This window comes from Zea mays, chromosome 4 (assembly GCF_902167145.1).
Source record: "Zea mays cultivar B73 chromosome 4, Zm-B73-REFERENCE-NAM-5.0, whole genome shotgun sequence".
In the NCBI taxonomy this organism is placed as follows: Eukaryota; Viridiplantae; Streptophyta; class Magnoliopsida; order Poales; family Poaceae; genus Zea; species Zea mays.
Window position 1 is genome coordinate 217,126,506 of NC_050099.1, and position 71,826 is coordinate 217,198,331.

Genomic DNA, 71,826 nt, shown 5'->3' on the forward strand with positions numbered 1-71,826 from the left:
ATCTTCTTCACAGGCTTATATTGATTAAAGTTCAAAGACTTGTGATAACGAAGAGGACCTTCGAACTATCGAAAATTCTTCGAAGCAACAAAAGTCGTTCTAAGGAACGCAGAGTAAGTTTGCCGAAGTCACAAAAAAGTCGTTCCAAAGGGAGCGCAGTGTAAGTTTTCTGCTCCAAAGTCGTTCCAAAGGGAATGCAGAGCATACAGCGAAAAGTCAACGCTGATACCGCCTAAGTAAAGGGCGAAGCGCGAAAAGTCAACGTGAATACCGCTGAAAGTAAAAGGCGAAGAAGCTCCTAAGGGAGGCTTACAGCGAAAAATAAACGCTGATTCCGCTGAAGTAAAAGGCGAAGAAGCTCCTAAGGGAGGCTTATAAAAGATTGTGTTTTATTGCAGGGATGCGTATGTATCTTCGGAATAAACATCATCTCACATGACATAACATCATCACATCATTTCGCATAGCATAAGCATCATACATCATTTTGCACATGGCACAAGAGGTGGACACATTATCAATCTACAGAAGAACGCTTTGAAAAAAGGGAGAAATCATAGTCACAAAAAGATACATCATTGATCTTCGGAAGTATAGCTTCGGAAAATATTTTCACGAAGCCTGGATATTATTCATCAGAATATTGGATATGGTTGTGACAAAGAAAAATTCTTCTTCACGAAGCATGAAAAGAAGGGAAGGTGTTTTTTCGTCAAAGACTCAAAAGCGGTACGTATAAAGTTTCATGCATCGTAAAGAATTGACTAACAAAAATAGGTATATTACATTTAGGGTTACAAAATGTTACAGTATATTACATTTCAGAAGTTTTCACAAAAATACTTAATCCTCTCTCAAAACGACTTCTGCAGCCTCGTTCAGGAGCCGATTGACGACTTCGTCCATAATATCAGCAGCCATCTTTTTAATTTCGTCGTCTCCTTTCGGCTGAGGGCCCGAAGACGTTTTAGCAGGATCTGAAGTAAGACAGGATACGGCTACATTGCTATTAAAAATCGCAAACAAATCTTAAAGCCTAAAGATTACAACACAATAAAAACTATTAGTTAATACCTAATTGACCTTCGGCCTCTGCGCTCTTTTCAGCAGCCTCAGCTACTTCTCTAGCATCGTGAATGCCCTTTTCACTTCTTCGAATAATTTCTCCGGCCATTTCTCGGCCACCATTATCCCAGATATCGGTAAAAAAATTTCCACCAATTATACTAGCTTCGGCCGAAGGATCTCTTGCATCTTCAAAGGACAAAGCAGCTTCGGACTGTGCTAAAATTTTTACATGTTCGCAGCCCTTCTTCTCTAAGATGGTGGCAATCCCTCTGGCACCAGAGAAGGCACATATATCTCCTCGGCTATTTAAAATTTCTTCGAAGGCCTCAGCTTCGTGGTCGATCCATTCGATGGGACCTTCGGGATTGCCTCTCGTAAAGTTTTCTTCGCTTGAGAAGGCGCCGACCCTGGCGAAGCTAGCTTTTAACTTTTTAACACACTCTATAGATTTGTTATAGCATCTCTTTCTGGACGAACGAAGCTCTTCAACAGTTATTTCTAGGTGATCGGCCCATTGGTCGCTGAGTTCTCGCTTTGTTTCTTCAAGTATGCGTTCTTCCTTGGCTCTGGCCAGTTGTTTCCGAAGATCTTCAATTTCCCGCTTCTGAGCTTCAGCTTGACCTTTAAAAGCAGCTTCGTCCTCCTTTATTTTATTTATCAATGAGTACAACATTTTATCTTTTTCGAGACCTTCGTTCCTCAGTTCAATAACTTCGGAACGAAGGTTGCTCAGGGCTATAGAACACCCTTCGTCTTCAGCATCTTTCTGTGCCCTAAGGGCATTGCTGAGTATCAGGCCCTGCAAAGAGAAATATGTCTGCGTCAATAGGTTTAAACAAACGAAAAATTTTGGACTCAACAAAAAATACAAGGATTTCATTTGTCGCACCTTTAAGCTGTTGTAAGCTAGGCTGTCGGCCAGATCGTTCTTTGACAGCACCGAGAGTCCGTCTTCTAAAGTTGGGAATCCGAAGCTCCTGCTCATCTCCCGACAGACAGAAATTTCCTTGCTGTCGGGGAGACAATACAAGAAGTCTTCTTCTCCACTGCCATTGAATATTAACGCCCCCTTTGGATATTTCAGTTTTTGGGCGTAGTGCTGGGCCTCTTGCTCTTCTTTTTCTGATAATTTTTTCCCCGAAGCATGACGAAGAATATAATCACGAACTTTCGGGGATGCTTCGGGGGCAATGACACTGGTTTCTTCAACAAAAGTTGGCTTTGTTATTTTTTCTGCCTCACTTTCCAAGGATTTAATCTTTGCAGGCTCTGAGGGCCCAGCTTCGGCTTCAGTCTCTTGCCCTGGAGCTTTAGAACCAGAAATTTCAGTTGTTGTTTCAGGAATGACAGCAGCCCCCTTCGGAGGTGTGCTTGAAGATTTGATCGTTTCCAGTACATCTAGCACATTAGCCATTCTCTTTCTTTTTGGAGTCACTGCTGGCACTTTTTGATTTTTTACTGTATCAATGTTTGCTGCGGGACTCAAAACTTCTGATGTTTTGGATCCCTCAGTTGCTTCTTTTACTTCTTCCATTTTTTCTGTGGACGGCGCTTCGGCCTTCTCTTTCGTTTCTGGTAACAAAATCTTCGATTGTTCCAATTCTATCTTTGTTGGCACTTCGGCCGTTTCTGCGACTTCTGGCAGCAAGGTTGGCTCGGCTGGTTTTTCAGCTTCGGTGGCCGAAGAAGTTTCTCCGGTAAACTCAGGCACCGAAGCTGGTTCAATATAGCGCGGCCGATGTGTAAGGACTTTTATCTTCTTTCTTTTCGGCTCTGGCTCGCTAGGAGCAGTTGCAGCTTCTTCTTTTGCAGAGGTTGTGTTTTTTCTCTTCTGCCTTCGAATGGGATAGCAATAGTCAGGGTAGACAAACCCGATTGCATCAAATACCCGATTCAGCCTCTTCTTTTTTCGGCCTCCGAAGGCTGCTGACATTGCAGTGTCTTCGGCCTTCGAATAAGCCCCGAGCAGCTCATCACTTAAATTTTCAATACTTTTTAACCAGTCATCATCTGGCTCAACGAATTTATCTCCAAATTTAAAAGTGTACTTCAACCTGATAAGTCCACTTTCGTCGGCCTCTTTTACGGTTTCTTGTGGCATTTCCCATTTCTCCGCGAGCGGCCATACCCTGAAGGCAATATGCTCTTGTACTAAGTCTCTCGTTCCAATGAAAGAGCAGACTGCGCCGAAGGCCCTCTGGCATTCTTCGGCAGCTTCATTCATTTCAATCTTCGGCCTCCGAAGGCCGAAGCTTTGCCAGATAGGGCGCATAATTATACCTTTGATATCTTCTCGTATTGTCAGATCATTCTTCACATAAAACCATTCTGTCATCCAGTCGCCGGGCCACCTCTTCCGAAAGGTTGGCACGGGGCAGCTTGACCCGGACCGAGACACAAAGCTGTAGCAGCCAAAATTATTGTGATACTGTTCCTTACCCCAAGGTTTTGTCTCATATGATAATTCGTGTATATTACAGAAGCTTTTTGCATCAGGCTTCAGACCCTGGCTTCTCACGGCCCACACGAAGATATTCAGCTTTATAATCGCCTCGGGGGTAAGTTGATGGAGATAGATTTCGAATATTTTCAGCACCTCCACAACGAAGCTGCTCAAGGGAAATCGCAGTCCAGCTTTCAAAAAGCTTCGGTACACTACGACTTCATTCTCTTCGGGATGTGGGCAAGTTTTTTCCCCTTCGTCCGCCCTCACAATGGACAAATCCCGGAAATACCTTCCTCTCATATTGACAAGATGACTTTCTTTGATAGTTGATTTACCATAAACTGAATGGCTTGGTCGCCAGGGACGATCTTCGGAGTCTTCACCACCACTGTCCACATCATAGCTATCACTGTCACCAGTATCCTCAGACAAACCTTCCAGAATCTCCTTGGTGATTTTTTCTGTGTTGGTCTTTGACATCGCTATAAGAAACCCCAAATTTTTCTCTTCGTCGAGGCTCAGCTTCGTCTCAGCAGCAGTCTTCTTATCTTCGGACATCTTCGGAGATGCTAAAAAACTATTTTCAAAGCCGAAGCTTCAAAACTAAAGCTTAGCAAATCTTAGTTCACAAAAGCTAAAAATTGAGTGAGTGGGAGCAGTTGGCCAGAGAGCGTATCAAATGAGTGTGCGGTATGGCCGTATTTATACGCCAAGGGCGTTGAAAATTGAAAGACCCCGCTTGTCAGTGAATATTGCTATTCTAGCAAAGGGAAGGTGTTTTTTCGGACCTTCGGCGTAAAGCCTTCGTCCATGTCGCAATCTAAATTTATTATTTTAAACAAATTAATATTGCGAGGGGCTACTGTTGGGGACCTTCGGCATCCGAAGGTCCTCAAAAACATGATTTAACAGTATTTCTGGAGTATGATGTGTGAACAGGTACCTTCGGATTCAAGTCAGCATCACAGTAGACCAGAGTAATACGAAGGTTGATACAGAGCCGAAGGTGTGAACAAGAAAGCTTCGGCGCGGTAGCAACAAGTGAAACCGACTTAAAGATGAAAAGGCTATTTAAACCTCGACAGATTACTATAGAATTATTATCAAGTGTAAAGGGCATGAATGTAATTTTGTATGGGTTGTGTCCCGTGCCTATAAATAGGAGAACAGTACCCCCGTACTGTTCACGCTGACTTGGTATTCGCTTTTTGCGTCACGCCTATACTGTTGTCTCCTTCCGATTGAAGGTACACTTGTAATTCAACGATATTTCTGTTTATGCCTAACAATTATATATATATATATATATAATTGTCCATGTTGTCTTTTATATTCTTTACATTTCATCCTTCGTCATTGCTTAACGAATTTATGAAGGCCCGTCCTTCATAACCTTCGTCCGTGAACCATTATACCCCAAGGGAAATAATGCTTCGGAGGACGAAGGACTTTTAACGATTAACATTTTTCTATGTTGCCTTGTTCTTAATTCATAGCACTTGAGAACAAGTCCCCAACAATCCATATATATATGCATTCGTATATTGCCTTACGCTTATCGTCCTGGATTCTTGGTTGTCGACTCCATGGCTAATGCAAGCACGCGGGTTCTGGGCCGACCACGTCCTGGCTGAGGCTTCCATTAGTAGGGGAAGCCCAGGGCTTCCATTACCTCACCCATATATATATAACGGTGATTGCCATCATTAACTGGCTTGTGGGAAAATCATTAAGGGCTTGTTCGGTTAGCTCTCAATCCATGTGTGAGTGAGATTGGGTGGGTTTAAATGCCAAGTAAATCAAACTTCTTAATTTTTTCCAATCCCAAGCAAGTCAAACTTATTATTAACTTGTAACTAAAACCATATCTGTACATCTATCTTCTCTTTTCTATATCACTATCCCAACTTCTCTATATTTAGCCTTGTCGTTGATCACTTATAAATATCAAACACATTAGCTGTGTGTGTTGGTACTATATATACGCTAGCAAGCACTAGCTTGGTCTACAGTTAACCATGTCGATGAACAAGAATCATTTGATCGCTGGCTTCTTCTTCTTCACCACCCTGGCCTTGCTCATGGCGTCATACCGTGAGTTTACTGCAGGATCAGAGAAACATATATACATATTCTCTGCTCAAAATAGATCTATTAGATGTTAAACACTGCTTCGAAAATGATCTCCAAATGAATAACCTCAATGTTAATTTTGTGGGCCGTAGGCGCAGCAGCAGCAGTCTGCGAAACGAGGACCAAGTTCCCGTGCACGGTCGACAGAACGTGCGAGTGTTGGACCTTTTATAGGCTTGACCCATTTATTCAATAAACTCTATAGTGTGCAATGGTGGAGAATATCAATAGTACCATATTGAAAGTTCAAGGGTCGTTGGCTTAACTTATATGGTAGGAATTATTCCACTTAATTTGAGAAATCAAGAAACGAACAAGGGTATGCCACGCGCGCGCACGCGTCGCCGCCGTCACCGGCCGCGCCGGGCTCGGGCAAGGCGTGTCGAGGCAGGCGGGGGGCTGTGTTAATTTTTAGCACTCATTTAACCGTGGAAATTTCAACTTCGGGTTAAACCTTTCAGTTGCCCGTCTCTTTGTCAGCCGCATGCGAGAACCTTCTCCTTCAGCTTCAGTTTCCCTTCCTTCAGCGTCCAAGCGGTGGCTGCGCCGGAGTTTGTCGTACATAGCGGCGCATGCGGCCAGTGTTTGTTCGGGGTTTCCAAATAAGAAACATGGACTCATCTTTGGCTTTGGTTTATGAAAATGACTCACAAGTCAGATCTATGGAAAAAATATTATGGAGAATAAATGCCACACATGCAAAAAAGGAATTTAAGTTGAAAATATTATTCAAACAAAAGAAATTGCATGCAAGACTCTTCTTAAATACTACTCTCTCCATCCAAAAATATAACTCAAAAATCTCGGTGACACTTATCTATTACTATACATTGTGTAAGGGTAGCAGATGGGCTTCAGAAGAGATGTAGTAGATGTTTTTACTATAATATATATATAGAGAGAGACCTACGATTGGTTGCTAAAACGGCCTTCAGCGACCAACGGTTGGTTTTAGCGACCCATAAGGATGGTCGCTGTAAGTGCCGTCGCTAAAGGCTTTAGCGACCGACATCTTTTTAGCGACCGACCGTCAGTTGCTAATATTGTATATTTAGCGACCAACCGCGGGTTGCTGTACTATAGATTTAGCAACCAACCGTAAGTCGTCATAGTATACATTTAGCAACCAACAGAAAGTCGCCCTTTTTACAGTTGTTATTAATAATAATATACATTTAATTAAGCACCACAAATCACTGATTTTTATACACAAATCATAAAGACATACACAGTTAATCAGTATACCACAGTCATAGATCCATCACATAAACACAAAAGCACCACAATTATATATTCACAAAAGCATCACAATTATAATATCATTCACAACTAGATCACTAATGTTTCATATCACTCCAACTATTGTTCAAAAGCCCACAACTATATCACTCTAGCTGCTCCAGAGCTGATCAGTCACAAAAGCACCAAAGCTACACTAATGCTTCAAGCAGTTCAAAAGCCTTCAGACAACCACTCCAGCTTCTTGTATCCTCCTGTTTTAAGGTACAAGCTTTCTTTGTCCAGAACACCCTAGAAAAAAGTACATCAAATTAGTATATTGTTGCTGCATTTGCAAATAAAAATACATTTTTGATGCCTTATCTACCTCCACTAGATGGTGTTGCAGCCTTATGCACCAACTTCAGCTGGTGCAATCATTAAGTTGCTGGCTCATATAAATCTAAACATAAACAAGATAAGATATAAACAGAAATATACATATGAACTAATAACTCCCTGGAAGGAACTTGAATGACTTCTTCATGACAACAAGCTAGCGTACTTCCAAGGCACCCTGAGCGTTGAACACTTGGACCACAAAACAAGAGTCTCATATTAATTATAGTATGAACTATGAGCAAAGTAAATTTCTAACAGCTATAGAAAAAATGAAAGATAAACTGGGCCAATATCCATCTAATAAGCCAATCAATATCACTCCGATCACTTAGATATGATGAATGCATGCTCTATATCTTCAACCAACCAAATAACGAATAATGCCACAAGCAACAAAATATGGAAGAAAACACACGAATAACATTAAGCCAATGTAGCAAAAGAACAGAGACAAACAAGGAAAATGGCATGTCGGACACTTAATGGAAGCATGCTAACAGAAACACTACTTTCCACAATAACAGACGCCATATCAACCCTATATGACAACCTACTCGCCGATAGTTAATGTTTGATGTTTCCACATTTTTATTTCAGCATTCAAAACATCTAGAGAACCCATCTAGTTCTAGGCAAAGAAAACTCCAGGAGCTCCTTTATTTTAGCATTCCAAACATCTAAAGAACCAAAATAGAAAAATCAAACTCCAGGCGCAAGCAGTCCAGTAAATAACACATAAATTTTACCTTCAGTTGTCTCCCAAGCAACGCCTCCGACAAAAATCTTTCTGAAAAAGAAAAGGTATTAGGTCTCCTGCTAAACTATATCCTTGAAATTCAGAACAAATACAATTACCCTAAAGCCCAAATGTATGATTAGATAATCAATACTATAATTCTGTGCCTAACAAGACTCGGCTTTGAGTTGGTGATTAAGAAAACATTCAGCATTTCTTTTTATTTATATTATAATGACATATACAAACCTAAATTTCACATACCAAAAAAATAAAAACTACTTTGTAGTAGGAAGCGAATATGATTGCAGACTTACTTGTTCAACACCCCTTAGTACAAGTTTAGCAATTAGAGAAAGAATATCTGAAATGAACATTACAAGAAATAGAAAATTCAGAATTCAGTTTCTAGGAATTAGGATAGAAAAATCATAATACAAATGGTTTTCTTCAAATTGATAAAAGAAGGATTACCTTTCTCGGAGAAAGAACGCATAGCCTGCTTAAAAACATGACTTGTAATGAGACTTTATTAAGTTGTAGGAACAGGAAAATAAGTTATTAATTTCTCTAATTTTTCAGAGAAAAAACAAAACAATTATCAGTGAACTAAGCTCTAAAATAAAAAAGACAATTGGTTTAACCGAGGCTGAACTGCTTGGCATTAAGCTTAAAGAGGTGGAGTTTGTCCACTGTAATAGAGAATAGATCGTGTAATAGGGTTGATCATGAATTAGTCCAGCATGCATGTAAACAACTTACATCGACTGTGTGACACCAATGACAGGATCATCCCATGGCTTAAGGAGTTGAGCCGGCTTCTACACTGATTTCAGATGTCTATGAAATTTAGAACTATGTAATAGTATAGCTGGTCCTGCTCTTTTTCTGTACCTTAAGGGTACATTATTTAGATTCAAACATTTTCCTATGAAAATTTCGGATGTCTATGTAATTTAAAACTTTGTAATAGCTTTCAGTACTTTAAGGGTATATTATTTAGATTCAAACAACAAAGAAGGCACAATACCTAAAATAACTAAGTAGTTGTAAGTTATGACAATGATTGACATATATGGTGAAATTGATGAGGAATAGGTGAATTGAACTTGACAGAAAGTTAAGACAATTTCTCATGAGCCCCTTTGCAGAAAGTTATATTTGGCTTGTTATCATTGCAGAATATTTAACTACATCCACATATATGCCACTTGCAGAAACAATTGCAGAATAATTGCAGAATCATTGCATAAGACAATTGAAATAACTTGACAGAAAGAAGGAACAATTGCAGAAAGTTATTGCCACTTGCCGTGAGCCCCTTTGCATAATTTGGAAAGTATATTTGGCTTGTTATCATTGCAGAATATTTAACTACATCCACAGATTCTGCTTTTTGAGCTTGCCACTATTTTTTTTACTTTCTAGTATATTTTTGTTGTTAGCTCATGAATCGTGTTTCTCCAACTTACTTCATTATTCTTTGTGGCAGTTGAAAAATCCTCCAGCCAAAACAGGCTCTGGGCCTTCAAGAAAGGTATGCATGTACAATCAGATTCAGAAACTAGTGTAAAAAACACTAAAGCTCTAAACTTCATCATTTGTTGCATTCTAGCTTTGCTAATGTGTTGTGTACATGTTTCCCTGAGTTTACTTCCCATCATATTATGATTGCCTCACACCCCTCAATTCATGTTGATTCAAGCTGCCATGAGAAAATTAGGCGGATTATGTTTATACTTGATTATATGTATTCTTATGTATTATAGAAGTACAAAGCAGAGTATAGTAGTATTAGTGTATTACTGCTGGTATAGGATTAATTTTTTTTTGCATAACAACAGTTATAGAAGCTGCTACTTATCCTATGTCCCCTCTAATCCAAAAGGGGAATTGTTTAACCAAACTTAACCCCACCCAACCCCAACCAAAACAGAGAAGAAGGAAATTGCTTCGTAGGTGAAGCAAAACCCTAGCAGATTAGTACAAAACCTAATATGCCTGATTGAAACAAGCAAGAAGTAAAAATGGTAGCAGAGGGAACACCATCAGAGCATGTCCTCCAGTAGGCGAGCAAAGCATCCCGTCTCCCTAAGGTAAGCGTGAGGGTAGAGCTCTAGGAGTTGTAAGGGTAAGGGGCCGGTACCTTGCCGCTCCCAGACTTCGGCCATGGAGGAAGTGACAGAGGTATTCTTGAAGAACCCGCACGTGAAGCACGTATAGGGCCTCCAAACTTCGGCGTCGATGACCTAGGCGTCACTGAGCACGTGGTCGCTGGTCGGCGGTGAAGGGAGGCCAGTGGTCAGAGACCGTCCCCCAGGGCGAGGCGCCCTGGTGGAGCGGGCGGAGCACGGGCGACTACAGGGACGGGGGCGACGACGACGATGTCGGGAGGAGACAGGGACGACGTGGGAGGGAGAGTTTCAGTGACGGCGGCTGTGCTTGTGTTTGGTGCGTGGAATAGGGTTTGGTTTGTTTAGTAGGCCTTTAGATGGGCTTTGGTGAGTAAATAAGAAACACAAAAATCACGTACCCTTATAGCGACCCAATATCAGTCACACACTTACCTCTATAGCGACCGACCATAAGTCGTTAAATTTCTAGACTTTTAGCGACCCACAGACCGTCGCTATAAACGCATTTAGCGACCAACCGTCGGTCCATAACTTTTAGCGACCAACCGTCGGTCCCTAATAAGGGTCGCTAAAGATCAACCGTCGTGTAGTAGAGAGGTGTTATCTTGGAACCTTGCAACCTAGATTTGAGTCCTACTCTCATTTTTGTTTCTCATAATTCCACGTGGCTGGGTAGGCGCCAGGTGGGAGATGACGCAAAAGGAAAATATATTAATCTCTACTACTTATTAAGTATGCAAGAGTAGTCGGCCATTCCGCGTTCTGCTCATTCCGTGTTCTGCCTTTCCGATTCCCTCCTCCCGGCGCACAGTTCATTCCCATGTTTTGTCACCATTCTATTTCTATCATTCTCATTCCCCTCCCACAAAGCCCATTCACATTTCCTCGTACAGCCGACGCCTAGCTAAAATTAAAAAAAAATACACATGGCCTCAAAGGGATTCGAACCCATGACCTCTCAAGCAAATGCTAGCGGTAGCTACCACTACACCACATGTGTGTTTATGTCTACATCTATAACATCTCTACTACTTATTAAGTATGCAAGAGTAGTCGGCCATTCCGCGTTCTGCCTTTCCGATTCCCTCCTCCCGGCGCACAGTTCATTCCCATGTTCTGTCACCATTCTATTTCTATCATTCTCATTCCCCTCCCACAAAGCCCATTCCCATTCCCCCGTACAGCCGACGCCTAGCTAAAATTAAAAAAATACACATGGCCTCAAAGGGATTCAAACCCATGACCTCTCAAGCAAATGCTAGCGGTAGCTACAACTACACCACATGTGTGTTTATGTCTACATCTATAACAGAAAACACATCTACTACATCTCTCCCCAAGCCCACCTGCTACCCTTGCACAATGCGTAGTAGTAGATAAGTATCACCGAAATTCTTGAATTATATTTTTGGATGAAGGGAGTAGTATTTAAAGAAGAGTCTTGCATGCAATTTCTTTTGTTTGAATAATGTTTTCAACTTAAATTCTTTTTTTGCATGCGTGAAATTTATTCTTCGTAATATTTTTCCATGGATCTGACTTGTGAGTCATTTTTATAAACCAACGTCAAACATGAATTCATGTTTCTTACTTGAAAACTCCGAACAAACACCATTAGCAGGAGGCACTCGCGTTGGGGTCGCTCATCGACGACAAGAAGAAACTTGGCAACTGCCAGTTCGACCTCTAGAAACAGTCCTACGTGGCCGCATGTGCCGCTATGTACGACAAGCTCCGGCTCAGCTGCCGCATGGACGCGGTGCAGAGCGGCTGCTCCGCGTTGTCCATCATCAAGCAGGAGGACCTCATGGTCGTCGCCAACATCGGCGACTCTCGGGTTGTTCTATGCACCGCATTCGACGACGACGACATCACGTCATCCACCTGAAGCCCAACCTGCCACATAAGTCGCTACTGACTGGCCATGAATTCTTGTGCGCTGAGACGATGGTCGTTGCTGACGTTGTATGAGTATCCTTAAACACGATGTATGTATAGGAGTAGCGCATCCGGTGGTGCAACGGCCAGGGGTACTACCTTGCTGATGAGCCCGGGGTGCACTTCGTTTTACAGCACAACCAAGAGTCATCAGTACTCGGTATGTCGCGCGCGTTCGACGACTACTATATCGAGGACTGTGGCGTCATCTTGGTGCCAGAGGTGACGCAGGGAGGACCGACAACAATGACCAGTTCGTCATTCTCGCCACTGTTGGGGTAGCTTTTGTCCCGACTTGCCTTTAATTCTCTTCGCAAACACACACTTGCCTTTTTGTTTAAGCAAAAGCGTACGGTGATACGTGTCTGATGACTCACGATGTATGAGGAAATTTCTTCCGGTATGTGTGGAATGTGCTCTCCAATGATGAGACCATGCAAATCGTAACATATATCGAAGTCTGCATGATACTGATGGTTGCAATGTAGTGGTGAAACAGATAGATTATAAATAACAAAATTTAAGGTCGGGGACCATAATTAGGGGTACCCTCAAGACTCCTAAATCTCAGCTGGTAACCCCCATCAGCACAAAGCTGCAAAGGCCTGATGGGTGCGACTAAGTCAAGGATCGGTCCATTCGAGGGACGCGATCACGCCTCGCCCGAGCCCAGCCTCGGGCAAGGGCAGCCGACCCCGGAGGATTTACGTCTCGCCCGAGGACCCCCTCCAGCAACGGACACACCTTCGGCTCGCCCGAGGCCCACTCTTCACCAAGAAGCAACCTTGGCCAAATCGCCACGCCAACCGACCAAATCGCAGGGGCATTTAATGCAAAGGTGGCCTGACACCTTTATCCTGACGCGCGCCCTCCAGTTGACAGAGCCGAAGTGACCGTAGTCACTTCGTCGCTCCACTGACCAGCCTGACTAGAGGACAGCACCGCCTATGCCGCTCTGACTGCTGTGCCACTCGACAGAGTGAGGCTGACAGCAGCCAAGTCCGGCCTCAGGCGCCATAGGAAACTCCGCTTCGCCCGAACCCAGGGCTCGGACTCGGGCTCAGCCCCGGAAGACGACGAACTCCGCTTCGCCCGACCCCAGGGCTCGGACTCGGGCTCAGCCTCGGAAGACGACGAACTCCGCTTCACCCGACCCCAGGGCTCGGACTCGGGCTCAGCCCCGGAAGACGACGAACTCCGCTTCACCCGACCCCAGGGCTCGAACTCGGGCTCAGCCCCGGAAGATGACGAACTCCGCTTCGCCCGACCCCAGGGCTCGGACTCGGGCTCAGCCCCGGAAGACGACGAAGTCCGCTTCGCCCGACCCCAGGGCCCGGACTCAAGCTCAGCCCCGGAAGACGATGAACTCCGCTTCGCCCGACCCCAAGGCTCGGACTCAGCCCTGGCCTCAGCCGACGGTCTCCACCTCGCCCGACCCAGGGGCTCGGACTCGACCTCGGCCTTGGAAGACAGACTCGACTTTGACCTCGGAGGAGCCTCCGCCTCGCCCAACCCAGGGCTCGGACCGACCACGTCATGGGAGTCGCCATCATTACCCTACCCCAAGCTGGCTCAGGCTACGGGGAACAAGACCGGCGTCCCATCTGGCTCGCTCCGCTCAACAAGTAATGATGGCGCCCCGCACGCTCTATGACGATGGCGGCTCTCAGCCCCCTTACGGAAGCAAGAAGACGTCAGCAAGGACTCGACAGCCCCGACAGCTGTCCTTCCGTCAGGCTCCAGCGCTCCTCCGACGGCCACGACACCACACGAACCGGGTGCCAAAACCTCTCTGGCTGCCACGATGGCATGTACTTAGGGCACTAGCTCTCCTCCGCTAGACACGTTAGCACACTGCTACACCCCCCATTGTACACCTGGATCCTTTCCTTACGCCTATAAAAGGAAGGACCAGGGCCCTCTTATAGAGGGTTGGCCGCGCGGAGAAGGACGGGACGGCGCTCGCGCAGGGCCGCTCGCTCCCTCCCGCGTGGACGCTTGTAACCCCCTACTGCAAGCGCACCCGACCTAGGCGCGAGACAAACACGAAGGCCGCGGGTTTCACCTCTCACGCCTGTCTCCCTCCGGCTCCTCTTCCCCCCTTCGCGCTCCGTCTCGCGCCGACCCATCTGGGCTGGGGCACGCGGCGACAATTTACTCGTCGGCCCAGGGACCCCCCGGGTTCGAAACACCGACAGTTGGCGCGCCAGGGAGGGGCCTGCTGCGTGTTGACGAACAGCTTCCCGTCAAGCTCCAGATGGGCAGTCTCCAGCAACCTTTCCAGCCCGGGACGGTGCTCCATTTCGGGAGTCTTGAGTTCATGTCCCTCGACGGCAGCTACGACATGATACTCCTTCCCCCGCCGCACGACAGCGACAATGACGGCCGACAACCCGCCCGCCGGCGGCGGAATTAATGACGTCTTCCCTGCGTGGTGGAAGAACAACATTCGAGCTCGCCCTGTCCCCTCCCCCGCCGACGGAGGAGGAGGCGGGGCAACCAAGGCCAAGCAGGAGGCGGCACCTCGTTGGCTGTCGAGCGAGTCGACGGCGCCGGCACCCCAACGGGGGGTACGTCGGGCATCGACCTCGCGTCTGAGACGAAGACGAGCGCCGTCTCCCCGCAACACGCCAACCCCAAGCAAACGGACGACGCCAGCACGCTCGCAAATGACTTGCTGGGCGTCACCCTCGTACCTGAGACGGCGGTGCGGTCTACCCCTGACGTGACTTCGTCACCGCCCGTCGACCAAGAGGTACCGACCGATTCCCATCTCACTCCTTTTGGATTCAGCCTCGACCCACCAAGCGACTTCGCTTTGGTGGACGCTTTCATAGAGGCGAGTCCAAACCCTCTAGGGTATCGTGTGCAGTCACCCTGGGACCGGCTGATGGCTGTCTCGACCTACGGGCCCTCGGGGTCCGAGGAAGATGACGAGCCCGACTTTGGTTGGGATTTCTCCGGACTTGGTAACCCCAGCGCCATGCAGGACTTTATGACCGCGTGCGACTACTGCCTTTCCGACTGTTCCGACGGTAGCCGCAGCCTCGGCGACGAGGACTGTGGCCCAAGTCGTGAATGTTTCCACGTCGATCTAGGGGGTCCCGATGAAGGCAACCATCTTGGTGTGCCGGAGAGCGGTGACCTCCCTAGGCCTGTGCCTCGCGTTGACATCCTTCGGGAGCTAGCTGTGGTCCCCGTCCCGTCAGGGGGTCATGACCCACAACTCGAGCAAATCCGCGAGAGGCAGGCCAGGCTCGACGAGGGAGCAGGAACACTTGAGCCGTTCCGCTGGGACAATGGGCAGGAATGGGCGGGCCAACCTCTGGCCGGAGAAGTGCGTCATCTACCCCAGGGCATCCAGCACCGCGTCGCCGATGATGTCAGGGGAAGGCCGCCACCGGTTTCCAGTGGGGTCGGCCAGAACTTGGCTGCAGCGGCAATGCTTCTCCGCGCGATGCTGGAGCCATCAACCACCGAGGGGAGGCGTATCCTGGGAGAGCTCAAGAATCTCCTGGAGGACGTCGCGGTCCGACGGGCCGAAAGCTCCGCCTCCCAAAGGCAGGGGTACCCCTCGGAACATCGCGCCGCGACTTCCCGATTCATGCGGGAAGCCTCGGTCAACACCGGGCGCACGCGCAACACAGCGCCTGCGGCCCCGGGTCACCTCGGCAACGAGCACCATCACCGCAACCGTCGGGCCCACCTCGACGAGAGGGTGCGCCGAGGCTACCACCCCAGGCGTGGGGGATGCTACGACAGCGGGGAGGATCGGAGTCCCTTGCCCGAACCACCCGGTCTGTAGGCTTTCAGCCGCGCCATACGACGGGCGCCGTTCCCGACCCGGTTCCGAACCCCGACTACTATCACAAAGTACTCGGGGGAGACGAGACCGGAACTGTGGCTCGCGGACTACCGGCTGGCCTGCCACCTGGGTGGAACGGACGATGACAACCTCATCATCCGCAACCTCCCCCTGTTCCTCTCCGATACCGCTCGGGCCTGGTTGGAGCACCTGCCTCCGGGGCAGATCTCCAACTGGGACGACCTGGTCCAAGCCTTCGCCGGCAATTTCCAGGGCACGTACGTGCGCCCTGGAAACTCCTGGGATCTCCGAAGCTGCCGATAGCAGCCGGGAGAGTCTCTCCGGGACTACATCCGGCGATTCTCGAAGCAGCGCACCGAGCTACCCAACATCACCGATTCGGATGTCATCGGCGCGTTCCTCGCCGGCACTACCTGTCGCGACCTGGTGAGCAAGCTGGGTCGCAAGACCCCCACCAGGGCAAGCGAGCTGATGGACATCGCCACCAAGTTCGCCTCTGGCCAGGAGGCGGTTGAGGCCATCTTTCGGAAGGACAAGCAGCCCCAGGGCCGCCCACCGGAAGATGTCCCCGAGGCGTCAACTCAGCGCGGTGCCAAGAAGAAAGGCAAGAAGAAGTCGCAAGCGAAACGCGGCACCGCTGATGCGGACCTTGTCGCCGCCGCCGAGTACAAGAACCCTCAGAAACCTCCCGAAGGTGCCAACCTCTTCAACAAGATGCTCAAGGAGCCGTGCCCCTATCATCAGGGGCCCGTCAAGCACACCCTTGAGGAGTGCGCCATGCTTCGGCGCCACTTTCATAAGGCCGGGCCACCCGCGGAGGGTGGCAGGGCTCGCGACAATGATAAGAAGGAAGATCACAAGGCGGGAGAGTTTCCCGAGGTCCACGACTGCTTCATGATCTACGGTGGACAAGTGGCGAACGCCTCGACTCGGCACCGCAAGCAAGAACGTCGGGAGGTCTGCTCGGTAAAGGTGGCGGCGCCAGTCTACCTAGATTGGTCCGACAAGCCCATCATTTTCGACCAAAACGACCACCCCGACCGCGTGCCGAGCCCGGGGAAATACCCGCTCGTCGTCGACCCCGTCATCGGCAACGTCAGGCTCACCAAGGTCCTCATGGACGGAGGCAGCAGCCTCAACATCATCTACGCCGAGACCCTCGGACTCCTGCGGATCGATCTGTCCTCCGTCCGGGCAGGCGCTGCGCCTTTCCACGGGATCATCCCCGGGAAGCGCGTCCAGCCCCTCGGACGACTCGATCTACCCGTCTGCTTTGGGACACCCTCCAACTTCCGAAGGGAGACCCTCACGTTCGAGGTGGTCGGGTTTCGGGGAACCTACTACGCAGTGCTGGGGAGACCATGCTACGCCAAGTTCATGGCCGTCCCCAACTACGCCTACCTCAAGCTCAAGATGTCGGGCCCCAACGGGGTCATCACCGTCGACCCCACGTACCGACACGCGTACGAATGCGACGTGGAGTGCGTGGAGTACGCCGAGGCCCTCGCCGAATCCGAGGCCCTCATCGCCGACCTGGAGAGCCTCTCTAAGGAGGCGCCAGACGTGAAGCGCCACGCCGGCAACTTCGAGCCAGCGGAGACGGTTAAATCCGTCCCCCTCGACCCCAGCAGCGATGCCTCCAAGCAGATCCGGGTCGGCTCCGAGCTCGATCCCAAATAGGAAGCAGTGCTCGTCGACTTTCTCCGCGCAAACGCCGACGTTTTCGCGTGGAGTCCCTCGGACATGCCCGGCATACCGAGGGATGTCGCCGAGCACTCGCTGGATATCCGAGCTGGAGCCCGACCTGTGAAGCAGCCTCTTCGCCGATTCGATGAAGAAAAGTGCAGAGCCATAGGCGAGGAGATCCACAAGCTAATGGCGGCAGGGTTCATCAAAGAGGTATTCCATCCCGAATGGCTTGTCAACCCTGTGTTTGTGAGAAAGAAAGGAGGGAAATGGCGGATGTGTGTAGACTACACCGGTCTGAACAAAGCATGTCCGAAAGTTCCCTACCCTCTGCCTCGCATCGATCAAATCGTGGATTCCACTGCTGGGTGCGAAACCCTGTCTTTCCTCGATGCCTACTCGTGGTATCACCAGATCAGGACGAAAGAGTCCGACCAGCTCGCGACTTCTTTCATCACACCCTTCGGCATGTACTGCTATGTTACCATGTCGTTTGGTTTGAGCAATGCGGGTGCAACGTACCAACGGTGCATGAACCACGTGTTCGGCGAACACATTGGCCGAACGGTCGAGGCCTACGTCGATGACATCGTAGTAAAGACGAGGAAAGCCTCCGACCTCCTTTCCGACCTTGAAGCGACATTCCGATGTCTCAAGGCGAAAGGCGTGAAGCTCAATCCCGAGAAGTGTGTCTTCGGGGTTCCCCAAGGCATGCTCTTGGGGTTCATCATCTCCGAGCGGGGCATCGAGGCCAACCCGGAGAAGATCGCGGCCATCACCAGCATGGGGCCCATCAAGGACTTGAAAGGCGTAAAGAGAGTCACGGGATGCCTTGCGGCTCTGAGCCGTTTCATCTCGCGCCTCGGCGAAAGAGGTCTGCCTCGGTACCGCCTCTTAAGGAAGGCCGAGTGCTTCACTTGGACCCCTGAGGCCGAGGAAGCCCTCGGGAACCTGAAGGCGCTCCTCACGAACGCGCCCATCTTGGTGCCCCCCGCTGCCGGAGAAGCCCTCTTGATCTACGTCGCCGCGACCACTCAGGTGGTTAGCGCCGCGATTGTGGTTGAGAGACGAGAAGAGGGGCATGCATTGCCTGTCCAGAGGCCAGTCTACTTCATCAGTGAGGTACTGTCCGAGACCAAGATCCGCTACCCACAAATTCAGAAGCTGATGTACGCGGTGATCCTAACGCGGCGGAAGTTGCGACACTACTTCGAGTCTCATCCGGTAACTGTGGTGTCATCCTTCCCCCTGGGGGAGATCATCCAGTGCCGAGAGGCCTCGGGTAGAATTGCAAAGTGGGCGGTGGAAATCATGGGCGAGACGATCTCGTTCGCCCCTCGGAAGGCCATCAAGTCCCAGGTCTTGGCGGACTTTGTGGCTGAATGGGTCGACACCCAGCTCCCAACAGCTCCGATCCAACCGGAACTCTGGACCATGTTCTTCGACGGGTCGCTGATGAAGACAGGAGCAGGCGCAGGCCTGCTCTTCATCTCGCCCCTCGGGAAGCACCTACGCTATGTGCTACGCCTCCATTTCCCGGCGTCCAACAATGTGGCCGAGTACGAGGCTCTGGTCAACGGGTTGCGCATCGCCATCGAGCTAGGGGTCCGACGCCTCGACGCTCGTGGTGACTCGCAGCTCGTCATCGACCAAGTCATGAAGAACTCCCACTGCCGCGACCCGAAGATGGAAGCCTACTGCGATGAGGTTCGGCACCTAGAAGACAAGTTCCACGGGCTCGAGCTCAACCACATCGCCGGACGCCACAACGAGACTGCGGACGAGCTGGCTAAAATAGCCTCGGGGCGAACAACGGTTCCCCCGGACGTCTTCTCCCGAGACCTGCATCAACCTTCCGTCAAGACCGACGACACGCCTGAGCCCGTGCAGGCCTCGGCTCAGTCCGAGGCAATCTCGGCTCAGCCCGAGACACCCTCGGCTCAGTCCGAGGCACCCTCGGCTCGGTCCGAGGCACCCTCGACTCGGCCCGAGGCACCCTCGACTCGGCCCGAGGTACCCTCGGCCCCCGAGGGTGAGGCACTGCGCACCGAGGAGGAGCAGAGCGGGGTCATGCCTGATCGAAACTGGTAGACCCCGTACCTGCAATATCTCCACCAAGGAGAGCTACCCCTCGACCGAGCCGAAGCTCGGCGGTTGGCGCGGCGCGCCAAGTCGTTCGTCTTGCTGGGAGACGGGAAGGAGCTCTACCACCACAGCCCCTCGGGCATCCTCCAGCGATGCATTTCCATCGCCGAAGGCCAGGAGCTCCTACAAGAGATACACTCGGGGGCTTGCGGCCATCACGCAGCGCCACGAGCCCTTGTTGGAAACGCCTTTCGACAAGGTTTCTACTGGCCGACGGCGGTGGCCGACGCCACTAGAATTGTCCGCACCTGCGAAGGGTGTCAGTTCTACGCAAGGCAGACCCACCTGGCCGTTTGTTGTGTGGGGTCTGGACCTGGTCGGCCCCTTGCAGAAGGCACACGGGGGCTACACGCACCTGTTGGTCGCCATCGACAAATTCTCCAAGTGGATCGAGGTCCGACCCCTAAACAGCATCAGGTCTGAACAGGCGGTGGCGTTCTTCACCAACATCATCCATCAATTTGGGGTCCCGAACTCCATCATCACCGACAACGGCACCCAGTTCACCGGCAGAAAGTTCCTGGACTTCTGCGAGGATCACCACATCCGGGTGGACTGTGCCGCCGTGGCTCACCCCATGACGAATGGGCAAGTAGAGCGTGCCAACGGCATGATTCTACAAGGACTCAAGCCTCAGATCTACAACGACCTCAACAAATTAGGCAAGTGGTGGATGAAGGAACTCCCCTCGGTGGTCTGGTGTCTGAGGACGACGCCGAGCCGGGCCACGGGCTTCACACCGTTCTTCCTAGTCTATGGGGCCGAGGCCGTCTTGCCCACAGACTTAGAATACGGTTCTCCGAGGACGAGGGCCTACGCCGACCAAAGCAATCGAGCTAATCGAGAAGACTCACTGGACCAGCTGGAAGAGGCTCGGGATATGGCCCTACTACACTCGGCGTGGTACCAGCAGTCCCTGCGACGCTACCACGCCCGAGGGGTTCGGTCCCGAGACCTCCAGGTGGGCGACCTGGTGCTTCGGCTGCGACAAGACGCCCGAGGGCGGCACAAGCTCACGCCTCCCTGGGAAGGGCCGTTCGTCATCGCCAAAGTTCTGAAGCCCAGGACGTACAAGCTGGCCAACAGTCAAGGCGTGGTCTATAGCAACGCTTGGAACATCCGACAACTACGTCGCTTCTACCCTTAAGATGCTTTCAAGTTGTTCATATACCTCGTTCACACGCAAAGTTTAGTCATCAAGGAAGGGTCAACCTTGCCTCGGCAAAGCCCGACCCTCCCTTGGGGGCTAAAAGGGGGGAACCCCCTCTGCGTCAAAATTTTCCTCGGAAAAAGATCTTTTCTGCCAGAATGTCTTTCGTGCTTTTCGACTACTTCGAAAGTGGATCCTGAAAACGACGGAGTACACGTAAGCAGCCAAGGCTGACCGAGCCGAGGGACTCCTACGCCTCCGGGATACGGATACCTCACTCATCACCTTCTGCGATAAGTAACTCACGCTCGGATAAGTGATTCCGCGGACCGAACAAGTCTTCACGCTCCAAAACTCCTCTGCCGAAACGATTTTTCGGGCCTTCTCGACTCCGTCGGTGACAGAACCCTATGGACGAGTAAGAGTGCACGTAAGCGGCAAGGTCGACCGAGCTGAGGGATTCCTACGCCTCCGGGATACGGATACCTCACTCATCACCTTCCGTGAAAAGTAACTCTCGCTCGGACAAACAATTTGGTTACCAACAAATAAGTCCAGACACTCGAAACAAGAGGAAAGGAAACGCGACTTTACAACACGACTGCAGTATGTTTGGGCTTCGGCGGCCGCAGAAAATATACGCACACTACAAGATGAACCAATCCTGCAGGCTCAGACCTTGACGGAGGGGGAGCAGCAGCACCCTTGGCGTCATCTACACCTTCGGCGGGGTCTGACCTAGCCTCGGACGGCGACGCGGTTGGTGGATCCCCACTCCGAAGGACGGCATCAGCACCACGCCCGGGCCATCGCCGCCAGGGTCTTCTCCAGGAATCCGGCTCGAGCAGACGGCTCGGCCGGCCACCCCGAGGCCTCGGCCAGCTGTCCCCCGAGGACATCGGCCAGGCTCCCGGCCCCGGCAACTCAACTCCGGCGTCGGTCCTGCCAGTGAACGACCCGGCCAGGCTCTGGCCGACCAAGTCTTCTTTTCGAGCCAACTTAGCCTCTGTCCGTGCTGACACCGCTACCTCCGGCTTCGGCTCATCAAAGAGCGGCCGAGGGTTCCCTTTAACTAAGCAAGAGAAGCCTCGGACAGCAAGGCCGACCGAGTCGAGGGACTCCTACGCCTCCGGGATACGGATACCTCACTCGTCACCTTTGCAGGCCTGCTCACCGAAGGCGTTATCGAAGTCCGACCCTCCCGCTGGGCCGCTGAGCGCCCTCTCCCTTGAATGCTGAGGGAGAGGCTGACCCACGAACCCACGCGGGAGGTAGAGCTCTGGCTCAGCCCGGCCCCCGCCCCAGCCAGGATGATGAACATCCTTGAAGCTAAGGGTGGGACCAAGATCACAGCCCGGCTCGCTTTTCCCCGCCATCGAACTGGAGGTCACCGTCTTGGGTGACCGCCGGTGAGGGGATACGGCCGGGCTGCATGATGAAAATCCTTGAAGCCGAACGATGGCTGAAAGGTACCAACTTCCGCGAAGTTGCGTTCCTCCAACGACAAGGCAGAAGGATTGCGGGAGTTCCCCATCCGGGGGCTCGGAAGCTGGAAAGACGCGATGCATAAGGGAGCGCAAAGACATGGTCGCCTTTCAAGGGGATCACCCCCCTTTTTAAAGGTGACTCTCCCCACCTGCGTCCTCAGCCATCGCAGACTGAATCTTCTCCAACACGCTCCAAGGTCCTCCCCCTACGGCACGGGGGCTGGGTCCCACGCGTCATGCAAGCTGGCCCAGGGCAGAAGAAGCCGTCGCCGCGCGCGGTGCATGCAACTACCCAGCGGTTAGAAGCATTCTTCCACTATCGCCCAGACCAGCGGGTGAAAGGGCGGACAGCCATGCAGGCGGCATGCAACCGCGTCAAGTCGGCGCACCCCTCCGACTTCCAACGCGCCCAGCATGGAGGCCCAGGCCCACACGTCATGCAACCGGCGCGCCGGTTGCTACATGCGTGCAACTGCACCGCCACTCGCGCCACTACCGTGCCTCCTCGACTGCGGAACCAGTACCGCGACTCGAGGCAACCCTGCGTATGACCCAATAGTGCCAGCCAGGCGCGACGGTCAATACGGCCAAAAATGGGCCGGCAGTAATGGCGGTGGCAGGCGGGCGGAAGCAGCGATCATGTTGTCAGCCAAGCTAACGTCCCATCCAGGGACAGCAAGGGAACCCTCTCCCACGGCGTGAAGACGGCGCGCCCGTGTTCCGTTCCTCGAACGGCTCGCGCACGCGCAACGGCTGCCCCGCGAACCACTCGCCCCGTCGCATTAACTCCGCGGCGGGACAGGCGGCATCTTTGGCAGGAGAAGCGGGCGACGCTTCGCCTTCGCCATAATGACCGCATCAAAAAAAGGTACACCACGTCATTCGATTTCGTATCCTTTTCCTCTTTCTCTCTCTTACAACAGGGACCGGGAAAGGGGATACCCCGAAAGGGGTCCTTCTCCGCGAAGGAAACAGGCCCCGAGCCTCCCTACTGATCAGAGGTTCAAAGGCTAGCCCCTCGGAGGGGTTCAACAGCCGCCTCAGAGCGCTTGGGCTCCGCGCCCACTACTGGTCAGAGGTTCGAAGGCCGACCCCTCGGAAGGGTTCAACGGCCGCCTCAGGCCACTCGGGCTCCGCGCCCACTACTGATCAGGGGTTCGTAGGCTGGCCCTCGAAGGGTTCACAGCCGCCTCAGACGCAGAGCAAGGGATGACCCTGGGTACATTCGATACATAACCAAGGCTCGGGCTATGCTCCCGAGGTACCCTAGGACATTTCCGAGACCAGCGGAAACGATCGCGTAACGGAATCCCATCAGAGGGAGGCATCGAGCCCTCGAACCCCGTCAAAAGGGGACCGGGTCCGGCAGATCACCCGCAGGTACTTTTGGAGCGCGCCTCCGGGCCTCTAGCCGACCCCTAACAAATGGGGCACGGGCGTCCACTCGGATTACCCGTCAGCAGCTCGCTGGAGACACCATGTTCGGCGCCCTCCAAGGGCAACATGGCGCTTTCCCCCCCTCCTCCTTGCGGAAAGGCGACGCAGGGGCGTATGTTAAAAAGTCGAGTCTGTCCTTGACCGTCCTCTCGCCCTGTGCAGAGGCTCGGGGGCTGCTCTCGTAAACCCGGCTCCGGCCAAACCGTTGACAGCATCAACATACCAGCCCGAGAACTTGGGACTCGACCGTGCACCCGGGCTATGACCAGCTCGCATGAGGGAACAACCAGACCAGCCGAAGCATTGCAAAACACACTAAGACCTCAAAGGAGTCAAACCACTCCTCCGAGGCCTCGGGGGCTACACCCGGCGGGTGCGCTCGCGCGCACCCACCGGAACAAAACACAACCAAGAAAGGCTGGTCCCCTTGCAAAAAAAGTGCGACAAAAGCCTCCAAGCAAGTATTAACACTCCCTTCGAGGCTCGGGGGCTACTGTCGGGGACCATAATTAGGGGTACCCTCAAGACTCCTAAATCTCAGCTGGTAACCCCCATCAGCACAAAGCTGCAAAGGCCTGATGGGTGCGACTAAGTCAAGGATCGGTCCATTCGAGGGACGCGATCACGCCTCGCCCGAGCCCAGCCTCGGGGAAGGGCAGCCGACCCCGGAGGATTTACGTCTCGCCCGAGGACCCCCTCCAGCAACGGACACACCTTCGGCTCGCCCGAGGCCCAGTCTTCACCAAGAAGCAACCTTGGCCAAATCACCACGCCAACCGACCAAATCGCAGGGGCATTTAATGCAAAGGTGGCCTGACACCTTTATCCTGACGCGCGCCCTCCAGTTGATAGAGCCGAAGTGATCGTAGTCACTTTGCCGCTCCACTGACCAGCCTAACAAGAGGACAGCGCCGCCTATGTCGCTATGACTGTTGTGCCACTCGACAGAGTGAGGCTGACAGCAGCCAAGTCCGGCCTCAGGCGCCATAGGAAACTCCGCTTCGCCCGACCCCAGGGCTCGAACTCGGGCTCAGCCCCGAAAGACGACGAACTCCGCTTCGCCCGACCCCAGGGCTCGAACTCGGGCTCAGCCCCGGAAGACGACGAACTCCGCTTCGCCCGACCCCAGGGCTCGGACTCGGGCTCAGCCCCGGAAGACGACGAACTCCGCTTCGCCCGACCCCAGGGCTCGGACTCGGGCTCAGCCCCGGAAGACGACGAACTCCGCTTCGCCCGACCCCAGGGCTCGGACTCAGGCTCAGCCCCGGAAGACGACGAACTCCGCTTCGCCCGACCCCACTGCCCGGACTCGGGCTCAGCCCCGGAAGACGACGAACTCCGCTTCGCCCGACCCCAGGGCTCGGACTCGGGCTCAGCCCCGGAAGACGACGAACTCCGCTTCGTCCGACCCCAGGGCCCGGACTCGGGCTCAGCCCCGGAAGACGACGAACTCCGCTTCGCCCGACCCTAGGGCTCGGACTCAGCCCTGGCCTCAGCCGACGGTCTCCGCCTCGCCCGACCCAGGGGCTCGGACTCGACCTCGGCCTTGGAAGACAGACTCGACCTCGACCTCGGAGGAGCCTCCGCCTCGCCCAACCTAGGGCTCGGACCGACCACGTCATGGGAGTCGCCATCATTACCCTACCCCAAGCTGGCTCAGGCTACGGGGAACAAGACCGGCGTCCCATCTGGCTCGCTCCGCTCAACAAGTAATGATGGCGCCCCGCACGCTCTATGACGACGATGGCTCTCAGCCCCCTTACGGAAGCAAGAAGACGTCAGCAAGGACTCGACAGCCCCGACAGCTGTCCTTCCGTCAGGCTCCAGCGCTCCTCCGATGGCCACGACACCACACGAACCGGGTGCCAAAACCTCTCAGGCTGCCACGATGGCATGTACTTAGGGCACTAGCTCTCCTCCGCTAGACACGTTAGCACACTGCTACACCCCCCATTGTACACCTGGATCCTTTCCTTACGCCTATAAAAGGAAGGACCAGGGCCCTCTTATAGAGGGTTGGCCGCGCGGAGAAGGACGGGACGGTGCTCGCGCAGGGCCGCTCGCTCCCTCCCGCGTGGACGCTTGTAACCCCCTACTGCAAGCGCACCCGACCTGGGCGCGGGACAAACACGAAGGCCGCGGGTTTCACCTCTCACGCCTGTCTCCCTCCGGCTCCTCTTCCCCCCTTCGCGCTCCGTCTCGCGCCGACCCATTTGGGCTGGGGCACGCGGCGACAATTTACTCGTCGGCCCAGGGTCCCCTCGCCCTCGGGTTCGAAACGCCGACATTTATGTATGGCCAGAATCACAAATTGATTATGAAACATTTTTTCATAACGATATAACACACATTTTATATATAAGTTATCGTAGTATACTGTTATTATATATTTCTGTTGCAACGCACGGGCATTCAGCTAGTAAAGATTTATGAGCACATATTTTCTCTGATATATATTGTATACAATTTCTTGGTGAATTTTCTCTGATACTATATATATATAGTTATGGATAGAAAACTTCATATGACGAGAGTAACACAAACGCAATCATGCATGTTTTATTTTATTAATGTCGTCATCAAACACACGAAAACATCCTCTATTCGTTTGGGCAGCAGCATTCTCCTGGAGAAATACTTTTACAGTAGGCCTTGTCGCTCCTGTGGTGTTGGTGCTCGCATAACCTGCGGCACCCGTCCGTTGTGCAGGGGTACTGTGAAGTTCCGGCGTGGAAGCACGGCATCCCAGGTTTTGGCTTGGGAGCAGGGGTGTCCTCCGTGCCTGCACATATATGCATGCATGCAAAACCAACACAATTAAGAACATGTCGCTGGTTAGTTCAGTTAAGCAAAATCATGCGGAGTAATAAAGTAAAAACAAGGATTATTAATTGGTGCCAGCTGCCTATTACCGATTGCACCGATGCAATATACGGATGTGTAAGACATGACTCCAAGAACCAAGAACACAGCGATGATTGCGCTCTTGATGATGAGTGCCATGGGGAGAGAAGCTGTGAAACTTCTCTTCTCGTGATGAGGAGAGTGGATCTGTAATTTCTTCTCCATTTCACTACGTGTGCAGGTACTTATATACTATAAAGAACAAGCCGATACACTATGTATAGTGTAGATATGAATGAATTTAGTGAGTAGCTAGTAAGATATTCTCCATTAGAGCTTTCATCTCTAAAGATCCTGATCTTATATATGAATAATATATGAATATCCAATTCACATATATATTCATTTCTGCAATTCATAGGCCATGTTTCATTTTCTTTCTCCAAGTGATATTGTTCGCTTTTGATTATTTATTAATATACTCCCTCTGTCCCAAAATATAATTCGTTGTAGACTAAACGACATATATTCATTAATTAACCTATGAATGTACTTTGTATGTATGTCTACATATATTATCATTTATTCGAATGTAGATAGAAAAAATAGAGCTAGAAAGAACTATAATTTAGGACTGCGGGAGATAGTAATAAATATTGTGTATAGTGTCAGTATCTTTTCAGAATCATGAATTGATCTATTTTTTTTTTCTCTCCAACTGAAGTGCCATTGACTTTAGTGATAAAGATAAGTAATTTCCACGATCTAACTTATTACTAATATTTTTTCATTCAATAAATTAAAAAACGGTTTTGATATCTGGAGACTCGGATTCGATATATATGCTACTAGATTGAAATAAATATGTGGACATCCATTTCATATGCATGCTCATAGGTCTAGATGCCATAAGAATCCTGCATTATCTCGCCACATTAAGTTGTCGGACTCAATCTTTTAATTGACTCATCGAGTTCAGTAATACTACATCATCTACATCTATATCTATATTTATATTTATATCTATATCTATATCTATATATATATCCATATCTAAATCTACATCTAGATATCTATATATCTTATAATATTAATTGCACTAAACTTCTATCTCTACTTGAGAGTTGTCTACCTCAGTGTAACACCCTGAATTCGGGGGTATAAAACTAATGATCACCCAAATTCATGTGTTACTCTTCTCTATCTCACTCTAGTTTCTCTCACTCTAGTTTTCTCTCTCTCTTTCTCTTTTAATTAGAGTTAGTTGTATTAGTGAGGGATTATTTATTTTATTTTGCCCAAAACATATGAGTTATGGAATGTTGCATCGTATTGAGCCTAAATATTCTTTGAATTGTTGCACATATTTGATTTGGTTTGAATTTGAAACTTGAATTGAATTTAAATTGAAGACCCTAGAGAAAATAAATAAAAAAGGCAATAGAAATTCCAGGAAAATAGAAAAGGCCATTTCAGCCCAGGCCGGCCCATTTAGCCCAGCCCCTGCGCGCGCGCCCGCGCGCCCCCTGTGCCTGACAGGCGGGTCCCGCCTATCGGCGCCAACCCGATCGCGCCTCTCTCCCTCTCTCTATCGCGTGGGCCAGAACTGTCGGCGCTAGTTCTCCCGCGCGCACCCGCTCCCCTCTCTCTGTCCCGCCATCCCCACCTGTCAGCCGTCTCTAACCTCTCGCCCACGGTCTCCCCGCCGTGGACGCGCCCACGACCGCGCGATCTCCGGCCACATCCGTGCGCCTGTGCCCCTTTTGAGCCTCGCGCCCTGCTCGCCCACCTCCCCTCTCCCATTTGCGCCCTCTGCCCAGCTCCCTCGCCCTCTCTCTCGCTCTGCCCACGCAAACTGAGAGCTCCGCCACCGCTCGCCGACGTCCACCGCCTGTTCCGTGGCCGCCGTTGCGCCCGTGCCCCATCCAGTGCCACGGTGAGCTTTGCCTTGCCGTTAGCTACTCGGGACACCCTTCGGTGTGCCCTCTCCCTCCCTGCTGCGCCCGGTCCACGCTCACCGGAGCTGTTCTTGCGCAGTCGAAGCCCCGTCGCCGTCGACCTGAGGCTCCACCGCACACCCGCCATTCTCCAAGCGTCCCGGAGTTCGCACTCGAGGTGAGCAACCTTCCCATGCCCTTAATTCGCCAAGTACCGAACCAGAGCCCGCGCAATTGCTCGCCGGAGTTAGCTGCGTCGCCGCAGAACCTTTTTCACCGCGGTCTGCGTTCTCTGGTGCCCCCATGCTGGTTCTGCGCCCACGGTTGTGTTCGCCATAACGTGCTGAACGTGTCTGGCCCTTTCCCTAAGCCACCAGAGCCCCGCCGTGGCCGGTCTGCTCGTCTTCGGCGAACTCCCGCTGCGGGGCCGAGCGGCGCCACCGCGCCTAAGTCCGCCCCCTGCCGTTAGATCTCGGTCGTCCACCCAAGATCGGGCGATTTAGACTCAACCCGAGCGGATCTGATCATAGCCCTCCGATCCAGATCCAACCGTCTCTCCTCTCTCCCCCTCACCCGCGTCTCTGCCCCTGGGCCCGGCCGGTCAGCCCGCCCAGGCTCACTGGCGCCCTAGTCCTGCTTGTCAGCCGCGTCCGCGTGATCTAATCTGGGCCGTTGATGTCTGATCTGACGGCTGAGGTTACCCCGTACCCCTTCGCATGGTTGTTTTGCTTAAGAGACCCCCTGGTTTTAGGAAATCAACCTGCCGTCCTCGATTTTAGCACATAGGTCCCTGGTTTCTTTAGAATAGCCCCCTAGACTTTTATTTAATCATAGATTTAGCCCTAATTTCATATTTCAAACTTCAAAACTTGTTTATTTCATATCTTTTTCATATGAACTCCAAATTTAGTGGTTCAAATTGCAAAATTTTCACAAGATTATTCTCTGTCCAAATAAAATATGACCAATTGTAATATGTATACTTTAATGTTTACACTTAGAATATAGAATTAAAGTATATGTTGATTTATTTATTTAATGAAATAAATAAAAGGGGAATCCTATGAGTTAAAATATATTTAAAGTTTGTGAGATTAGTGTAATGCATTTCATGGATTCATTTTTGGTTTAACTTTAGACCCTAATGTGATAAATAGAATTAGATATGTAATTATGGATAATATTTAAAAGATAATCAAATTCCTAAATGAGAGTAGTTCATCTTATAATGTAATCTTTTCTTTGTTTAATTATTACTCTATCTTTTTAGGTTATGTTTCAACACTTAGAGAGTAATCAATTTCCCCCCAATTAAGATTAGTTCATTTTATATCTTGACCTCATTCCCCTGTACTTAATACTATACCTTTTTGAGTTGTGTGCCAATGTTTGTACATGTGTGATGTGATGTTCATTTTTACTTTCCAAATATATTGAATGTATGCTCGCTTTACTTAGACAACGAGCAGCTCGTGGTTCCTGAGTGTGTTGCCGAAGATCTCTATGAGCAACAACCTGGTGAAGGCAAGTATCCTCAGACCTATCATGTCCTACTTTACTTTATAATTCACTGTCTCGCATTACTTTATTGAAAACCTAAGGATTGACTCGTCTGTATTTACCTTACCCTTGTTTACCTTTTTGGGTTAATCATGGTTAGCTTATGCTATTGCTTTAACTTAATCAATGAACATGATGTGATCTTTTATGATACGATGATGTTATCCCGATGGGGTTCTTATGATTCTTTAGGGGGCTCAGGCTGTTTCCTGAGTACCTCTCCGTAAGGACCTATTTGGGGAGTGACAACCCGGGATAACAGTGCAACCATGAGGGTGGAATGGGACGCCCTTAGCTGATTAATTAGAGGAACCAGAGGAGTAGTTGGCTTCGTCGTAGGGTCGTCAATGGGGTCCGAGCACAGTAGTTGCTCTGTCGAGGTTGGTTGCAGAGGTTCTTTGATTTGGTTTTGTTAGTCACCCTTCCTTTGGGGAGATGTACTGTGTTTATCAAACTGGAGAAACCTAACGGGTGGCTATGACCTCTGGGAAATCTTTGTAAAGGCTACGTAGTGAGACCTTGCTAGGTCACCTTGGTAGTGATCAATGGGGAGGCTAGAACCTCGGGCAGAATGAGAATCACGGCTTGTGGGTAAAGTGTGCAACCTCTGTAGAGTGTTAGAAACTGGTATATCAGTCGTGCTCACGGTTATGAGCAGCCTTGGGTCCTCTTCGATTAGAAGAACTTTGGTTACTTATATGATGATGATTAGCAATGATGGTTATAAATTTGATCTCTGGTATTTCCTCTTGGAAGGAGTGCCTCTGGGTAATAACTGGGTTATTCCTAAAATTTGGCTATACTTATATTAATAAAACTTGACCAACTAAAAGCAACTGCTTAACCTTAACTCCACATACAGCTAGTCCACTTTAGCCAAACGGGACATTTGCTGAGTACGTTGATGTGTACTCACCCTTGCATTACAAACCACCCCACCCCAGGTTGTCCCCACTGTTCTCAGTGCTCAGGAGGTGAAGCTGGTAACATGGAGGACTTTGAGGAGTTCCAGGACTACGACGAGTTCTAGTTTACTTTAGTGGCAAACCCCCAGTCAGCTGCGTGTGTAGACTTACATTCTAAGTTTCGTTACTCCGCACTTTGATTTAATGTTGAACACAATGGTTGTGTAATAGACTCTGTGGATGTCTTGGACATCTTGATGTAACTAAGTACCTTTCCACTATTTAATTCAAACATTGTGTGATGATGTCCAATTATGTAATCGCTATGTACGTGAGTTCTGATCCTGGTACGTACATGGTTCGCATTCGATTTACCTTCCAAAACCGGGTGTGACACTCAGCAATATATACTTTTAGATACAATTACAACCCACTTGCATTTGTAAGATATGCATGTTAGTGTTGATGGGACCATGATGTCTAAGATGGGATAAATTAGACAACTTAAAAGTCCATTTTTAGAGATGAAAATAATAAAATGTATACAAGAAAATAATCTATGTAGATGTCTAACTATGGTTTTCTAGGTGTGTTACTATCTCTATCTTAAAAGAGCTATGCAACCTAGATTTCAATCCTATCACTGGTCTAGCAGGCTAAACTAGGAATGTAAACATATAACCTACATAAACGATAATTTAGGTACAAAATCTTAATTGAGATATAGATGCAAACTCATATCGATGATTCTTGTATTCTTATTGAGGTATCGAGAAGCTCACGCTAAATCATAGTCCTTGTTGGAGTCCCTCGCAAGGGCCAAGTTCTCGGTCAGGTAACTCCATGTATAGACCCTGAGCCTACCCACGTGCAAGTGGGTCTCTAGGATGGCCTCTATCAGACTGCTCCTCGACTTCTTTATTATCGAGCTTCCGACCTGTCACACCCGGTTTTGGAAGGCAAACCGAATGCGAACCATGTACGTTCCAGGATCATAAATTCACGTACACAACGATTACATAATTAGACATCATAACACATTGCTCAAATAATAGCAGAAATACGTACTTTATTACATCATGATGTTCGAAAGATCCACCAAGTCATTAACTTAAATCATAGTGCTGAATGAAACACAGTATGATAAGGCCTTCACAGATAGCTGACTGGAGGTTTGTCGCTAATCTAATCTATAATTCGTCAAAGTCCTAAAACTCCTGAAAGTCTTCCATGTTGCCTTCATCTTCTCCTAAGCACTGGTTGCAATGGGGACAACCTATGGTTTGGTGTTTTAAGCAAGGGTGAGTACACATCTGCATACTCAGCAATTGTCTCGTTTGGCTAAAGTGGACTAGTTGTATGTAGGGTGAAGCTCAAAGCATTTGCTTTTAGTTGGTCAGGTATTTATTACTAGTAGAGAGCCAAGTTTTAGTAATAACCCCAAGCTATTAACCCAAATAGTACTCCCTCCAAGAGGAAATACCAGAATCCATCATCATAATCATCATCATTAAGCATCATCGTAAAGATAACTAGAGTAACTCTAATCAAAGGAGCTTCCAAGGCTGCTCATAACTGCGAGCACGACTGATATACCAGTTTCTAACACTCTATAGATGTTGCACACTTTACCCACGAGTCATGATCCCTTTTTGCCTCGGGTTGATCAAACCCTCAAACTCTACCAAGGTGAGTCGGTAAGGTTTCACTATGTAGCCTTTACAAAGATTTCCCAGAGGTCATAGCCGCTCGTTAGGTTTCTCCAGTTTGATAAACACATTACCTCTCCCCAATGGAAGGGTGACTAACAAAAGCGATACAAAAGAACCTCAGCACCCAGCCTCGGCAGAGCAAGTAATGTGCCTGGACCCCATTGATGGCACAACGGCGAAGCCGACTACACCTCAAGTTCCTCAAATTAATCAGCTAAGGGCGTCCCATTCCACCCTCATGGTTGTACTGTTTTCTCGGGTGGTCATCCAGCGAACAGGTCTTTACGGAGAGGTACTCCGGAAATAGCCTAAGCCCCCTAAAGTATCACGAGTTCATCATCATATCCAGAATAATATTATCATATCATAAATGTTCTCATCATGTTTATTGATTAAAGTAAAGAAATAGCATAATACTAATCATAGTAACTAATTCCCAAAGGGTAAACAAGGACAGGAAAACATAATACTAGTCAATCCTTAGGTTGATCATGGTATGCGGGACAATGAATTATAAAGTAAGTAGGACATCACGGGTCAGAGGACACTTGCCTTGCATCTCCACCTACTCAAGATAAGGATCAGGCTCAGGAAAATGAAGTCGAAGATCAATAAGATGAGCCACCTCAAGAGGAGGACAAGGATCAAGAGGGAGATGAAGCTGATCAAGACAAGGAAGATGATCAAGAAATTTATGGTCAAAGACCGCCACACCCAAAAGTCCACCAAGAAATTCAACGAGATCACCCCGTCAACTCCATCCTTGGTGACATTCATAAGGGGGTAACCACTAAATCTCGAGTTTCTCATTTTTGTGAACATTACTCTTTTGTCTCCTCTATTGAGCCATACAGGGTAGAGGATGCACTAAGAGACTCGGATAGGGTGCTGGCTATGCAAGAGGAGCTCAACAACTTCACGAGGAATGAGGTATGGCATTTAGTTCCACGTCCTAACCAAAATGTTGTAGGTACCAAATGGGTATTTCGCAACAAGCAAGATGAGCATGGTTTGGTGACTAGAAACAAAGCCCGACTTGTGGCCAAAGGTTATTCACAAGTCGAAGGTTTGGACTTTGATGAAACTTATGCACCCGTAGCTAGGCTTGAGTCAATTTGTATATTACTTGCCTATGCTACTTACCATGGCTTTAAGCTTTACCAAATGGACGTGAAAAGTGCCTTCCTCAATGGACCAATCAAGGAAGAGGTCTATGTTGAGCAACCTCCCGACTTTTAAGATAGTGAGTACCCTAATCATGTGTATAAACTCTCAAAGGTGCTTTATGGGCTCAAGCAAGCCCCAAGAGCATGGTATGAATGCCTACGAGATTTTCTTATTGCTAATGGCTTCAAAGTCGGAAAAGCTGATCCTACACTCTTTACTAAAACTGTTGCAAAAGATTTGTTTGTATGCCAAATTTATGTTGATGATATTATATTTGGGTCTACTAACAAATCAACTTATGAAGAGTTTAGTAGGATCATGATTCAAAAATTTGAGATGTCAATGATGGGGGAGTTGAAGTATTTCCTAGGATTTCAAATCAAGCAACTCCAAGAGGGCACCTTCATCTGTCAAACAAAGTACATTCAAGACATACTTAAGAAGTTTGGGATGAAGGATGGCAAACCCATCAAGACACCCATGGGAACCAATGTGCATCTCGACCTCAACATGGGAGGTAAATCCGTAGATCAAAAGGTATACCGGTCGATGATAGGATTGTTACTCTACTTATGTGCATCTCGACCGGATATTATGCTTTCCGTATGCATGTGTGCAAGATTTCAGGTCGATCCTAAGGAAGGTCACCTTAGGGCCGTGAAAAGAATCATGAGATATTTAGTTTACACTCCTAAGTTTGGGCTTTGGTACCCCAAGGGATCCGCCTTTGATTTAATAGGATATTCCGATACCGATTGGACAGGGTGTAAAATTGATAGGAAGAGCACATCAGGGACTTGTCAGTTTCTAGAGAGATCCCTGGTGTCTTGGGCTTCAAAGAAACAAAACTCAGTAGCTCTTTCCACCGCCGAAGCCGAGTACATTGCCGCAGGCCATTGTTGTGCGCAATTACTTTGGATGAGGCAAACCCTAAGGGGCTATGGCTACAAATTGAGCAAATTCCCTCTCCTATGTGACAATGAAAGTGCAATCCGCATGGCGGATAATCCCATTGAACACAGCCGCACTAAACACATAGACATTCGGTATCTCTTTCTGAGAGATCACCAACAAAGGGGGGATATCGAAATTGCTTATGTAAACACCAAAGAATAATTAGTCGATATCTTTACCAAGCCATTAGATGAGAAACCCTTTTGCAAACTTAGGAATGAGCTAAATATTCTTGATTCTCGGAATTTTGATTGAAACATTGCACACATAGCTTATTTATATACCTTTGATCATATCTCTTTCTTTTGGCACATATACATATGTCTTATTCTTCTTGTGCCTAAGCTAAGACTAATATGTCTCCATGAGCATCTTTTGTATTAAGTCTTAGATTGAAAGGGAAATGGAGTATTCGGCAAAGACATCGCTTCCACTCTACTCCATCGGTACTATTTCCTCTTTGCCGGTATTCCACCATCTCTCCGATTGGTATACTCTTTCACTCATATTTTTTTATCAATGGGGGAGAAAATATAAAAGAGGGCTCTCAAGTTCTTCGTTTTTGGCGATTAATGCCAAAGGGGAGAAAATATTAAGCCCAAAGCAAAAGGACCGCACCACCACAAAATTTTAAAATTTTCGAAATGAAGTTTTAAATTAGTATATTTCAAATTGGTATCTAATTGATCTTTCAATTGGTATTTTCAAAGTCTAACTCAAAAAACCCTCTTGAAAGCTAAGAGGAGAATTTCATTCAGGGGGAGTTTTATTAAGTCAAAGGAAAAGCATTTGAAACAGGGGGAGAAATTTCAAATCTTACAAATTCTTCTTGCAAGATCATCTCTATACCTTTGACTATTAGCAAAAAGACTTTGAAAAGAATTTGCAAAAACAAAACAAGTGGTGCAAACGTGGTCCAAAATGTTAAATAAAAGAAAGCAATCCATTCATATCTAGTGAGATTATCAAATTGGTTTAATTCCAAGTAACCTATGCACTTACCTTATCCAAACTAGTTCATTTCTGCACTTTATATATTTGCTTTGGTTTGTGTTGGCATCAATCACCAAAAAGGGGGAGATTGAAAGTGAATTAGGGTTAACCTTTTCCCACAATTAATTTTGGTGGTTGAATGCCCAACACAAATATATGGACTAACTAGTTTGCTCTAGAATACATGTGCAACAGGTGCATAAAGGTTCAAGACAAACCAATAAATATTCAAGTTAGTGATCAAATTCAAAGGAGCAAAAGAAACCAAGTGTGATGTGGTCTGGCGCACCGGACTGTCCGGTGCACCAAGACCGTACAGAGTCCAACCAGCCACTCTCGGGTTTCCGTAGGCGCGCTCCGCTATAATTCACCGGACTGTCTGGTGTGCCAGCGGAGCAACGGCTAACTCGCGCAATGGTCGACTCTGCAAAGGTAAACAGTGCGTGAACAGTGTGCGGCATAAGTCAGAGCAGAAAGTCAGAGGCGCACCGGACTGTCTGGTCCGGCACCGGACTGTCCGATGTCACAAGAAGACAACGACGCCAACGGTCGACTGCTCCCAAACCCTAACGGTTGGGTGACGTGGCGGCGCACCGGACAGCCTACGGTGCCTGCCCGGTGGCGCACCGGACTGTCCGGTGTGCCCATCACTAGCATCCTTCCCCAACGGCCTTTTGGTGGTTGAGGGCTATAAATACCTCCAACCACCACAACTCGAGGCATCCAAGTTTTCTGAAGTTCTCATTCAATACAAGAGCTAGTGCATTCAATCCTAGACACAATTCAAAAGATGAAAGCCTCTCCAATTCCCAAATTCATTCCAACCACCTAGTGACTTGAGAGAGTGTGTGTTCGTGTTCTTTTGCGCTCTTGTTGCTTAGATCGCTTTCTTCCTTCCTCATTCTTGTTCCAAAGTGACTTGTAATCAAAGCAAGAGACACCTAAGTGTGTGGTGGTCCTTGCGGGGTCTAAGTGACCCGTTTGATTAAGGAGAAAGCTCACTCGGTCTAAGTGACCGTTTGAGAGAGGGAAAGGGTTCAAAGAGACCCAGTCTTTGTGACCACCTCAACGGGGACTAGGTTCTTTGGAAGCGAACCTCGTTAATACAAATCACCGTGTTCATTCGCTTATTTCCATTTGATTTGTTTTCCTCTCTCTCCCGGACTTGATTTAAGTTCTAACGGTAACCCCGGCTTGTAGTGTGTGTTTAAAGTTGTAAATTTCAGATTATGCCTATTCACCCCCCTAGGCGACTTTCAGGTAGTTCATGGTCAGATTTCCCCACTGGTGGCAAAGTTGCAACCTGAGTTACCCTAGGATGACAAACTTGGATGGCATTGCTACTGATTATGCCTATTCACCCCCCTAGGCGACTTTCAGGTAGTTCATGGTCAGATTTCCCCACTGGTGGCAAAGTTGCAACCTGAGTTACCCTAGGATGACAAACTTGGATGGCATTGCTACTGATGTTACTTCATGGTGAAAAATACTAATAAAGTAATCAGTGAAGCACTATACAATACTCCAGCAACATGTACATGTATTTATGTTAGAACATCTATTTAATCTTAGAAATACATCGCTTTTTAGTCTTTCTAACAATATCAATTTTGTAAAGGAAAAGAAAAAATAGCAGAAACACTAAAAGAGATTTATACACTCAATCGTCTTAGAGAGTAGAGATAAAATTTCTTCATATGTTGCTATTTCAAGCATGTCGAAAAAATGTGTGATATTTTGTTCTGCTAAATTTCATCTTTTGTTAGCATGTCCGAAATTGCATCTACCATTGTATAACAGGGCTTCTTATTAAATCTAAACCTCTAAACACTGATCTTGTGCCAGCAACCACCTGCCATTTTCTGAAAAATTTACCAACTTTTGATCTTTTGTCACATGTTCACATGTACTACTGCATACATAATTCTTCCAACTTGGACATGTACACCTATATTTAATGAACCTTCATCTTGTGCGGATCACTGAACTATAACACACTTTTTATGCCTGTAACAATACTACAGCACCACTCTTTCTTGAACTGAAACATTTATAGCTTGCATCTACTGAACTGTATGCTACTGCTTGAACCACCTACACATGAGTTGCTCTTCTACCATCAATACCTTGGCCTGGTGGAAAATACTAATAATGCAGTCAGTGAAGCACTAGACAATACTCCATCAATAGGTAGATGTAATTATGTTACTATGTTAGAACAACTAATTAATCTTAGAAATACATCATTTTTTAGTCTTTCTAATACTGTCTATTTTGTAATTTAGATTACAAAACATCTCCGGTGGCTATCAAGGTTCGTGGTGGGAAAATCAGCACATAGCTTCAAATAAGAAGGTACTATTGGATCAAGAAATGCCTGCTTCATATTCAGATGTCCAAGTCTTGAATGTAGTCCACGAGATAAGCATATTAGCTAATAGGTATGTTATAGTGTTATATATTGTTAAACTTGTTATCTATCCTATTTGCTATCTACTCATGATGACATGTTCATATTTAGTATGTTTCAACCTATTGTCCTATTTGTGTTACCATGTTATGTATATGCATACAAATGAATTTGATTGATATGTGCCTTGGAAAGCGGCATGTATGCTGGCTAAAGAAACAAATATCTCTACATGAGGAGTGTCAGAGTGCAAGATCTACGGGGATCATGAGCCCAATTTCATATGTAAGCGCAATTTTTCGTTCATTTTGATCTGTATTACTGTATTAACATGCTATTTACACCTCAAACAAACTCATTGATTCATAGGAAATTTTGTTTCTTATATTAATTTCCGTGGAATCTATGGTTACATATTTTATTGTGAACTATGTTCGGATGCAAGTACGAGCGTCTTAAAAAACAATTTAGCTTTCATTCTTACGCAACATGAAAAAGCAAGCACATGGCACATAGATACATATACATAGTAGTGGAGGCCTTCCCGCTTGAGAGCAAAGAATATTTTGTACAATGCCGTCCTCACTTCTTAGACTTTGTTTTATGATATTTGCATTACAGTATAATTTGATTTGTATGTGTTTAGTTCTGTAACGATTGTTGTTAAAAAATTGTAAGATATTAAAGACAGTAATATAAGTGTTCTTTGTTTTCATATAATTATTGTGCATTAAAATTTTTATCGAATAATTTATGAGCCGTCGAAATGCACGGGCAACTAGCTAGTTGATCATTAAATACCAAATTTAACTACCAAATAGAAAGCTTAACTACCAAATAGGCCTGGATACATAGCACAATTACTGTTGAGGTAGGGATAGGGTGTTACAAAGGTTTCAAGCGAGACATCGGATAAGACAATCCTATGTCAAGTTGGATCAAATAACATCAGACGATAGAAGTCAGGAGAATCAAAGTTGACAAGAACGGAAACAAATTGCCCTCAAACTAATTATGCCGCAGGCAAATAAATACGGTCCAACTAATATAGCAGTAACAATTATCAAGAGTCGATCTTCATCAGGCTCCCTAAGCCATCATGATCACCATACAGATATATAAAAGGTACCGAATGACTTGCACAAACTAAGCACAGCACATCGATCTGAACCTACCGTGATACATAGATGACCTACAGCCCAAAAGCAGAAACAGTGGTCAGAATTAGAACTTTGAAGCAGCGAAATGACATCAACACCTTGCGCATCAGGTTAGCCTCTTCCGCTGCAGCCCAGCCAAGACTTCCTTAAACTTGCGTTCCACACCGCTGCACAAATCCTCATACCCGCTACATGCTGTCTTGATACTCACGACCTCTGCATCTATTTTTTCCTTCTCCTTTGCGATTTTCTGGCTTTCTTGGCGAATACTCACAAGTTCTTCCTCGAGCCGTGCTGCAGCTTCATCTTTTTCATCAAGCAGTGCACCGGCTCTGGAGGAGGAAGCCATATTCTCCACTAACTTTGAACTCAGCTTGCCGATTTCGCAATGATAACTGGTGTGCTCAGTTTTGACCTTGACCATTTCGGTCATGGCGCTCTGTATAGATTGCACACTAAATCCATTTGCCTCTAGATGGGAGATTGTCCTGATCTTGTCCTCAAACCATTCCATGTCGTTGCCTATGCTTGCTTCCATTGTAACCTTCACCAAGTCCGCGAATGACACCATCATACCTAATGCCATTCCTTCGCGTAGTGTCGGGGGGACTTCTTGGAGTGGAATGAAATGTGGTTGTTGAGGTAACTCTTTAAACACATGCATTGCTTCAACTATATGCCACACAGGTGAGCTCTTGACGAACAAAGCCTGCGGTGAAGGCAACAAGCTCTCACTCGATGGAGAACTGTCGATGATGCACTGTGTACTCCCAGCATTCTTAAGACCTAAAACTGACCTCTCATCCACTTCCCCACAGGGTTGTTGAGCCGGACAATCAATAGACATGATAGCTGTTTCCATCACATTGTAGTTTTCAGCTAACTTGGTAGTAGCAGCATGGTCTGTGCACATGTCATCATTTCCATTCGGTTCAATAAGGCTGTTGTTGGTCATAACCGCTGGTTCTTCCCCAAGTTGAGCATCATGTATGTTAGTACCTGAACACAGAAATCCAATCATTAATCTACTACATTCATGTATGCCTTCAATTATGTAGCAAACTATGCCATTTTGACCATGGGTAGAGTTTCTGCAGTTCATACCTTTCCTGTTAGACACTGATTTAAAGCCAGGAGGCAGCATGGATAAGAGGTTCTCCTGATTTGATAATTCAGTTATATTCTTTGCATCCTCCAAAGTTCTGTCAAGCTGCCCTTGAGCATCAGATTTCGGACACTCCAACTACATGTAAAATAGTAAAAGGCTGAGAAGCTGATGGCTAATATGAGTATTAGTTTACAAAAGAATGTTCATACTGCTAAGGAACATTCTTTCATTGCTTCTGCCACTTCCTTTCTTCCTCCCTGCTGGTCAGTCCTAGTCACATCCAATGAGCTATTTGGACTGCACAGTTCTTTGGATCCTCTCCTCTTAGCCACTGCACATTGTACGACAACTGTTAGATTTTAGTTACCACCTATAAATATGAATGTGGTCCAGAGAAAACACTTACATTTCTTACAGGCAAGAACCTTTGTACTTGAGCACCTTTTTGGCCCTATTGACACCTAATATAAATTGACAAAAAGAACAAAACAAAACACATGAATATGAATATAGAAAGAGGGTTCAAAAGCCAATCATAAGTTTGTACCAGTCTATCTGGAGATAAAGTAGTCGGGCCATCCCTAGAGACGCCCAAAGCTAAAACAAAGTCCCTAGAGAAATTCTTGTTTCCCTTCAACTGAATCTGCACCAGCAAAAATATCAAAATCAGCGGAATTAATAAATTATATGCAGGCATCCTTACTCCCCAGCAACAAAACATAATGAATTGGACTCAAACTATTAGAGGAACCCACTTCTCCCATAAGCTCTTGAATAGGGCGCGTTTTTTTGTCTTTACTATTCGATATACATTTCTTCACTCTGAGCGATTTCACATGTTGTTCCTCTGTATGTTGGACAGCACAATTTCTTCTAGCTGAAGCCATTTTCTTTCTTAGTTCAGCAATGGGAAGCATATCATATGCATCAACGCTTCTCCCAGATACAGATTCATGAAGCTCACCATCAAAAACACCCATATCAGACAGGATTGCTTGGTTGTCCACTGGTGCTGAATGCCCTGAAGAAGCACAATGAAGTCCATTCATTGGAACCAAATTCACTATCACATGTGAACCTTGAGGACTGCTCTTCTCAGAGAGCAAAGAATTCGGCGAATGTGTGCTTTCTGGTGACTTGCACATAGCTGACAAAGGAATGTCCATCTCAGAGACTGAAGCGTGTTCAGAACCTTCAGCTAATGTGGCATCTAGCTGCTTTAGTTTTTTCCTAGACTTTTTTATGGAAGAAGAATCAGGATCATGGCTGTGTTCTTCATCACTAGATGTCAAATCAACTGGAGAGATTGGACTTTCTCCAGACTTAGAATGCCACCTCAAGTTAGTCTGTCTCTGCACAAGGAAATATTTAGAACAGAACATGCAAGTTGAATAATAGGATGTTTTATTGTTATAAGCTCAAAATTCAAAGGTTCTTTAGCAATGCGATATATGCCTATATACATATTACATGCAAATGGTTAAACAAATTTCTTAAACTTGCAAAACAGCCCATACGCTAGAAATTCTTCCTGGCTTAATAGACACCCATAGTGAAATATTTTCCAGGATCCAGATATATATTCACGATCAATAATACAATCTCCACTTTAATTTTATAAGGCATATTAAGTTCTAAAAGGTTAAACTTCAGAACTCTTGCCTAACAATCAGCCTAATTATATCCATGTTGAGTCATGAGTGTGCAAAAGTTGTATCAATGTATTCGTAACTAACATATGTTTAGATACCACATTGAGATTATAGCAATGACGATATTCAATCTAGTCACAAATAGGTGACATTTGGATTTTGGCACAGTTTCCAAACCACAATTTTTAACTTATTTTTGTTAAAGAATATCTAGAAAAACATAGCAAAAGTGTACCTTGTCAAATCTGCACATCATTTTCAGATATTCAAACTCTAAAAATTAATTCGGAACCAAAGTTTAAAATGACCGACGACTTAAGACAACCTTTCACTTATTTGTGAATTATATTATTAAAAAAATATGCTTACAAAGGCCCTTTCAAAGTATAATACACCAGAAATAGAGTACTAGTAAATAATATAAAGCTTGAGTACCAATGAATCTATCACAAAATGAAGTTCATGCTGACCCCCCACTCCCAACACAATCTCCCGCCAGCTGACCCCCCACATAGGGATCCTATGATGTACTCCACCATCTTGATTGAAGATTAAGGGATCAAAGTTTGGGAAGCATATATAGGCTTAATTTTGTGAGTTACCACAGGTAGGGGTGCAAATGGTTCAGATACTTTTCAACCATATCCGTGTCTGAATCCATCCATTTAGAGTTCAGATTCGTCTGCATCTCAGTCCAAATATTTAATATCTGATACCATATTTATATCCATATAAGGTACTCAAATCACATATGTACGATGTTGATATCCATTTGTACCTATCCAACATAGCTGATAGTATCTGTATTTGAATTCGAACCCGAGAAACATTGTAGCTATTCGTATTCGTATCTGTACATATCCCATATCCAACCGTTTGCACCCCTAACCATGGACAACCTATAAAATTAAGCCTATATGTGGGTTTGTGGGCCTGCTTGCATCCTTGATCAAAGTTTGCCGAAAGTCAAAGTATCATAAGTTTGACTAAGTTTATAGCAAATAACAACAATATTTATGACATTGAACCAGCATCAATAGGTTCATTATGAAATGCAGTTTCATATGTTAGCTTTTTGATGCGGGATAATTAACTTGGTCAAACTCAGGATAATTTGACTTGGGACAACCAAATACCTTATATTTCAGGACGGAAGCCGTAAAATCCGCATTCTCTACTCCAAGGTTCAAAAAAGCGCTAGGCGACTGCAGGTGATCCAGGTTCATTGCGTGTTTCACGTATGACTGCAGATGGAAGGTATTTGAAAGAAGGGCAGCATGTTGTACCACAGCCCACGGGTGCAACGAGAACAGCCTGCTCATGTGCCTTGCATGTAGGCAGTGACAACCAAGGCAATCCATGCCCATTAGTTTTCAACTAATCACTTCATCTGCTACACTTCTAATCAATAATTAACTCTGCTGTTTCTCGATTTCGATTCACTTTCTTTCATAAGTTCTCTACTAGTAGTTGATGTGTTTGAGACTTTTTTTGAACTTGTGAACTGCTGCTACTGTGCACTGAACTGGTGGTGTTGAGTGTGGTTTGATGCAGCCATACAGTACTGTGAAGTTTGAACTGCTGCTGTCCAAGTATTGAGCGCAGTGGTGACCATTGAGATTTGTGAGATAGTGAGTGCTGCGTGTGAACTTGTGATTTCTGAACATAGGCTGTGATAGTGTGAAATCTAGAATCAATGTCTGTTATGTAACCTTCTGTTTCTGTTGAATTTCGATATTTGTTTGTTTTCTTCTATCTGTATATCCAGTATTCTAAATAGTGGTCTATAGCGCCTCGCACTAGGTGCCACTAGCCCACTACAACACTCATTATACTAAATAGTGTGCTATAGCGGCTGAGCAGGCTTCCACTAAATGTTATAACCCGTTATTTAGAACACTGTGTATATCCCATGTCATCCCTGTTCCGGGCTATCCTGTTCCCGCTCCCATTCCCATTCTTGGTGACTAAATGTGAAGATAGAAATGGTTGAGTGTTTTCCCACTCATTCCCATCCGTGTTCATTCCTACTCCTCGAGGAACTTATGTACAAATGTTTGAAGACACTTGTATTCAGGGTCCTAATCATACAAAATTAGCAGCCCAAACACACAAAATACAAAGGAAACAGCTTGCCTGAACTTAATCGTGTACTGGAAACTCCATCCTACCCATAAAACAAATAATGATTTCACAGACAAAGCCACAAGCTCAATGAGACGAAAAGCCATTTGGCTGAAGCAGGAGAGTACTACAAATCATATGAAGCGCAATATCACTGTGTCAATGATGAACTTAATTGGATTAATTACTGTACCTACCTCAGACATGTCCTAAAATGAGAAAATGAAGGAACTAAGTTAGGGAAGTCAGAAAGGATCAATCCCAACAAATCTGTATATCATATAGTATCTGCACCTCTCAATACTACAACAGCAGATAATCAGAAATGAGCTAACAAGGACCGCTATGATAAACAGGTTTGTTGCAGTACCTTAGCAGTTGCAATTCTCCATCGGTTGCCATTCCACTTATACCGCGGCTTGAGCAATTCCACCACCTTGGTCACCAGCAGTTCCGCCTTCTTGCCAACAATACTGATGTCATACTCACCCTCGCTGACGACCCTATGGACGACTCCCGGTGACCATGCCCCATCACAGTAGGCCTCCACGGCATCACCAGGCTGGAGCTGGAACTCACCCTCCCCCGGTGTATGCTCAAAAGCCGGCCTGATGAACCGCCAATGCAGATACTCGGTGGCCTTCTCCAGCCCGCCCTCCTCCTCCTCCAGATCAAAGTACTCGACGACGTAGCTGAGGTTGTCGATGACGACCTTCACCGTGGCGGGAAACCAGGAGTCCCCGTACACGTCCCGGTTCCTCACCACCTCGACCTTGTCCCCGACCTCGTAGACCCTGACGGTGCGGCTGGGGCGGACAACCATCGCGACCCGGGACGGGATCCAGTCACCGTCAACGTAGTCGCAGCGGGGGCGGACGAGGCCCGACGGGAACTCGATGACCTCACGGGTGACGGGGAACGCGACGGTGACCCCGGCTCCGGCGGCGGACACGACGATGCCCGACCACCACCCCTCGTTGTGGAACGCCTCGACGATGTGGTGGGGGCGGAAGCGCGGCGGCGAAGACGGGAGCGGCGGCCGCGGGCGGATGTGGGACGGCGCGAAGGGCTCCGCGAGGACGCCTTCGTCGTCGGCCTCGGCGAGGAGGTGCACGTACTTGACGGTGTACCGCGCAGGGTGGCGGTAGCCGCGCGCGGGCGCGAAGTCGAGGACGGTGGCCTCGAACCATGAGCCGTAGAAGCCGTCGTCGTCGACGCGGACCTCGACCTCGGTGCCGACAGGTAAGGGCGTGATCGGGTCCAGCGCGGGGAGCGAGCAATGCCGCCGGGGCGACGCGGACAACGACGACGGCAGGGGGCTGCGCGGAGGCGTGCTCCACCTCAGGCTCCGCGAGCGCACGCTCCCGCGGGGGCGGCTGCGCGGCCTCCGTGCGCCGGCGCCCGGTGGCGCATTGGCGGAGGAGGCCACCATTGGGATCGAAGTATCGAACGGGATTCGGGGGTTTGGGGCAGCTGGGGTTTTCGGTTGGGGTCTTGGGGACTCTGCTCTACAGCGTCGGGCTTTTGCGCCCTCGATGCTGGCGTGATGGGCTCGACCGGCGAAGCCGTAGATCTGATTCACCGACGGGTGGGTCACATCGAACGCAACGGAAGGCTGACCCCACGTGTAAGCATGTTCATGTGCTGTTCGTGTTCCGTTCCTGAGCGAGGCTGTGAACGGAGCGGGAGGCCAAGTGGCGCGGTGCCGGACAACTGGCAGGGTAGTGGGACTACCTGCCAGTACCTGTGAAGTTGTGATACTTTTGGATACGTACCCCTAACAAGAATTCGAGGCTTCGGTGATCGAATCGAAAGTCTGAAGACTATAAGGGCACTAGACACCGTTGCACAGTACTTTAATTATAAAACACAACTAAAATGCAACATAATACAATGAGTATGTCTAAAACATGTGTTTTACATATTCATTGTACCAATCAGAGTATTCAATAAATTAAAGTGATCAATCTGCTAGTCTTTTATCTCGAACATAGAGCTAAGACACCGTGTCTTCGTCATGATACATATCTTGCGTTTTTTACGTTCACCCTCTAGACACATTCGAAGACACAACTCAAGACACCCATTATACATGCCCTAATGGTGATGGAGTTTTTGAAGAGATAAAAATGATCAGTTTACCCATCGTCGTCCCTATATTTAAACTCTACTCTACAAATAATGTAGCCTCAATACAAAATATTATTTTAGGTGATAAGTTGTTGGACACTGTTTTAGGCGAAGAATCCTTCCACATTTCTGATGTCGACCAAATTGTAGTCTTTCCTCATTTTTTGCGTATGTTTGGCCTTCTGACTTCCAAATTTCAGGGATTTCCTGTATTATTACCAAATTGAATTCATCCATCTCAATCTCAACTCCATCATGCATATAGCCATCTTCGCCCATCTTTATGAGTCGTATTTGGGTTCCCCCTTTTTTCCCTCTTTTCCACTAGTACTTGTTTTTCCTCTACCTCCAGCCTAACAAGGAGCAGGCCACAATAGTTGGAGTAGTAGTGGTTTAATTGTGTGCTAGCCACCAATATCTTGATCGCCCTTTAAAAACCTCTCACAAAAACTAACACAAACGTTGGTTTTATGTCATAAATCATGCTCCCAAGCTTCTAGAGTTCTTAGGTTAGCGCCCAACTCCTAGTCGATGAGTGAACCGGCGCTAGCTTATATTGATGTTGTTCTGGCAGCAATGAAGAGGACTCAAGATTTTAAGGATCCCCAACTCAGTATTGTTCACGTGGTCTGGAATTGGGTCTAGTGAAGTGTTCCCCCTTGCGCAAAAATGCGAATTACGATGGGGGTATGTGGGAGAGCCAGCCCCTCTCGGTCCATGCAATAGAAGATGATAATGCCAGAAGTCAGGGCGTACCTCCTCCACCAAATCCTCCACTCCATCGACCCTAAAACTTGCTTTACTAAAGCATACTCATTGATAGAGCCTCACCCAAGGTATGCTTTATAATTTTGCCACCCCATCTTGTGTTCTAAGGGGGTGTTTGGTTACACCCCGCTAAATTTTAGCTCATGACCCATCGAATGTTTGAACCTCCGTTCCGGGTATTAAATGTAGTCGGATTATAAAACTAATTTGTCAGCCAAAGATTAAAAGACGAGACGAATTTAGTCCAGTTGGTTGGGTCTATATTTCATACTCCTATTTAAAAGTCAAACGCTTGATGTGACCCGGGCTAAACTTTAGCAGGAGCAACCAAACACCCCCTAAGTTACTCAACTTTTCAGCTTGAGCGTTCGGTATCATATATTTTTGAACAAAGGTAGTATGAGTCAAGGAGTTAGAAAAAAAATGAAGACGTGTCCCTTACTCCAGCTTCGAGCCCTAGACGCCTCAAGCGTGAATGACCTAACTACTTAACTGACACGTGTAATCGATTTTACCTTCGGAAGACTGCACACATACAGAAATTATTTTTCTTTTTTTCCCTCCTGATTCCATACCGAACGTCGGATCCATGATTTGAGGGCTGGTCCATCGAGTGATAGCTTTAAAATTTGTCAGTTTGGAACTGCTGTATTTAACTTCACTTGTTTCCTCCCACAATGCAAATATATTTGTTACCTAAAACATCTAGGTGAATAGGTGATATATGTTCCAGACACTGCTTAGCGTTGTGACACCAAAAGAATTATCTGGATATAGCTTCCGAAATTATAAGGTCGACACAGAATCAGAAATTATAAGGTTGACATATATAGCATCAAGAAACTTATATACATTAGAGTGAATCAAAATATGTAAAACATAATAAAAATGCATAGATGAATTATATCAGACAATGTATATATCTCTAACGTTCAATAGATAGAATGAACTATATAATATCATATGATATGTCCCCTTGCACGTCGATATGGTCGGGCCCTAATAAACAGAGCAGAGAAGAATCTGGTTCATTAATGCTCAAATTCAAAAGGACACAATAACATTACAATCTGTCACGACAGGGTACCTTAACCACATCTTCCCATGCTTCTTCGAAGCATCACTCACCTTTACACGTAAACGTTCAAGATAAGACATATAATCAAAATCATTGTACCAAAAATAAATGTTATCCAAATTTCTAGGAGGGTTCAGATCGATATAAAAAAGAGTTTTATTCCGGTATACTCTGACACAGCCAATTCTCTACTATATTAAAGCATCAAATTTTCTGGTTCCACGGTTTGCACCATCATCGTACTCTATATTTAAGTAATAAAATTTTTAAAATTATGTACAAATTGGGATTCAAACTATAGTTATTGACTCTAAACCTGTATTCCCATCACCTAGCCACCAGAATACACATGTTATTGCTTTGAAGACTTTAACGGTGATGGCATGGCTCTGTTGTCGGGTCTAAAGGCCAAGATGACTTGGCCTCCAAGACCGAGCCTCGGGTAGGTTCTTTTGCTCCTCTAAAAAGATAGATCAAGAAATCTACAAAGGTATGACTAGAGTGTAGTCGTTAATATTTTGATTAAAAATGCTTAAATAATTATTATTGAATGTAATAGAGGGACAACGGAACTGTCTACGAACAGAGACATTGACAATTTTGCCATTATGATTTGTGGGTTTCGTCAGTATGCCATTGTGGGGGATAGATATCCCCTGGGTCCACTAAAGAAGTAAAAGGCCTCACGAAAGGCCCAAGGGCCCAATAATTCGTAAGGTCATTCTTTCGTGGGCCTAGGGAAAGACAACCAACAAAGAAGAGAAGACGTGAGACCGGACTGGTGCAAACCCGGACGGCCCACAACGTCGAACGAATGGATCGCAACAGAGACCCGACTTTCCCGCGCTGAAGCCCCCAGGCAACGGAGCCATGCGAGGATAAGTCAGCGAAGGTTACGTAGGATAAACTCAAGAGGTTCACTATCTTTTAGCTACTTGATGTTATCATATCACATGTACTGCCCCACGGTCGAGTATATAAGGCCTAGGGGGCACCCCTTCAGATCGATGGACCCTATTCTTACTTAGCCACCCACATAAACTCTCTGCGCCCTCAATCCAGAGAGTCCTCTTGTAACCACGCTCAAATACTCACCAGGACGTAGGGTGTTACGCACTTCTAAGTGGCCCGAACCTGCAAATCTTGTCCATTGTCCCTCGTGCGATCGGCACGAACCATTTTGCTACAGTCGTTGACACCGTCCTACTCCTAAAAACACCTTGAGGGGCAACCCCGGGTGTGCGGTCGGACCCAAAACACCGACAGCTGGCGCGCCAGGTAGGGGGTGTGTCGACGATCCAAGCTAGCTCAATGGCTGTCACCTTCCACAGCAAGATCACCATGCGTCCCGGATCTGTATTCTGCTTCGGGACAATCTCATCTATAGCGGATGAAGAGGGAATTCTACACCGCATCGCGGATCTGCCGGAAAAGAAGTTTCCTCCAACAAACTCCGAAAATGCTGGAAAGACGCTACCTCCGGCTCTTCGGAAAAAGATCGTCTCCGGGGAGGCTGGAGCTAGAAGCTCGCTGACCCGGAAGACTCCGCTGTCTACTTCCCCGACGAAAGAGTGGACACGGGTCGCGAGAAAGAAGGAGACCAGGGAGAGGCAAGTCGTTCTTCCCGTTCCTCCGGCCTCAAAGGAGAACGGAAAGAAAGTCGCCACGACAGCAGTACCGTTCTACCCCGACGTCCTCTTCATCGGGAGAGTGGAGTCGCCCGCCGTCTCTGACGACGAACCGACCGCGCCTGGAGAAGAACCACCTCAACGAGAATCCCGCCGACGAAGGAACCGACGCAGGAACGTTCGACGACATCACGCGGCCGGAGAACGGGATCCGGAGCAGCCTGTCTCGCGAGACGAGGTCTCAGAGATAGGGGAAACTCCGGAAGAACGCATCTTCAGGGAACGAAGGAACTCCCGACGACGTGACCGCCGACGGACTCAGGAGCAAGCCGAGCAAGATGCAAGGCAACGCCGGGAGAATCCGCTCTTCGGGTGCAACCTGAACCCCGACTTCGCCCGAGCTATGAACACGCCGAGCGAGGTCGGAGGCGTTCTAGCTCGGATAGCTGACGGACTTCCTCGGACTCCCGACGCCGAGGGATACCGACGCTTGTTCACTCAGGCGGCCAACCATCTTCTACCGCTCGCTCACCCGCCGAACGATTTGCGACACGCCATCAACAGTCGCCGAGACGCGCGAAGCTCTATCAATGCTTCGCGCGAACGGCGGCATGAGAACGAAATTCGCCGTCGGGAGGAGTATGACCGAGATCATGGCTTCCCGACTCAAAGCCAGGCCACCGGGACTGAGTCGGCAACAGCTTCAACTGGCGGTACCACCCGGGGACGGTCGAGGAACCACCACCACCACTCCCCTCCCCGGGACAGACGTCATCCCCGACGACAGGAGGACACGTGCGGAGTATCCGCTCTTACTCCGCGCCTTAGGGCCATCCAATGGCCTCCCAACTTCAAGGTATCCAATGTCGATAAATATGAACCTAAGCAGGATCCAGGGGGTTGGTTAGCCGTCTACACCACCGCTGCTCGGGCTGCCGGAGCATCCGAAGACGTCATGACCGCGTATCTGCCCATCGTCCTTGGGCAAGATGCGCTGCAGTGGCTACGACATCTACCCCGACACTGCATCGACAACTGGGGAGACTTCAGTCGACGTTTCACCGCCAACTTCCAGTCTCTCTCCGACAAGCCAGCGCAACCATGGGACCTCAAATCCATCAAGCGCCGGGGGGATGAGACTCTCCGGTCATACCTCAAAAGGTTCCAGACCATGAGAAACCGCATCCCCGAGGTCACGGAGGCGGCCGTGATCGAGGACTTCTACAGAGGATCCAATGACTCGGCCTTCGTCCGAGCCATACTACAAAAGGCGCCGACTACCTCCGAGGAGCTGTTCCGGGAAGCCGACCTCTACATCACCGCCGACGAGCGGGCCCAGGATCTCATCGGAGGAGCAAAGCCTGCACCGGCAGCGCCACGATGTGACGCGAACCAGCCATCCGACAAACGCTGGGAGAAGAGGCCTCGAGAAGAAGTACACGCCGCCGGACCACCCGCCTCTCGCGCCCGAGGAGGACCTCGTGGAGGCGAGCGCACGCTGGACGACATCCTCGACGCCCAGTGCCCGTACCACAAGGACATGCGCCACACTCTTCGAAACTGCCGGGACTTCAAGCACTCCGTCGGGCACGGCCGACCCTTCCAACCTCTACCGCCTCCTCCGCCGAGGGGAGGACCAGATGAACCACGACAGCCCCATCAGCAGGAGGAGGGGGGAGGAGGAGCTTTCCCACGCGTTGACAGGGAGGTCAACGTCATCTTCGGCGGACATGGGTCGCAGGAGAACAAAAGACAACAAAAGCTCAACGACCGCCAGATACTGGTGGCGACCACCGGTCCTCCCGCCCCATACCGGTGGTCGGAGCACCCGATCACTTTCACTCGGGAGGATCAATGGCTCAACTTCGACCATCCAGGCAAATACCCGCTCCTCGTCGATCCGGTGATCCGAGAGAGCCGGGTAAAGAAGGTGCTAGTGGACGGGGGGAGCAGCATCAACGTCACTTTCCCCCGTACGCTCCAAGGCTTGGGAGTTCACCTCAAAGAGCTCCACGAGTCGGACACTCCTTTCTTCGGCATCGTGCCAACGGAAGGGGAATACCCGCTGGGCCACATCTACATGCCGGTCACCTTCGGAACTCCAGAGAACTACAGAACCGAGTTCCTGAGGTTCGAGGTGGCGAACTTCGACTGCGGGTACAACGCCATCATCGGGAGGCCGGGACTGGCCAAATTCATGGCCATTCCGCACTATACATACATGATACTGAAGATGCCAGGACCGCAAGGAATCATAACTGTGCATGCCGACTTCCAAGGCGCCGCAGAATGTTTCCGAGTGGCCATCCAAACAGCCCTCACCACGAAGCCGTCAACGGTTCCTTCTACGCCGGCGAACTCTAAGCCTGAGGAAGACCTCGCCGTACCGGCAAACGAAGCTCAGGCCGTAACCTCTATGCGGCCGGTTGAAGAAACCAAGCGGATCAACCTGGGGTTCGCTGATGAGCGCAAGACGGCCATCATCAGCTCCAGTTTGAATGACAAATAGGAAAGCGCGCTCGTTCAGTTCCTGCAAGATAACCGGGACGTATTCGCGTGGCAACCTGCGGATATGCCGGGAGTCCCAAGAGAACTGGCCGAGCACAAATTGAAGGTCTATCCTCAGGCGAGGCCGATCCGGCAAAAGCTACGTCGTTTCACGCCCGACAAGAGAGAGGCCATTCGTGCCGAGTTAGCCCGCTTGGTCGCGGCTGGATTTATTAGAGAAGTATTACACCCCGAGTGGTTAGCCAACCCTGTTCTTGTACTCAAAAAAAATAAAGTGGATTGGCGCATGTGCGTCGACTATACTGATCTCAACAAACACTGTCCGAAGGATCCCTTCGGGCTCCCGAGGATAGATCAGGTGGTGGATTCCACCGCTGGATGTTCTGTGCTGTCTTTCTTAGATTGCTATTCCGGGTATCATCAGATTAGTTTGGCAAAAGAAGACGAGGAAAAAACGGCGTTCATCACTCCGTTTGGTGCTTTCTGTTATACCTCCATGCCGTTCGGCCTCAAAAACGCTGGAGCGACTTATCAGAGAGCCATTCAAACATGCCTAGCCGATCACTAGGGCAAGCGTGTGGAGGCTTACGTTGATGACGTGGTGATCAAAACAGAGAATTCGGAAAACTTCATCGAAGATTTACAGCTGGTTTTCAACAGCCTGAGAAGATACAGATGGAAGCTCAATCCTAAAAAATGCGTTTTCGGGGTACCAGCAGGAAAGTTGCTCGGATTTATCGTCAGCCACCGGGGAATTGAGGCTAATCCAGATAAGATTGAAGCTATCATGAAGATGGAAGCTCCTCGGTCACAAAAGAAGGTTCAGCGACTCACAGGATGTATGGCAGCTCTGAGCAGATTTATATCCAGACTGGGAGAGAAAGGTTTGCCATTTTACAAGCTACTCAAGAAGGTGGACAAGTTTCAGTGGACTTCAGAAGCACAAGAAGCTCTAGATGCACTGAAAAAATTCTTGACGACACCACCAGTATTGAAACCGCCCCGGCGAGCTACGCCGACTCAATCGGCTGAAGATTTGCTGTTGTATATCTCTTGCACGACTCACGTGGTAAGCACTGCGTTAGTAGTCGAGCGAGTGGAAGAAGGGCATGCCTATCCGGTACAACATCCTGTTTACTTCATCAGTGAAGTTCTAGGTCCCTCGAAGAAAAAATATCCTCAGGTTCAGAAGCTATTATATGCAGTACTTCTAACTGCCCGCAAGCTGCGCCACTACTTTGACGACCACAAAGTCATAGTAGTCACTGGTTTTCCAATAGGGGACATTCTTCACAACAAGGAAGCCATTGGCCGAATAGCCAAGTGGGCTTGCGAGTTGGGATCCCACGATATCGAGTTCCGACCTCGCACCGCCATCAAAACTCAAGCACTGGTTGATTTCGTATCGGAATGGACAGAACAGCAAGTTCCAGACAATCCAGAAACTGCAGAAGTATGGCGAATGCATTTCGATGGCTCGCTAAAGCTGCAGGGAGCAGGAGCAGGGATTCTCTTCACCGCACCTGGAGGCGAGCACCTCAAGTACGTTTTCCAGTTGCTATTCCCGGCCTCTAACAATGCAGCCGAGTATGAAGCCTTGATACACGGATTAAACATCGCCATATCACTGGGCGTCAAAAGATTGATGGTGTATGGAGATTCTCTGGTAGTCATCAGCCAGATAAACAAAGAATGGGATTGTTCAAGTGATTCAATGGGAAAATACTGCGCTGCCGTCCGAAAGCTGGAAGATAAATTCGAGGGTCTGGAATTTCATCATGTAGAAAGAGATCGGAACACGGTAGCCGATGTACTGTCCAAGCTCGGATCCGGTCGAACTCAGGTCCCACCCGGAGTCTTCGTACAAGAAATCCTGCAGCCGAGTATCTCAATGGATCAAACAGAAGAGTGCAACATCATAGACCAACCCGAGTCAAACTCTGATGACTGGAGACAACCGATTATTAAATATATAAAAAATGAAGAAGAACCAGATGACAAGAACTCGGCAGAGCGTATTGCCAGACAATCGGCTCACTATACACTCATTGGGGAGGTATTATACAGGAGGGGCGCGTCAGGCGTGCTCATGAAGTGTGTTCTCCCGTCCACCGGGAAGCAACTTCTGGAGGAAGTCCATGCAGGGCAGTGTGGAGTACATGCAGCATCCAGAACACTAATCGGGAAGGTTTTCAGGTCAGGATTCTATTGGCCGACGGCGAAGAACGATGCAGCCGAGTTAGTTCAGAGATGCGAAGCTTGCCAATACCTGTCAAAGCAACAGCACATGCCAGCACAGCAGCTACAGACCATACCAGTAACTTGGCCTTTCGCATGCTGGGGACTGGATATGATTGGACCTTTCAAGAAAGCTCAAGGAGGATATACCCATGTATTGGTGGCGATTGACAAATTCACTAAATGGATAGAGTTCCAGCCCATTGCTTCTTTAACCTCTGCTAAAGTCGTGGAATTCATACAAAGCATAATATTCAGATTCGGGATACCAAACAGTATCATCACTGACTTGGGGTCCAACTTCACCAGCTCAGAATTCTTTGACTTCTGCGAGCAAAAGAGCATTCAGATCAAGTACGCATCTGTAGCACATCCAAGAGCCAACGGGCAGGTTGAGCGAGCCAACGGAATGATATTGGAGGCACTCAGGAAAAGGGTCTTCGATAAGAATGAAAAATTCGCAGGAAAATGGATAAGAGAGCTGCCCTATGTTGTTTGGAGCCTGAGAACCCAACCTAGCCGAGCCCTGCATGGAAACACCCCTTTTTTCATGGTCTATGGGTCAGAGGCAGTGCTACCTGCTGATCTCAAATTTGGGGCGCCAAGATTGATCTTCGAAAGCATAGCAGAAGCCGAGGCCACCAGGCTGGAGGATATTGATGTACTCGAGGAAGAACGACTGAATGCAGTAATCCAATCAGCACGGTACCAGCAGACTCTAAGGCGCTATCACGACAAAGCTGTGCGGCAACGTTTCTTTTCGATAGGAGACCTCGTCCTCCGCCGAATTCTAACGGGGGAGGGACGGCACAAGTTATCACCCTTATGGGAAGGGCCTTTCATAGTAGCAGAGGTCACTCGGCCCGGATCATATCGCCTCACCCAGATGGATGGCACAGAAGTTGGGAACTCCTGGAACATAGAGCACCTCCTAAAGTTTTACCCCTAGCTGTATTTCAAAACAGCCGGGGCAACCATGTATTCTGTATAATGGAAATACGTCATCAATAAAGAGAGATTTCAAAGATACTCGGCTCGTTTACGATTGACTTGCATTCTTACTTAACTCGGGGTGACCACTATGCCCTGCAAACGGAGCAATCGACTTAAGTCGGTAACGACTTAAGGCGGTGCAACATGCTCACGCTTACTTAACTCAGGGTGACCACTATGCCCTACAAACGGAGCAATCGACTTAAGTCGGCAACGACTTAAGGCGGTGCAACATGCTCACGCTTACTTAATTCGGGGTGACCACTATGCCCTACTGACGGAGCAATCGACTTAAGTCGGCAACGACTTAAGGCGGTGCAACATGCTCACGCTTACTTAATTCGGGGTGACCACTATGCCCTACTAACGGAGCAATCGACTTAAGTCGGCAACGACTTAAGGCGGTGCAACATGCTCACGCTTACTTAATTCGGGGTGACCACTATGCCCTACAAACGGAGTTATCGGCTAAAGTCATTGATGGCTTAAGTCGGCACAGCATACTCGCGCTCATGCAATTCAGGGGATGACTTCCATATCCCACAAACAAACTTCATAATCATCGTGCAGCGTTACCACAAATTTGCAAATTAATAAATTTGGATACAATAAGAAAGTGATAATGTCATTCGAATGATAAGCCGATAACCTCTAACGAGTACTTGATCATGCTAACCGCGCGCTCATAGCACGCGAAATGTTTCTTTATTTTCCAATGTCTTTCTCAGGAACGACTGACGAAGAAGGGCGATTCGAAGAATCGGGGGCAGCATTCACATCGGCTCTTATGTCTTCAGGGACAACCACGCCGGGTCTTCTCATCAAGATTCGTCCCGCCCGAATAGCCTTGTCCAGGGCTTTATCGCGCTGAGCTTTGAAAGTGACAGCAGTTTCTTCGGCAACTCTAGTAGCCAGCTGAGCAGCTTCTAACTCCTAAGCAATGGATTTCTTAGAAGCTCGGAGTCCCTTGATGGTGGCATCCTTTGCTGATAGCAACTGCGTAAGGCGGATCACTTCGTCCGAAGATTCTTGCAGCTTGCAACGCTGATTGTCCAGTTCTTCCATTGTAAAACGGTGGCTCCTCTCCAAGATGGTCAGCGAATTGCTAGAATCTCGATACAATCTATCCAGATTGTCGCGAGAAGCAGCGAGGATACGTTTTTCTTCCTGCAAACAAAAATCAACTCCTTCAGAATCCAAGCAAGTAAAAAGAGCATGGTAAGGCGAAGCACGGTTTTGCAAGTTACCTTTTCAGAGTCAAGCTGAGCATGAAGAGAAGAACTCAGAGCGTTGGCGTCATCCAAAGCCGCGGAGACCTGATTCAGTTCAGTCTGGCTCTGAGAATACCTCTCCTCGAAGTCAGCGCACCGTCGAGCCATTTCAGCTTGATCTTGGGAATGTTTTTCCTCAAGAACTGCAATCTGCCGAGCCATTCCTATCAAGAGGTAATCAAACGAAATGAGGTCAGAAGGTAAAACAATCCACGAACAAAGGCAAGGAAGAAGAAGAAAAGGCACTAACCAGCATTAGTTGCCTCCAACTCGGATACACGACGATGAAGCAACACCGGATTCCAACGCTCAAGAGATGAAGCCACTTCTGGGATGGAAGCACCCTGCGACTTCAGCTGGCTAGCCATTCCATCCACCAAAGTCTGATAAGAAGAGCGGATGAACATAATGACAACAATTCATGCAACATAAAGATCAAACTAAAGCACAGCACAACACCTGGAGGTTGGAAAAGAGCGAAGGGATCCCCAAGTCAGGAGAAATCAGCTGGTAACCAGGTGCCAGACCACCACCCGAAGCAGCTTGCAGCAGACCAGTAGGAACGAGCTCAGTACATTCAACAGAGCCTAACGCCAGACCAATGGGGATGCTGTCCTCTAAAGCGACCCCCTGATCCGGAGTTTGGGCCACCACCATACCGCCAGAGTGTGGAGGTGAACCCGCATGAACATCCATGGAAGTGCAGGAAGGAGACCTCGCCCGGACACCCTCGGGGGCTGGGTCGAAGTTGGCACTGCCCACTTGAGCCGGATCATCCCCGGCAACACCCTCGGGGGCTGGGCAGTGGCTTACACTCTTCACCCGAGCTAAGCCTTCCCCGGCGACATTCTCGGGGGCTGGGCACGTGTCGGCACTGTTCAAGGGGTCCAAGCACTCTGCCGTAACCACCTCTAAGGTTGACGGGCCTTCAGCTACTCCCATGGGACCAGGACAATCCAAGGCAGCATCCCGGCCCTCGAGATCATGCTCTAAGGTCGACGAGGCACGGGATGACCTCAACCCAGCATCGGGCACGGCTGCGCAAGTCTCTGTTGCATCAACATCCATAGGCTCTGACAACAAGTTCTCTGGGACCATATCCTCTAAAGTTTGATCAAAGTTGGCCATGGACAGTTCTTGCAGACCAATAAGGGCAGACAAAGCAGGAGAAGGAACTCCACTACTTCCACCGCTAGCGACGAACTGCCGACTGTTTTTCCGAGTTAACGGAGCCTCATTTTCTTCCTCCTCATCTTCCACAGCAACGGCGCCAGCAGCATCCTCATTGGGGTCAGCAGCAGGTGGAGCACACCCATTGGGATCAATGTCAGCAAGGCCAGTTGCAGTCATTTCTTCAGCAGCAGGAGCTGAAGTACTGGCGTCCTCATCAAAACTGGATACTCGCCGGAGGCGTCTTCTCTTCTTCTTTTGCTCATCAGCAGAAGGCTCGGGTTGACTAGTTCGGCTAGGGCGCCTCGAGCGAGCACTGACAGGTTTCGGGACATCCAAAGTTGTATCAACCTCTGGAAGGGGCACCACTGCCAATGTACCATCAGGAGCAGCATCAGATGAATCCTCAGCTAACAGATCAAGCATGTCGTTTATGTCAGCATCACTGGGGTTCAGAGGCACTTCAAAATAAACCTGCCGTTCATCATCAGGAATCGCCCCGAGCGAAGCGACCAAAGTACTAACTTCTTCAGCAGAGGGTCGCACTCTAAGGCCCAAATTGCTATCAGTCACAGGCGGATTTGACACAAAAGGGGTGAAAGCTTTGGGAGGAGGTAGGTTCCAAGCCGAGTATGCCACTGGAGCACCGACATTTGAAACTTTACCCCTGAGGATCATTTCAAGTCGGCTTACCAAGTCAACAGAAGGAATTCTCCTATTGGTAACCCGAGTTGAGTCGGCCAGCCCTCGATACAGATATGCCGGATAGGCCCTGTCTTTCAGTGGCTGAATGTTCTTGAAAACAAAATCAGTGACCACAGCTTCGGCAGTCAAACCTCTCTCTTTCAGTAATCCGACTTCAGTAAGCAACACGCCTGCCTCAGCAACTTCCTGATCTGTGGGAGACTCAGTCCAACTCGGAGTGCAAACGTCTGGCTGTCTTCCCGACCGGGAGGGGAGAGAATTTCCATAATTGTCAACTATAAACCACTCCAGACGCCACCCTTTAATGCTATCTTTGAGGGGAATCTCAAGATACTCGGTCTTCCGCCCACGGCGCATCTCCAAACTAGCACCTCCGACCAGCTGGTGTTGCCCCCCGGCCATCCCAGGGCGACAATGATACAGATACTTCCACAAACCGAAATGCGGCAGCACACCGAGGTAGGCTTCGCATAGGTGAACGAAGATGGAGATTTGGAGAATGGAATTAGGGTTCAAATGGGTCAAGTTGATATGATAAAAGTCAAGAAGGCCACGGAAAAAAGGAGAGATTGGAAGGCCGAGGCCGCGGAGAAGAAAGGGAGCATAAACTACTGACTCGTGGGTATCTTCGGTTGGGACAGTAGTCCCGTGGCAGATCCGCCAAGAACAGAGTTCCAGCGGAGGAAGAACCCCGATGGAGACAAGACGGAGAAGCTCAGCTTCGGAAATAACGGACATGTGGTTACCTGCGAAGGGTAACTGACTGTTGGGGTCGATTGCGGGGATCACCGCAGCAGACGAGTTCACAGTTTTCCTCTTGGGCGCCATCTTGCTTCTCACTGGCGAACAGAGTAGGAGGCGAGTGGCAGAGAAGATTCAGATGCGGGAATGCAAGAACTAGGGCACGGAAAGCAAAGGCGGCTAAAAGCGCAACTCTTAGGGGATATTCTTGAGCCAGATACCCTTTCAAAAAGTGCCCAGTCATCACCCGGCGGTTATTTTCGAAATCCCAGCATGCCACGTGGACATCCGACAGTTGTTTCCAAGAAAGCCGACGTGCCACTTCATCACTCGGTTATTATCCTCAAAATAACTCGTGAGGCTGGCTATCACTCGGCGTTGCCTCTAAAACGCTGACCTCGTGTTCAATCGCTCGGCATTACTTCTAAAATGTCAGCGTCAACCTTCAATCACTCGGCGTTGCCTCTAAAACGCTGACCTCGTGTTCAATCGCTCGGCATTACTTCTAAAATGCCGACGTCAACCTTCAATCACTCGGCGTTGCCTCTAAAACGCTGACCTCGTGTTCAATCGCTCGGCATTACTTCTAAAATGCCGGCGTCAACCTTCAATCACTTGGCGTTGCCTCTAAAACGCCGACCTCGTGTTCAATCGCTCGGCATTACTTCTAAAAATGCCGACGCCGACCTCCAATCACTCGGCGTGGCCTCTAACACGCCGACCACGTGTTCAATCGCTCGGCGTTACTTCTAAAATGCCGACGCCGACCTCCAATCACTCGGCGTGGCCTCTAACACGCCGACCACGTGTTCAATCGCTCGGCGTTACTTCTAAAATGCTGACGCCGACCTTCAATCACTCGGCGTTGCTTCTAAAACGCCGACCTCGTGTCCAAATCGCTTGGCATTACTTCTAAAATGCCGATGTCGACCTTTAAACACTCGGCGTTGCCTCTAAAACGCCAAGCTCGTATTCTGTCGCTCGGCATTACTTCTAAAATGCCGACGCCGACCTTCTATCATTCGGCATTGCCTCTAAAACGCTGGTCTTGTGTTCGATTGCTTGGTGTTACTTCTAAAACGCTGATGTCAACCTTCACATCGCTCGGCGTTGTTTCTACTATATCAAAAGAATCAGTTCAACATTCAGAAAAAGCAACGACGAGTCATCAAAAAGGGGGGTCAACGACAGTTCTTCATTAAAGGGAAGTTAATGAGTTTACAAACCAACTCTTCGCGAGTTGGTGCTTCCCTACTTCTACTCTACATTACTACTACTACTACTAAACTACACTATACTACTCTACATTACTACTACATTATTTTAACTACACTATACTAATATTTAAAGACCAGTGGCGTTTAGCCACTGGCCTTGCCGCCGCTGCCCTTGCCTCCGCCGCCCTTGGTGCTGCCCGTGCTGCTGCCGCCTCTGGTGCTGCCCTTGCCGCCACTGCCTCCGCCGCCGTTGCCGCCATCACCGTCGCCGTCGCCACCGTCGTCGTCGTCGTCGTCATCTTCGTCCTCGCCGCCGTCCGAGTCCTCCTCGTCCGAGGAGAACTCAGACTCATCCGAGCCCTCGAGCCCGGAGCGCTCGACGGCCCGGATGTACGTCCAGACCTCCACCGCAAGCCCCTGGGAGTCGTCTGAGTCATCAGACGACTCACGCAGGGGGATGGGAGCCGGAGACCCCTCGGACTCAGAGGAGAACTCCTCCTCTGAGTATTCCGAGTCACCAAACTCCTCCGATGGAGGAGTCGGCTCACGCTTGCGCTTGTTGTTCTTGCCCATGGTGGAAGCTTTGGGAGAGAAGAAAGGGAAGAAGCAGGGAACAGCGAAGGATGCGAAAAAACCAGAGGAGCAAGGGCGTTATTTATAGAAAGGAAAGGCAACCGCTCATTTCCATCCGCGGTCACTGAACAGTCGCAAAGCATTCAATAAGCACCCCCACCCATCTGAAGACACGTCAGACGGCGGACGCCGTTTCATGCAACACTACACCCATTGGGACTCCAGTCAACAGCGCAAAGGATATGATTACACTAGCCGTCCCATCACATTACTACTCAGAAGTAGCCGGCTAAAACACTCAGCGTACCAAGCCGTCCCTTGCCCACACCCATTGGGGGGGGACGCCCAGGAATTATCAGTATATTTTTCAAAACAGTCACATCCGTGCAGGGCACGCAGTAAATACCTCAAGACAAAAATGAGATATCAGTAAGGATCAGAGGAAAGCCAAATATAGCCAGCAAAGTACAAGATATGACCGACAAAAGCGACGTGAGGACTAGACACAGAACGTCCATCAAACGTCCAATCAAGTTGCAGAAGCAAATAAATTGCATTACCTAGCAAGATATGGACGGATTGCAAACTCGGCTGCTAAAGACAAAATATATGCTGACCTCTGCAGCAAAATTTTGATGACATAATGCTGACCTCCAAAGCATAATGCGAATAGCTACATGCCATTTTTTTCAAAAGGAAGACCTTCGAATGGATTATCCTTAAAAAATCCATTTGAAGGTCGGGGGCTACACCCATTGGGTGCACCTCCGGTGCACCCCATGGAGTATCATTCTAAACCGATATAGCGCCGACTTCTAAGGCGTGGGACAAGATTGAAAAGATCAATCCTCAACCGAGATGCAGGAGCGCGAATGGAGATAATCTTTGGAGAAGACCTTCGAGTAGATTATCTTCTAAAATCTACTCAAAGGTCGGGGGCTACACCCATTGGGTGCACCTCCGGTGCACCCAATGAAGTCCAGAATCTTACAAATCCAAAATGCCGACCTCTAAGGCACAAGCACAAAACTAAACTTTGGTCGAACGAGTGATCAGAGCAAGAGAAGACAGCAGGGAGTCATTTTTTGGACCTTGGATCTTTGAGTTGATTACCTCTAAATCAACCCAAAGATCGGGGGCTTGTGGGGGATAGATATCCCCTGGGTCCACTAAAGAAGTAAAAGGCCTCACGAAAGGCCCAAGGGCCCAATAATTCGTAAGGTCATTCTTTCGTGGCCTTAGGGAAAGACAACCAACAAAGAAGAGAAGACGTGAGACCGGACTGGTGCAAACCCGGACGGCCCACAACGTCGAACGAATGGATCGCAACAGAGACCCGACTTTCCCGCGCTGAAGCCCCCAGGCAACGGAGCCATGCGAGGATAAGTCGGCGAAGGTTACGTAGGATAAACTCAAGAGGTTCACTATCTTTTAGCTACTTGATGTTATCATATCACATGTACTGCCCCACGGTCGAGTATATAAGGCCTAGGGGGCACCCCTTCAGATCGATGGACCCTATTCTTACTTAGCCACCCACATAAACCTTCTGCGCCCTCAATCCAGAGAGTCCTCTTGTAACCACGCTCAAATACTCACCAGGACGTAGGGTGTTACGCACTTCTAAGCGGCCCGAACCTGCAAATCTTGTCCATTGTCCCTCGTGCGATCGGCACGAACCATTTTGCTACAGTCGTTGACACCGTCCTACTCCTAAAAACACCTTGAGGGGCAACCCCGGGTGTGCGGTCGGACCCAAAACACCGACAGCCATCGGACCCACAAATCATAGACACAGATGGTCCCACCTGTCATAGACACAGGATGGCATAATAACATACAACCAAGATTGAGAGTGGCACAATCACAAATTTCTCCTAAGAACAAGGCATGTTCTGTGCCACCTGAAGCTAGCCCGCCGTCTAATGTGCTTGCTGAGGCTAAGGGTCTGTTTGGTTTCCTACCTAAGGCGCCACAATCTGCCTAACCTTAGACGCTCGAATTGGAGAACTAAGCTTAGGCAGAAAAGTTAGGCACCTTGTGGCCCTTTAGTCAGCAAACCAAACAGCCCGTCGGTCGTCGCTGTGCCAAATTCTCCGGCCGGCACACATCCTAGGGCAGAAGAACCATCGATCCCGAGCTAGCCCCAATGCAAGTGGACAACTCTGGGCCATTCTGCTATGACATTGGTTCTCAAGTCATCACTACGGATTCTAGGGCCGAACCTGCTGCAGATGCCTCCGAGTCTTCAGCGGCACCGGTCGAGCCCATTTCCGCTTTGATCGAGCCCTCGTCTGCTCTAGCTGATCCCCATGTCAGTCGCGTAGCCCAATACCCGACAGATTTTACTTGAAATAAAGGCGAGTACGTACGGAATGATTTCTCTATCCGCGGATATGTTAATGGGTAAAAAACTTTACCCATTGAGTAGACATGTACGGGTAGGGGTTGGAACTACCTATATCCGTGTAGCTATGGGTAAAATATATCTGCATCAATACCACTATAACCATCTAATAGAGCACATCATAGCTAAAATAAAACCCTTCTCTAGCTATCATTTGTCTAGATATCAAGTTATGTAATCATATGATTTGTTATATGTGAAGTTGAAGTTGTTTTTTATGTTTATTTAATATTTTGAGTGATTGATATATTAGAATTTAAGACTTTCTTAGCGGGTACGGGTTACCTGATGGATAAAAATACCCGCGCGGGTACAGGCATGTCTAAGATTTTATACCCACGAGCATATATGGGTAACCCGACGGGTAAATTTTTTTATGGGTACGGGTATGGAAGGATACTACCCGACGGGTATGTACCTGTTGCCATCCCTAAGTGCTCCATCAGCCGGTGAACAGCCGAGAGGTAGTTTAGGAACCATATTTTCTCAAGGGATTTTTATTTTCCCAATGGAAATGAACTATTTTTTCTTGGGAAAATGAAAATAACATAGGAAAATGTGGTTCCCAAACTATCCCTTAAACCTTGACCATTTGTAAAGCCTTTATGTTATTATTATAACTTCATGGTTGCCACTGTTTTACAAATCTAGAAGTCGATGAGGTCTTGTCTTACAAGATTTAGGGCCTGTTTGGTTCTTGGCTAACTGTGTCACACTTTGGTTAAGGTTAGTTGTTCAAATTGAAGAACTAACCTTAATAAAAAAAGTTAGGCAAAGTGTGATAAGTTAGGAAGAGAACCAAACATGCCCTAAAAGCCTCATGTCTTTGGCACCGAATATCACGGGGTCTCGATGTCTAAACAATATTTGATGGCGAAGGTCGACCTTGTTGAGGACAAATTAAATGCTAGCGAGAAAAAGCTAGACAATGTGTCGCTGACTTCCACAAGGACCAGTACGTACCCTCTTGGTTCTCATTATTTAGGACTAGTTTGACAATTTTGTTCTTCCTTAAAACACTACCGGAATCGAGCGCTTTATCGAGTTCCTAAAGCACTCAACAATGCCTGAAAAATATTTGACAAGGTATTTACCGAGTGTAACACTCAACAAAGAGAGCTCGGCGAACAGTACATCGACAATGACTTCTTTGTCGAGTATTTTTTATCGGACACTCGACAAAGACTTTGTCGAGTGCCAGTCGGTACTCGGCAAAGAAAAGCATCCGTCATTGTGTCAGGTGACAGAGACGGCGCATTTGCCGAGTGTTCTAGGTGACACTCGGCAAAGAAGTTACCTTTGCCGAGTGTCTCTTAATACACTCGGCAAAGAGGTTACCTCTTTGCCGAGTGTCTACCAACCTGCACTTGGCAAAGAGTTTCATGATTTTCTGACTTTGTTTGTGTTTTATACATTTTTAAACAACTTATTGGCAAGTTCACGGTCATGTTTAGTGAGCATGGTTTTCGAAGATTCCGGTCTGTTCCTGAATTTGGTCGTAACTTGTGTTAAATAACATACATATCATTTTTGCATGCACGGTTTTTCATGTTTCGAATGACTTGCATTTCAAATCTGAATTATCCGAGTAAATTCCATTAAACGAACTAAATCTAAGAGTTATAGAAAACACTTTTATAATTGTGCCAAAATTGTACATGTAGGTCTACATAGTGTAGGAACATACCACAAAAAGTTTAGTTGGGAAAATAAAAAAATAAAAAATATACTTTGTCGAGTGTCCTAGGATGACACTCGGCAAAGAAGCTTCTTTGCCGAGTACCAACTCTCGGCGCTCGGCAAAGATAACGGCCGTCAGCTATAGACGGCTGTTGACGGCCCTTTGTCGAGAGCTGCTGTTTGCCGAGTGTTTAGCACTCCAAAGATTTCTTTGCCGAGTGTATTTCTGTGCCAAGCATCCTACTCTCGGTAAACACGCTCGTTACCGAGAGCAGGTTTTTGCCGAGTGCCCGACAAAAAGCACTCGGCAAAGCGCCGAGCACTCGGCAAAGAGCCGGATTCCGGTAGTGAAAAATAAATATCTCTTAAAAAATAGGGTTACGAAACGTAAATTCCCATTTGTGATATTAATATGGACAGGAAATCTTGGACGATCGAGTCTGTTGAGAAATATCCACTTCTCATGCAGACCCACAAGAAGCTCCAGGCTGCTGAGTGCACTCGTCACTCGACAGTACATGGAGAACGAGAAAACAACTAGCTCCAAGCTGGTAGCCATGGTCCAAAAGATTTGCAACAAGCTTAAAACCAAATAGGCCAAGCTTCCAAGTGTGTAACGATGCTCTGTAGATAATAAATCTTAACCACTTTTGACTTTAACCATGAAGCCTTGTTTATAGGCTTGTTGACATTTTAAACAGAAATTACTATGTCATTTTTTTGAAAGAACAACCTTCTTTCCCTATCTCAAAATATTGGCTTCGCACTTGCCTATGCAGTATGCGTGACACAGGGTTAACGGTCCTGTTTTTCATCCGTTTTACGTTTTAAAATTTGAAAACCCGAACTTCGCATTTCCCGATCGGATTTTCCTGATTTTGACCAAATTTCGATGATTTTTGACCGGGGAAACGCGGTTTGGTTAGTTTTTTTTGGAAATTCTAGTAGGATTTGCATGTATTTTATTCAAATCACGTTGCACAATGAATAACAATATATTCCCAAATCATTTGATGCACAAAAAACACATAAAAACATACATATGCAAATAGAAAACAACAATTTGAATGCAACACACATCAATAGAAGGTTCTCGTTAAGTACATATAAAGTTTTCCATAACACAAATTGCAATGCAAAGCAATAGTCAAATGTAATGCATCCACATATTCAGATGGAGTCATAATATTCAGGCATGTTCGAAGCATCTAGGTGTGGGTACATTCCATATATGTATTCCTATACACTTATAAAATAAAATTGGCTAGATAATATGAACAATAAACAAATATTTAATGATGAAAGAAAAGTAACACACCTGGAAGGCTATAAAAGCATATGGATCCAAGTTTGTGACACCATAAAATGGTTGTCCATATGTCGGATCGGGTGCAGGGTGTATACATATGCAGGTAGAGGAGGTAGTTGTCCATACCCATATATGACGATGGTGGTATTGGATCGGGTGGTAGTGCCCATGCACTGTACAAGTGTTGGTCACGTCGAGGTGGATAACTGTAACTCGAGCCGACTGAGCTATGGCTACCATCATCAACAAGTCCGCAAACCAAATGACATAATTGTGAATGAGGTGCTCCCCCTAGAACTATATGCTCCAGCGTCATATGTTGGGAGGCATGGCTACCCCTAGAACTATATGCTCCAGCGTCATATGTTCTAGCATGGCTACCCCTAGCCCCAACACCATATGCTCCAGCATCACCTCCACCATCCTCGTGGCTAACATCACAGTCGTCTCCATCATCCTCATGGCTATCATCATTGTTGTCGCCGTCACCTTCACTACTGCTTTCGTTAGTGTCAAACTCTTATTCCTCATCATCAAATTTAATCCTTTTTTCTTTGCTTTATGAGGGACCAAGTTTTGTTCTTCTCTTTTCCAGGTGGGTGTCACCAACTATTGTATCAACCCATTCATATACATCCTCTATGTGTCCATGCTTTTGGGAAATTGATGTAAACAAATTGTTAGGAACAGGTGTGTCACTATGAGATGAGTCATCATCTAATGTTGGAGGTGCATTGGATCTCCCTCTCTCCATCCATTCATGAATGGCTTCGTTATACCTATGTAATGAGAGATCCATGAGGGCTAAGGAAAGATCAAACTCACTAGACCCAGGCGTACCTGATGCACGTTCAGTCCGTAGACATAGGTTGTAATTAATGAACATCAACTCATGTAGCTTCTCGTATCCTAGTATGTTGTGGAGCTCTATATGAATGAAAGCGAATGTACTCCAATTGCGCTCACACTTACTTCCACCACCCCTCTCTTGAGCCAGATCCACCACCCCCATTATACCATGCACTAGCTCTTTTCTGAATTCATGCTCCTCTCGAGACTGATGTAGTGTAGCCTGAGGTTCAGCATCATAATCATCACCTTGTTCTTCATAATGAGTTCTTGTTGCATCATCTACTTGCTGCCTCTGCCAAATCCTTTGCCTCTTCTTTTCCTTTGTCTTGTCTAACTCACCAGTAAAAAAATTCTTTACTTGAGGAGGAACAGATAGACAATTCTTCACATCCTTCGCTCGATGTGCTAAATGCTCATTGAAACGAGTAGTACCGCCACCACTCTTCCCTTCATGACAATACTTGGCCATGAAATCTTGACCAATCTTCTCTCCATGCTCCCACACTAGGTTCGACAATGCAAATATTCAATTATCAACTTTGTCATGGATGCCTCACTAACATAACAAATCTTCACTAAATCTTGATGTCAAAAGGCATTTCAGTATAATAACACACCACATAATAAGGAAAATATGAGATAAGTTCACTTGCTATTTGTTATGCTACCCAAAATACCGCCTAAAAAACTAAGCGTTCACATATCTAGAACCCAAAAATCCATTGCTAAGGAATACCATGAAAAGAACATCTAGCAGACTAGCACTAACATATATGATGCTCGTTTAATTAACAGGAAATCAATCTTTTAACTAACAAATTAAACTAACAACTATCTATACTGCTCACTAACATGTATGGCAGATCTCTCCAAAAAATGGCAAAATGCACCACCTTAAAAGATATACACTAAAAACATTCGCGGAACAACACAAACCGAGACTTCCACATTGGGTTCCGCCGAGAAACAGGCGAATCTCGTTGGGAAATTAGGAGATTCCGCCGAGAAACAGGCGAATCTCGTTGGGAAATTAGGAGATTCCGCCGAGAATTGCTCCCGCCGCACTCCCAGTCGGCTCATTTCTCGCCAAATCTATTAGGATCCATTGTTTTCTCACCGAGAAAGGGGCGCAACCGAGCGGATCTCGTCGTTTTCCAAGCGAGTTTTGCCGTCGCCGTCACTTATTTTCTTTTGAGCTGAAGGAATGGAAGCACAGAGAGGGTGAGTGGGTTTGGTTGTGTCACTCACGTGCTTTTGTCCGAAGCTTTGATATTTTGTTAACGAGTTTGGTTTTTGTTAATGGGTCTAAACAAATTCATTTTTTGTGACACCAAAAGATCAATTTCCGCATAAAAAATATATTTATGGACTCATGAGAACCTCTGGTTTTTATACAATTTTTTTCTAAATTTTTGATATTTTTTAAAATTCAAAAAATTGAAACGAAATTCTCGAAGCTGGGTACCGGAATTTGAAACCGCCACGTAGCGAGGATGGGAAAATTTGGCAAAACCCGCCGATGATCGAAAAATTTAACCCTGCCGTGACCACAAAGCGTGTCATGCACCTTATCTCTACTCCTATAAGACACCAGTTTCAATGGTTGTCCTACGTCACCGAAGCGCATAAGTCTGTTCCACTCCACTTCTCGTCTAACAAATCAGATAAGATGGATCGTTACACCACAAATGAGTCGTTACACCATAGATGGGTTGTAGGAAACCACACAAGTCCAACATGATAGTGAGCCACACACAGCGTTCCCACATAATACCACATCCCTAGCTAAAGGAGGTCGAGCGACCGAGCGAGCTATAAAGAAAAGGGCATCTCGCTCCTTTTCAACTCATACACTTCTCAGCCTTTTAGGTAAGATAAAGTGTAATATATGTTTTTATCAATTTAATATTTGATATATGGACCATATGTTCACATTGATATTAAATTTATTTTTTATAAGTAACAAATACGATTGTGTATCGTTGTAATGCACAGGTATTATGCTAGTTTTTATGTAATGGTGCTCTGATCCTGTTGTTGTTCTTTTTGTCCATGTGAATCCATCTAATCAATGGCCTGATGTATAAGAAACTTTTTTGTAATTTATTTGGATTACAAATGTGCATAACATTGGTCCAAATATATGTGTCGGTGTGTGGACCCGAGGGCCTAACCAACCAGTGAAATAATGTTGTGTGCCCCTAACCCAGATGGTGATGCAAGATGGCACAAGTCTTTATCCTGGTTCGAGCAAGAGAAAGCCCTACTTCCAGCAGAGGGAGATGAGACTTATATTACTTGCACCTATGTGCTTGCAGTAGGGAATACAAGCTAAGTGGGAGAGGGAAGGATCCAAAGTCCTTGGGGTTGATTGAGGCTAGTGCCAATATCGTGATGGAGGAGAAAACCGTGAAGTGTTCGCCTACCTCCCTGAAGCTGTAGGCTATCCTATTTATAGCCTCAAGGAGGGCTGCCTAGAGTACTGGAGTTGGCCGTGTATGGTGAGGAGGTGTTGTCGTGCCTCTGTAGATGGTATGGCCTAGAGCATGGTCTTGTACTTGCTGTTTGACTTGTGCCCGCTTGATTTCTGCTGAGAGCCATAATCAGGACCAAGGGCTCGATCACGTACCCGAGCCCTTTGGCAAGGGGGTTGCCCATACCGTAGTGGTTGACACAGTAGTAAGTATGGGAAAAAGCCCCCAAATAATACGTCAGCTCTGCAGTATATGGTGACGTTGGGCACCTTTTTGTTGCGGATATCGAGGTTGGAGCTAGGCTTGGGCGAGGCGGAGGTCTGCCCGAGGTCGCGATCGAGCTCATTCCAGGATTCGAAGACGTGCACGCCACAGTTGAAGGAGTGGCCTCCTGTGGGATTCGCGGGGAGTAGGTAGCCAAGGCCAGGCCTGGGCAAGGTAGCGTTTGTCCCGAGGCCGGAGTCTACTTTGGGCAAGGTAGGGTTTGCGCCTGAGGGCCATCCTGCACTCTTGTCGTATTGTACGTCCCATCGGGGCTTGGCAGACGGCGTGCGGGAACAGTAGTCGCATGCGTCATCATAGTTGGTGAAGCTTGACAGGACCGTTGTCTTGTTGCTCCTGTTCACCTGCAACCCTGTGTGGGGTAGGTATGCGCATTGAATGCTCCTATCCCTTGCAGACTTCAGCTGAGCCTTGCCCTGGGTATGTCTTCCTTACTCGAGACGGGCTCGGGCGAGGCGGAGATCGTCATTCTGGGGAGAGGAGACCTTGGCTGGGATGAGGATTCTCTTGAGAACACACCCTATCCGATGGCAGGCTCGGTGAGGCGGAGTTATGGTGACCCCTGAGAAGGGCCTCGGGCTAAGCGCAACTTATGATCATTCGTCCTCGGGGAATGTACCTTGATGGTGGTCTAGGGTTTGAGCGCGTTTTAGGGGCGTAATCTAGGTACCCCTAATTACTATACCCAGCAATATGTTTTGATTTTAGGCCCTCTTTGAATAGATTATAGCTAATAGTTAGCGCTAAAGTTAGATGGAGACATTCAAACAACCCAACAAATAGCTTAGCTATTAGCTACTTTTAGATATAAGCATCCAAACACCTCAGCTAATAGTCCAACTAACTATTAGCTACACAAGCAACTACCCATTAGTTATTAGTTAGTTCAACCCAGCTAAAATAAGCTAATGGTTAACCAACTATTTGTTAGTTAGCTAATTCCACTAGCAACTTTTTAGCCAGCCAACTATTAGCTCTAGAAAATAGGGTCTAAGCTAGATCTATCAATATCCTTATGGTCATAATTTATGTCATAACAATAGCTAGTTAGATGACAAGCGGTATTCGTATCACAAGAGAGTTGCAATCCAAATTAATGTAAGTCTATTTGGATAAACCCAAATACACGTCCACATGAATCATTAGCTTATGCTATGGCTATTGTTGGGGGCCCACCGTAGCCACATTGTTACTGCTCATGAGCCCTAAGTGTGGGATGTCTTCGCTCTGAGGTCTCCATTAGTGCACCCCAGATCCACGCCCAAGTCTTGCCAGCACAACCGTTGAGTGGCAAACTTTGCTCATGATGGGGTCTTCATCAGGACCTTCGCATCATCCCACATCAGAGAGGCAGTGGTCGTAGACGTCCAAGCCCTTCGAAGGGCTTGGTTCTTGATAGGCGGAGTCCCATAGGTTGTCCTCCTAGCTTTCGATGGATCGTCCACTTCTACTCGGACTTGTTACGACCG

The 71,826-nt window shown here is 47.8% G+C and overlaps 2 protein-coding genes, 1 long non-coding RNA gene and 1 pseudogene across 10 annotated transcripts; 1 reads left to right on the forward strand and 3 right to left on the reverse strand.

The window, feature by feature from the left end:
* Nucleotides 1-6,830: 6,830 nt before the first annotated feature.
* Nucleotides 6,831-10,455, reverse strand: LOC103654598 (uncharacterized). 6 transcript variants are annotated; one of them, XR_004857954.1, is made up of 7 exons: nt 10,150-10,455; nt 8,478-8,502; nt 8,321-8,367; nt 8,014-8,054; nt 7,431-7,456; nt 7,254-7,328; nt 6,903-7,177 (listed from the first exon to the last, which is right to left on the reverse strand). It is a non-coding gene; the product is annotated as an uncharacterized lncRNA (long non-coding RNA). The 6 variants fall into 6 exon arrangements; XR_004857953.1 differs by lacking the exon at nt 10,150-10,455 and having other exon boundaries at nt 8,014-8,050; nt 8,478-10,045; XR_004857951.1 differs by lacking the exon at nt 10,150-10,455 and having other exon boundaries at nt 8,478-10,045.
* A 15,891-nt stretch (nt 10,456-26,346) lies between these two features.
* On the reverse strand, nt 26,347-26,868 carry LOC118063597 (uncharacterized). The gene is made up of 2 exons (NM_001384639.1): nt 26,720-26,868; nt 26,347-26,589 (listed from the first exon to the last, which is right to left on the reverse strand). Exons 1-2 carry the CDS (start codon nt 26,808-26,810, stop codon nt 26,408-26,410), a joined length of 273 nt encoding a protein of 90 aa, NP_001371568.1. The 5' UTR covers nt 26,811-26,868; the 3' UTR covers nt 26,347-26,407.
* A 12,329-nt stretch (nt 26,869-39,197) lies between these two features.
* On the reverse strand, nt 39,198-45,938 carry LOC103654600 (DUF724 domain-containing protein 2). Of its 3 annotated transcripts, none has more exons than XM_008681437.4 (7): nt 44,704-45,873; nt 41,313-41,909; nt 41,105-41,200; nt 40,964-41,018; nt 40,767-40,888; nt 40,554-40,692; nt 39,198-40,448 (listed from the first exon to the last, which is right to left on the reverse strand). In XM_008681437.4, exons 1-7 carry the CDS (start codon nt 45,763-45,765, stop codon nt 39,556-39,558), a joined length of 2,964 nt encoding a protein of 987 aa, XP_008679659.1. In that variant the 5' UTR covers nt 45,766-45,873; the 3' UTR covers nt 39,198-39,555. The 3 variants fall into 3 exon arrangements, with proteins under 3 accessions (XP_008679659.1, XP_008679661.1, XP_008679660.1); XM_008681438.4 differs by having other exon boundaries at nt 39,263-40,448; nt 41,313-41,903; nt 44,704-45,938; XM_008681439.4 differs by lacking the exon at nt 41,313-41,909 and having other exon boundaries at nt 44,704-45,866.
* A 23,512-nt stretch (nt 45,939-69,450) lies between these two features.
* LOC111591449 (uncharacterized) lies at nt 69,451-69,569 on the forward strand (annotated as a pseudogene).
* The last annotated feature ends 2,257 nt before the right edge of the window (nt 69,570-71,826 follow it).

What these genes read in the sequence shown, in the direction of transcription:
- LOC103654600 (XM_008681437.4), bottom strand. Translation starts at nt 45,765, where the DNA reads ATGGTGGCCTCCTCCGCCAATGCGCCACCGGGCGCCGGCGCACGGAGG. An exon ending in CTTTATCTCCAGATAGACTG is followed by an intron (nt 41,019 to 41,104) that starts GTACAAACTTAT and finishes AATTTATATTAG; the next exon opens with GTGTCAATAGGGCCAAAAAG. An exon ending in ATCAGTGTCTAACAGGAAAG is followed by an intron (nt 40,449 to 40,553) that starts GTATGAACTGCA and finishes TTCTGTGTTCAG; the next exon opens with GTACTAACATACATGATGCT.
- LOC118063597 (NM_001384639.1), bottom strand. Translation starts at nt 26,810, where the DNA reads ATGGCACTCATCATCAAGAGCGCAATCATCGCTGTGTTCTTGGTTCTT. An exon ending in ATATTGCATCGGTGCAATCG is followed by an intron (nt 26,590 to 26,719) that starts GTAATAGGCAGC and finishes ATATATGTGCAG; the next exon opens with GCACGGAGGACACCCCTGCT.